We start from the raw sequence: 72089 nt of genomic DNA on the forward strand, positions 1-72089 counted from the left end.
CAAAAGGGGTTGCCTGCGGATGACACCAAGAGACAAATGGTGTCCTGCCCGGTGGCATTCACCATGGTCACCCAAATATTTCGTCAATATCGATTCCCAAATGGCTCTGGCATGTGATAAGACAACTGCAAAAATACATGTAACAACACATGTTATGAGAAATCTCATTTTTCTATCTTGTGTAATTTCCACTGGAAAAATTTTTGACAGATACGTTTGGTTCTTTCCCAATGGGTTTCCCAAACCTCCCAGATTTCAGGAACTAAGTGCAACTTCCCACATACCAGGTTTATCACATTGGCATCACACTCTGCCTCCTGGGTACAGCAGCAGATTGTGCAGCACCCTTTCCTAAAACACGAGGCACAATACCATTGCTGCTGGCAGGGGCACTCACACAGAACCCAAGTGCAGTGCCTGCTGCCTGGGCAAGCTAACCACGGTATACTCTGCTTTTGCCTATTTTCTAATGGCAATAGTTCTGGGTCATAATGTTCCCAATCTATAGCTAATGGATGTGTTACCCCGGCGCTGTAAGCACCGGTGTAGGTGGTAGTTCCGCTCGCTGGTTCTCCGAGGAGCGAGTAGCCAATCTTATACAACTCCCAGGAGTCAGTTCCAAACCACTGATGAATTGGCATGTACACAATAAGGTTTATGATTCAGGAGATTTGAGCACCGGTCAGACCCATCGAGCAGGGATCCATCGATGTCGGGTACCTGTGGAGACACAAGCATAACCCTTCCCCCAAGTTATTAAAGGATATGGCCCTTCCCATTGACTGGATTCTAAGATTTTTATCATGACTGGTGCCTGGCCATGAATCGCTTCTAAGGCTGGTCGCCTGAAATGTTTTTCCACTGATGGCTGGTCGCTTTGCCAGTGGTTTAAAAAGTTCAAGACATACAGTGCTTTTGCTATACGTTCCTGGGGGGTATTATAGCCCTCGCTTCTCCCTTCTTGTTTTAATAACATGTTTTTAAGAGTCCCATGGGCATGTTCAATAAGTGTTTGCCCAGTGGGGTTGTGGGGAATGCCTGTGATATGTTCAATGCCCCAGGCAGATAAAAAGGCAGCAACTTTATGGGATGTGTAGGCTGGGCCGTTATCAGTTTTCACACAGTGCAGCATTCCCATAAAGGTGAAGGCCTGCGTCCAATGCTAACAAACATGGCAGGCCTTTTCTCCAGCATGTGGGCTGGTGAAAAGGAGGTTAGAGTGAGTATCCAAAGAAACATGAACGTATTTCAGTCTGCCAAAGGCCGGAAAGTGAGTGACATCCGTTTACCAAAGTTTGAGGGAAAGCAGCCCACAAGGGTTGACTCCATACAAAGGGGGCAGTAAAAAATTTTGGCAGCTGTGGCAAGGTCGAATAATAGACCCGTGCTTGTTCTTGGGGCAGGTGATACTGTCGCTGCAAAGCAGCAGCGTTTTGGTGATAAAAATCATGTGACAGCCGTGCCTGCATGAAGGTATTGGGTACCAACGTGGGGGCTGTGATAGCACCAGCATAATGGTTGCCTTCTACAATAGGCCCTGGTAGGGAGGTGTGTGCATGGAGATGAAATACAAGCTTGCCCAGTTACGGAGAAGGGCGATCAGAGTTTTAAAGAGATCATACAACAAAGCATTCGAAATGTCTCTGAGCAGTGCGCATTCTGCTCGTTGTACAATACCAACTACATACTGAGAATCTGAAACAATATTCAGAGGCTCATCCTGCCATCGCGTAAATGCTCTGACGACCGCCGCCAGCTCTACAACCTGCATAGAGCCTTGCACATAGGATACATCATGTATACATACCAAATGGCGCCAACTTTCCAAACCAGGACGGATTTACCAGATTTGCCTGAGCCATCCGTAAAAACTGTCCTCGCAGCAAGGATGGGGCTATGGCTTTGAGCCGTACAAGGTTTCAGGGGTACAAGATTAAAGAACTGTAGCAAGGCATTTTTTGGCCAATGAATGGAGATTTGCCCCCAAAAACTTGCAAGTGCATACACAAAGTCATTACTGAATTGGAAGAGATAATTTAAAAGCTCCAGAGTCATATTTAAATATATAGTGGCAGGCTCTAAGCCCAGGAGCTGTCGCAGGCGAATACGTGCCCTGTCATTTACTTCTGCCAATTGATCTGCTAGAGACGATATTGTTCATCTGCCTGTATGGGGCAAAAATATCCACTCAAGTAATAAAAGTTGTTGACCTTCATTTGGCCCAAAAGCGCCTTTTGTCGATTGTTACCCAAAAAGATATAGAGATCAACTGGGTATCTGGGGTCATAACAATTAGCATGCGAATGCTGAACTTTTACAGGGACTGACTGGAGCACTGCTCGTGCCATAGGGGACAGTTCCCTTGGGGATGACAAATCGGGATCCCCCTTTAAAAGATCAAATAAAGGGGAGAGTTCTTCTGTTGAGATTCCAAGGGTAGGCCGTATCAAATTAATAGTCCCCAAGTGTTTTTATAAGTCATTTAGGGTTTTTATGTCTTGTGAGATCTGCAATGATGAGAGTGCCACAGTCTGTTCGGCGATCCGCCATCCCAGATATTGCCATGGCACCATCCTCTGGACCTTTTCCATCTCTATTACAAGATGAAATGCAGTCAGGGCTTTCACTGTTGCGGTCAGTACATCATCCAGCTGTAACCCAGTGGAGGTGGCAATCAGGATATCGTCCATACAGTGATATATCAAGCAGTCAGAGAAGGATACACGAACTGGCGACAATGCACACGCTACATACCATTGCCATATAGTTGGGCTAATTTTCATCCCCTGGGGTAAAACTGTCCAGTGATATTGCTTGCTGGGCTCAGCCATGTTTAGGGATGGGACAGAAAAGGCAAAACATGGAGCATCATCAGGGTGAAGCAGGATTGTAAAGAAACAAACTTTTAAATCTGTGACTAGTGGCCAATTCTGAGGAACAGCGTTCCCAGCCCAGAGGTCCAGTAAAAGCCTCCATTTTCCTGACTTTTTCTGGATAACGAAAACCAGAATATTCCAAGGGCTGTGAGTTGGGACTATGTGTCCTAGCTGCAGTTGCTCATTCACCAGATAGTCAAGATACCTCAGCTTTTCTGCAGTCATAGGCCACTGATCAGCCCAAACAGGCGCAGTCATAAGCCATGTCATTTTCAGGGTAGGGTGCTCATCCGTGGCTTCTAGGTAAAATTTTGTAGCCACACGCTCCATTGGGATAAGGCGTCTCATCCCCACAGCGTTACCGGAATTGGAAGGATTAGGGGCTTAAACGTTGCCACTTGGTTCTCAGGACCTACAATCAATATCAAAGATTTGCTCTGGTAGGGGCTGATGAGACCACCCACCCCGGTCACCGAGCTGTGGGTCAGCTCCGAATCCCAGTGCAAAGGCTAATCCTGGACCACAATGATGATAACATCTGCACCTGTATCTATGAGACCAGTGACAGTTATCTCCTGATTAGCGGAATTGCGGACCTTACAGCTAAGCATTGGCCTCTGTGCCTCAGTGTCCTCAGCCCAATAAATCACTGGGGCTCCGGTGGAGCCAAAACCCTTTTCTAGTCGGAGGGAATCAGTTAAAGTTTTTCGATTCTTATTTCGCATTGCACAAAATGGGACCAGTTGGGCAATTCAGGACCCCGCTGGTATAAAACGCAGGGGCTGGGGGGTCCACACCATAATTTTTATTTCCCCTATATAGTCTGCATCAATTACCCCTGGCAGCATGAACAGACCCAGAAGAGTTGCGGAGGAGCGTCCCAAGAGGAGGGCATGTCCCTCTGACAGGGGCCCCTGCTCCCCATTGGGTATGGCTGCCGGCTTAGAATCCACTAAGTATGTGGATTGGGAGGTGACCAAGTCCAACCCAGCACTGCCTCAGGTGGCTGCCCTGAGTTGGCAGCTGCTGTCCCTGTCCACATTTTTGCACCCCAGGGGCCCTGGGGAACACTTGATATCTTCATGCCTTTCCCCCCGGCACTTCGATATCGGTTTCCCGCCCCCCAGGGTTCAGGTAAAGATTTTCCTTCCTTGTCATATCTTGACCTGCAGCGATTGGCATAGTGCTTGCCTTTCCCGCATCTCGGACATACTGGGGGGCCCTTTGGACAATCCTGTCTCAAGTGACCCATCTGGCCACAAGAAAAATAAGCTCCCTATCTTTGACAAGCAGCAAAAGCCTGTGTCAGAGCTTGCATTTGCCACGTTTGGGTTCCCACTAAATTACAAGCCTCCACCATCTGGGGTATAGTCGCATCAGGGTTAGCTGCCAGCAGCGAGTCAAGGGCCTTTTTGCAATCGACATTAGCATTAGCTACAGCAAGGTCCTTTAGAAGTATTTGGCGGACTTCAGGGTGTTCGACCTGCCGCTCTAACACATCATGCAGCCTATCAATGAACCTGAACCTCATATATGGCTTGGCAGCTTCCTGCCTTATAGTGGTGAAAGACTTTGAGCCACCCCCATATCCCTCAGGGAGGTTAAACACAGCCTTCAACGCTTCATTCTGCCCCCGGATCAAAGCCTCTAACAATTCGCAACTGCACATTGTGTTCGCGAAAGGGTCCCTCGCCCAACAAAACATCTGGCCCGATACCGTACAGAGGCACCCCATGTTTTCCATGGCAACATGCTCACAATTGTCCTTCCAAGCCTGTTTCCACATCATATGTTGAGTCGGGGTTAATATTATTTATGCCAAGGTATGGCAATCATTGGGTAGCATCAAAGTGGTGTTAAAAACCGATTGAATGAGACCCTTCGTGTATGGTGAGTGGAGCCCAGACTCCTTGACACCACTCCAAATCTCCTTAATCAGGCCCCATTGAAATCCTCCCCATTCCGCCGCCCCATTTGCTTGTAAAAGGACAGGCATAGCGAGCGCTTTCAAGCACTCTACATCTCCTTCTGCCGCAGCCTCCAGGCGGACATTTCCCCACCAATCAATGCATGCAGGAGGGTGTGTGAGCACCGGCAAAGCTTGTGCTACATGACAGCCAGCATCAGAGTCAGGTGGGAAGGGATCTGGCTCAGTCTGTGGGTCTATTGGCCCCGGGTCGAGAGGGTCTGGAGTGTTGTTTGCAAAAACAGAAAGGGTGTTGTTCGTTGGGACAGAAGGGGTTAATGGTGCCAACACTTCCTGCACTGCCCCGTCAAGTGCCTCATAGACTAAGCGCCATACCCCCAGCAATTTGGGTGCTTGTGGCTGCGTCCCAGAGGTAGACCCCAATCTTGTCCCATACTCCCTTCAGATAAATATTAGTTGATGTTGCCTCTGGGGCATTGGCCAAGGCCCATATTAATAAGTCTTTCAGTTTATCTTCATTTACAGTAACCCCTTTCTTCACTAAGAATTTAACTAGTACTCTGTACACTGATTTATGCTCAGGGGATATTGAGTTCCCCATGTTCCAGTTCCCAGCCGCTTACCTCAGTTAATTGCTGCAGCCTTTCGGAGGTTGGCTGGGCTCCTCACTGGTAGCCAAGTCACAGCTCTCTGTCAAGTCCCTATTCAGGCACCATTTGTGAGGATGGAGGCACGACCCAGAGGTAAAGTGCAAGCTGGATCATTTATTGAAAAGATAACAAGATATTTGTATGCTTCCAAGCAATTAACAAAGCACATCTGTGTTTGCCTTGCGGTTACATCAGGTGAAAGGTCTATCTGATTTTCCTATCGACATCCTCTTTCCAGTTCTGATGTCCTTGTTCCTTGCCAGTTCCAACATCTTCCAAGTACCAGTCAGGGACAGGTCACTCTTAATTGCCTGCTGTAGTTCTTCCTTCTCATGGTCATTCTCAATTGCCAGCTGTAGTTTCTCCTTCCCATGGTCTCTGACAGCTTTGATACATTCCAACCCCCACAGGGAAGGGGGAATTGACAAGGCAATTGCAAAAGAGAAACAGACCCTCAGCCTTTGGAGACGGCTCTTGGCAGCTGTGAAAGAAAGGTTTCCATACAAGGATGATGTTATGAGTCGTTCAGCCAAGTGGACTACTCTATTGAAAGGCACCCAGTCTCTGAGGGAATCTGCCATTGTAAAGATGATCTACCGCAGGCCAGATGCCGGGAATGCACCCATAGGTCCAGATGAAGTTAAATGTACGTGACCCATGTGGCGGAATGCACCATCATCATATGCCCATTCATTGGCACCAATAACCTGACATGACGTAGCACCACCAACAGTGGATGAAATAGTTCATCAACTCTGAGAGTTCGAAGACAATCTCACCCCTTCCATCATTTCAACTGTGGAAAAACTGTCTCAGGAGTTCAAACAATTGAGGGAATATCAGTCCGATCTACCCAGCTCCTTACATGTATCAACACATATCTCAGCTATTAACAAAAGGCATCCGACTGCTCAAAAGAGAAGATATAGAAGGTATACTCCATGGGCTACCCTTTGGTTTTACCTGCGAGATCACAGAGAATACATGAAGAAGTGGGATGGAAAACCTACCTAAGATTTGGAGGAATGGGTGCATGAATTGAAGAGGAGAGCAAAGGTCAGAGATGATCATCCCATGAAAGCTGTGGGTTCAGTCTCTGGTGAGCAGGTTCCCAGATGGAGTGGAAGAGCTGATTTTACTCCAGCTCCTGTGATAAAGACTAATCCCTGTCGACAAGATTTAAGTGACTAATTTTGTGATGACTATTAGAGGGGCCTTGCCTCCAGCCGAGTGGAGACAGGGGCCAATCGGATTTACTAGACTGTGTGGATCACACAGCCTGGCATGTCAGTCCCAGTGAAGTATAAGGCTCTAAACAGCCCCCCTCAGCCACCTCCAAAGGGCTTTGGAGAGGAATCCAAGCATGGAAACACAGCCCTACCATCTGCCATGGACTGATCCAGACTGCACTGGAACAGAGGCAAGCTCCAGAACACCTGCTATACGTTGACGACATTATTGTGTAGGGTGATAAAGTGGAAGAAGTCTTTGAGAAAGACCTGCTGAAAGCCAGTTTTCACAGTATCACAGTATGCTAGAGATTGGAAGGGACCTCGAAAGATCATCTAGTCCAATCCCCCTGCCAGAGCAGGAACACCTAGATGATGTTACACAGGAATGTGTCCAGGCGGGTTTTGAATGTCTCCAGGGAAGGAGACTCCACAACCTCCCTGGGCAGCCTGTTCCAGTGTTCCGTCACCCTCACTGAGAAGAAGTTTCTTCTCAAGTTTAAGTGGAACCTCCTGTGTTCCATATTGTACCCATTACCCCTTGTCCTATCATTGTTTGCCACTGAGTAGAGCCTGGCTCCATCCTCGTGACACTCCCCCTTTATATATTTATAGACACTTATAAGGTCACCATAAAATGGAGTTTTGCCATAAAATGGAGTAAGGTCAAGGGACCTGCAGAGAAGATTCAATTTTTGGGAATAAAATGGCAAGATGGGTGTCACCAGATCCCCACAGATGTGATCAAAAAGATAACAGCAATGTCTCCACCAACTAATAAGAAAAAAACACAAGCTTTCTTGGGTGCTGTGGAGTTCTGGAGACTGTGCATCCCAAATAACATTTCGATTGTAAGCACTCTCTATCATGTGACCCGGAAGAAGAATAATTTTAAATGGGGCCCTGAGCAACAACAAGCCTTTGAGCAAATTAAATGCGAGATAGTTCATGCAGTAGCCCTTGGACCAGTCCGGACCGGACCAGATGTAAAAAATGTACTGTACACTGCAGCTGGGGAGAACGGTCCTACCTGGAGCCTCTGGCAGAAAGCTCCAGGGGAGACTCGAGGTTGACCCCCTGGCTTTTGGAGTCAGGGATACAGAGGATCTGCGGCGAGCTTTCTCTATACTGAGAAAGAGATGCTGGCAGCGTATGAAGGGGTTCAAGCTGCTTCAGAAGTGACTGGCATTGAAGCACAGCTCCTCCTGGCACCCCGGTTGCCCATGCTGGGCTGGATGTTCAAAGGCAGGGTCTCCTCTACACATCATGCAACCAATGCCACATGGAGTAAGTGGGCTGCACTGATTATACGAGCTCAAATAGGAAATCCAGTCATCCAGGAATCCTAGAAGACATCATGGACTGGCCAGAGAGCAAAGATTTTGGAATGTCACCAGAGGAGGAGGCGGTGCGTGCTGAAGAGGCCCCACCATATAATAAACTGTCAGAAAGTGAAAAGCAGTATGCCTTGTTTACTGATGGGTCTTGCTGTATTGTGGGAAAGCATCGGAGATGGAAGGCAGCTGTGTGGAGTCCCCAGTGACAAGCTGCAGAAACTGCTGAAGGAGAGGGTGAATCGAGTCAGTTTGCCGAGGTGAAAGCCATCCAGCTGGCCCTGGACATTGCTGAACGAGAAAAGTGGCCAGTACTTTACCTCTATACTGACTCATGGATGGTGGCAAATGCCCTGTGGGGGTGGTTGAAGCAATGGAAGCAGAGCAACTGGCAACGCAGAGGTAAACCCATCTGGGCTGCTGCACTGTGGAAAGATATTGCTACCCGGGTGCAGAACCTGGTGGTGAAGGTACGTCATGTAGATGCTCATGTACCCAAGAGTCGGGCCACTGAGGAACACCATAACAACCAACAGATGGATAAAGCTGTTAAGATTGAAGTGGCTCAGATGGACTTACTTAGATTGGCAACATAAAGGTGAATTATTTTTGGCCCGGTGGGCCCATGACACTTCAGGCCATCAGGGCAGAGATGAAACATATAGATAAACCCAATGGACACTATTGCCCAGGTTATTCATGAGTGTGAAACATGTGCTGCAATTAAACAAGCCAAGCGGTTAAAGCCTCTTTGGTATGGAGGACGATGGTTGAAGTATAAATATGGGGAGGCCTGGCAGATTGACTATGTCACACTGCCACCAACCCGCCAAGGCAAACACCATGTGCTTACCATGGTGAAAGCAACCACCGGATGGCTGGAAACATACGTTGTGCCCCACGCCACTGCCTGGAGCACTATCCTGGGCCTTGAGAAACGGATCTTGTAGTAACACGGCACCCCAGAGAGAACTGAATCAGACAATGGTACTCATTTCCGAAACAACCTTACAGGCATTTGGGCCAAAGAGCATGGCATTGAGTGGGTATACCACATCCCCTACCATGCACCAGCCTCTGGGAAAATCAAATGCTACAATGGGCTATTAAAAACTACACTGAGAGCAATAGGTAGTGGGACTTTCAAACATTGGGATATGCACTTACCAAAGGCCACCTGGTTGGTCAACACCAGAGGATCTGCCAACAGGGCTGGCCCTGCCAACAGGGCTGGCCCAGTCAGAACTTTTACATACTGTAGAAGGGGACAAAGTTCCTGTGGTGCACATAAAGAATTTGCTGGGGAAGACAGTCTGGGTTATTCCTGCTTCAGGTAAAGGCAAACCCACTCGTGGGACTGCTGTTGCTCAGGGACCTGGATATACTTGGTGGGTAATGCGGGAAGAGGGGAAGTCCAATGTGTACCTCAAGCGGATTGGATTTTAGGGGAAAACAGCCAATGAACTCAACTGTATGCTGTTGCCTGCTGTGTAATACTTTTATAGCTCATCAACTAGATGTCTCCAGGTCACCAACGGCTGGCCCTGACTTCCCTCCGGCCATCATCCCAACAAAGAATGAACTTTGATGAAACCAGACAAGTTCTGTGTTATCATCAGCAGGCAACGATCCAACATTGCACACAGACTCTCCCGCTCTGAAAGACTGTTACAAGAGATGGAGCCCAACGTCATGGACTGGATGAACTCAGCAGCTTTATAGGGATTGGTCCATGCACCAAGAAAAAATCTCTCTTTGTGTATGTGTGGATGTACATATATATATATGAGATGGTATATTGAAAAATGTGGGATCTGAGCATGATGTGAATGGTATGGAATAAGGGGTGGATACTGTCCTGGGTTCAGCAGTAGCAGTCATTTTTCTCCTTCTTAGTAGCTGGTGCAGTGCTGCAGTTTTGACTTTCAGACTAGGAACAACACTGACAGCACTGATGTTTTTAGCCTTTGCTAAGTAATGTTTAGTCTGACAAAGGACTTTCTGAGTCTCATGCTCTGCCAGGGAGGAGGGGAAGCCAGGAGGAAGCAGAGACAGGACACCTGACCCAAACTAGCCAAAGAGGTATTCCATACCACAGCATGTCATGCCCAGTATATAAACTGGGGGCAGTTACTCAGAAGAGCTAGATCACTGCTCGGGTCAGGCTGGGTATCGGTCGGCGGGTGGTGAGTGGCTGTATTCTCTTCCCTTGTTATTTCCCTTACCATTATTATTATCGGTGGTAGCAGTAGTGATTTGTGTTATACCTTAGTTACTGCACTGTTCCTATCTCAACCCGTGGGAGTTACATTCCTTTGTTTCTTCTCCCCATTCCTCTGGGAGCTGGGGTGGGGGAGGATGAGGGGAGACTGCGTGAGTGGCTGCCTGGTTTCTGGGCTGCTGCCTGGGCGTAAACCACGACAGATGTACCGATGCAACTTTCAATGACCCAAACAGAAACTATTGTGTAATTAGGAACTAACATAACCTATCAAGCCTATACATTTAGATGCAGATTTAGGCCCTTAATAAGAGGAGCTAGGCATGTGACTCACCTTAATGCCTCTTAAACCTTCCTGTAATAAGCTTCCTGCAATAAACTGATGAAGATGGTGATGGAAGACTGTCCTTCGGTTTCATATTCTGAGCTTGCAGTTTCTTTGAAAAGAAGAATGGGATTTAATAAAGAGTTCAATAACAATCTAACATTTGTATGCTAAAAATTTTCTCAAGTCCTGAATTTAACAAGATTTTAAAGGTAGTCAGTATTTATGAAGCTCCACAACTGAGAATAATACTTCTTTTATTTTCTGTACACTAGGTGACCTTTATTGTAATCAACAAGTACAGGAGTGTAACAAAGGCAGAGTATCTCACAGTACTACCATCACTATCTTTGTTTACACAGTCCTTTAAACTTGCAAAGTGAACATTAAGTAGATTATAAATTAATATGAAAAATATCATGCTCCCGTTCTTCAAAATAGTATATTGTTTAAAATATGTATTTACATATTTCCACTTGAAAATTTCACACTGAAAACATCTACTTTACATCATAGTTATACAAAGCAGCCAAATGTCTTCAGATTTTTCACTTTTCTAGCTTTGAAAATTGTTTCTGATATTCATAGAAACATAGGAAGGTTTGGGTAGAAATAGACCTTAAAGGTTAGTTGTTTCCAACACTCCTGACATGGACAGGGACATCTTCCACTAGACCAGCCCCATACAAGCCAGCCATGAGCCGTTTCAGGAATGGGGCATTCACAACTTCCCTGGGCAACCCCCGCCAGTGTCTCAACACCCTCACAGTAAAGAATATCTTCCTAATATCTTATCTAAATCTACCCATTTTCAGTTTAAAGGCATTATCCTTGTCCTTGCCCTGACCCAGGTGCAGGACCTTGCGCTTGACTTTGTTGAATTTCATGAGGTTCACTCCATGAAGCCCACTTCTCAAGCCTACCAAGGTCCATCTGTATGGCATCCCCTCCCTCCAGCATGTTGAACATACCACGCATCTTGATGTCATCAGCAAACTTGCTCAGGGTGCACTCAATTCCACTGTCGATGGCATTGACAAAGATATTAAACAGACCCATCTGCATACCATCTCCTGAGGAACACCACTCATCACCAGTCTCCACTTGGACATCGAGCCACTGACTGCAATACTTTGAGTGCAACCATCCAGACAGGTCCTTATCCACTGAGCTGTCCATCTGTCAAATCCATGTTTCTCCAATGTAGAGTCAAGGATGTTGTTGAATAATGTGAAAGGCTTTGCATAAATCCAGATAGATGGTATCAGTTATATAATATAGATAAACATATATAATGTATATACGTTATGTATAGTATAGAAGTATAGATTATATTATATTGTTATATAATAGATATTAATAATATAGACTGTAATTGTTTGAAAATAATATTCCAAGTGTATAGTCTTTAAAGATTTGAGAATATTATTCAAAATAAAGTCACACTTTCACATAGTTCATGTAGATTCCTATTCAAAATTCTTTCTCTCAGATCAATTATATACCAACAAAAAGTCCTCAATAATTCAATTTATATCCATTTTATAGCATAAATAAATCATTTCTAAGTATTAAGAAAAGAGCAGAGGAATACAAGGCGCAGAACCATTTTAGGCTAGACAGCATCACTGAGGAAGCTCAGTCTCAGAGGACTGTCTCCTGTGCCCTAGGTCATTTGATAGAATGACATCTTGTGATACATATAAAATCACAAAAGTGAGAGTCCCACATGATCTCACTCTCATGGTGTTAAATGTCTGTTATGTTTACACCATGCAAGTAAGATTTAATAAGAAGTTTTCTACAATCAACCTTTTATTTGTTTCTGAATTAAAGATCTATTCTGTAAGAGAAAAAAAGTTAAATCAGTTGCTCATAAATTGCAGTAAAATCTTTACATCACTATCAAAGCCAAACTAGAAGATGAATCTGAATACCCTAAAAATAGAGCAGCAGCTGAACTCTTCCTTCTAGCTTTTGGGTTTTCTTTGAGTTGGGTTAATGTTCATTCTTTTGTACTACAATCAGCTAAACATCGTAAATTCAGAACCTTGGTTTCAATTCAACATGTGAAATTTTGGGTCCATCTTGCTATCTTCACTTTCCCATGTTAACATCTTCAGATACTGGTGGTCAATGTAACCCTGTATCTGGTCTACGGGGAAACAATGCAGAAGGAAACACCTGCTTTTCATTTTTTTCATCACCACCAAACATTCACTGCTCTCCAGGATCTCTCTATCCTCACTGTATGGTGCTTTGTTGCCCAATGTAGCCTCTTTCCTATTCAGCTGCCATGATTCTTACCACTAATGCTTTTAAAATGAGGACATTGTAGTTCATGCAGACTAGGCTAAATCTGTGCCCTGTGCAATACCATCTGGGAAGCACAACAAAAGAAAAGATTGGTGCCTGGTTGTGGGTTCACAAAGGGATTATCAGTGAGATTGTAGAGGTCTATGGGATGTGGTAGGACCGGAAAGACAAGATACAAGTTCTCTTTACCAAACATAACACAGTTTTGAGCAGGCAGGCTTTCCTTTACCTGAAAACCTGGCATCTGATCCTATTTACTCCCTTAATCCTGTCTTTCAATGCTAATTAAAAAATCTATAGTCCTGAAAATTGGGAAGATGAAACTTGGGCAATTTACTGTTAAGGAAGATTTCTCTGCACAAGGTAAGTGCAAGGCAGGGATAATCTGTGCATGAAGTTACATGTCAGAAGAATGGTCAATTAAAGATACTTGATGTTGGTTACACCAATACAGTACAGACTGCTTAAAGACAACTAATTGCACAAAGCCTGATGTGACCCTCATAACTGAGGAACCTAAGCAGCCAGAGGCAGAAATAAAGCCAGGAATGTCAAGTAAAGTGGAATTTATATATATATTTCTATACACACATATCTATATATGCATATATATATGTATTTTATATATATATTTATATATAGCTTAACCAGTGGCACAAATCATAGAGAAAAGTGATTTGTTTTGGAGAACGATATATACTTCAAATAAGGGATAATCTTCTTTTGATATGTTCAGCAATATGTTTCAGTGTACAAACTGGTAAGTGAGAGTGGATGAAAACAGGACATCAGGAAGACATAGGGAACTATCTGAAGAGAAAGTTAAGTGGGAGAAAAGTCAAGTGAAAGATTATTCTTGCTGACACTGGGTATATAGAGAAGAAAGTACCAGTGAAAGGCAAGTTGTCAGACCTGAGTGTCTGAAGTGAAGCATCTAAATCAATATTTAGGCAGCTCAGTGCGTAACCTGGATTTTAGAGATACTAAGTCCCTTCAGCTCACACTAATGTAGTATTTATCACCTGAGGGTGTCAGACATATTTTTAAGTGCCTGAATCTGAATTATAAATATGCATGCCTATAAACAGATGCATGAGGTTTGACAAAGTGTTGATAGAAGCTCGTAATAACATTAAAAAACAAAACCCAGACATCAAAGGGATAGCTGTGTATGTGACATTTTCACAGCTTACTGTGATTTTTGAAATGTTGCTATAGGAAAAATCTTCCTTCAACATTTTCCTATCTGTCTGTGGTCTTTGAGATGCCAAACGAAGGATGACTCTTCAGTGGGAAGCTATTAGATATTGCTTATAGCACATGGAGTGTGCTTATAGCACAATACTAGCACATGGAGTACTGTAGCCTGTGTAAGTCCTGGGCAGATTACCCTTGAACACATGCAATGTATGGGCTGATAAAAAAGGTAGAGGTATGCAACCAACCATTTGCTCCTCCATGTCACTTTTCCCTGTATCAACTCTTGGTATTGAAAAAGGAAGAGATAGTGCAACCAACCAGTAGACAGAGGAACAGAAAACACTTCTACAACAGATACTCCAGGTAGAACTGCCTCAGATGTAAACTAATGCTAAAGAAGGTAAATCTTCAAAACTAACGGAATTTGGGTATGAAGAATCATCTAACACATTATATGACAGAGTGTGATGATAGAGTGTTTCCAATGCCTGGTTCTTTACAGGGAAATTCCAAGCATTTCTGATGAAAAAGACCTCCAAAATATCTGAACACTGACCTCACAGTTGAAAACTTCGACTTCAGGGGAATATCATTTGACGGTCTTGGCTTTGTTGTTTTAACTGAAATAGCAAAGTATACACTAAATCTAATTGTGTTGAGGACCGTTCATTGTTAATTTCAGCATGCTTATATTCCCTTCTAGAGGTGATGTGCAAGTATCTTCATGGAAACTCTGCTACAACGAGGTAAACTGAAGCTCCTTTTCCATAATCATAACTGCTGCACCTGTGGCCTACCAACCACTTTGGTTTAGATGTGAACATGTGCTCATATTTATATGCCTTTAGCAAATGCACACAAATGGTGTTTCTTTCAGTTTTATGCACTAGATAGGGGAGGACAGATCATACTGAAGTCACCCTGCAGACTATCGAGAAAAATATTTATACCTTTAAAAGTATTTCAGATGTGTACCACAAAATGTCGAGAGGTTCTCCATTTTTGGCTAAAATAGCATGAAACCCTTATCTGCACTGTAGCTAGTTTGTTCTTTTAGCACATAAATATATCTAAGATTCTAAGGCAATAGAATCATAGAATCGTAGAATAGTTAGGGTTGGAAAGGACCTTAAGATCATCTAGTTCCAGCCCCCCTGCCATGCGCAGGGGCACCTCGCACTAATCCATGTCACCTGAGGCTCTGTCTAGCCTGGCTTTGAACATCACCAAGGATGGAACATCCTTGGGTGACATGGTTTACTAGGAGTTGTCCCTGCCCATGGCAGTGGGGCTGGAACTGGATAATCTTAAGGACCTTTCCAACCCTAACTATTCTATGATTCTATGATTCACAGCTTCCCTGGGCAACCCATTCCAGTGCCTCACCACCCTCACAGTAAAATACTTCTTCCTTATATCCAATCTAAACTTCCCCTGTTTAAGTTTTAAGACGTTAACCCGTTACCCCTTGTCCTGTCACTACAGTCCCTAATGAAGAGTCCATCCCCAGCATCCCTATAGGCCCCCTTCAGATACTGGAAGGCTGCTATGAGGTCTCCATGCAGCCTTCTCTTCTCCAGGGTGAACAGCTCCAACTTTCTCAGCCTGTCTTCATAAGGGAGGTGTTCCAGTCCCCTGATCATCCTCGTGGCCCTCCTCTGGACTTGTTCCAACACTTCCATGTCCTTTTTATGTTGAGGACACCAGAACTGCACACAATACTGCAAGTGAGGTCTCACAAGAGCAGAGTAGAGGGGCAGGATCACCTCCTTCAACCTGCTGGTCACACTCCTTTTAATGCAGCCCAGGATACAGTTGGCTTTTGGGGCTGCAAGCACACACTGAAGCCGGCTCATGTTCAGTTTCTCATCGACCAACACCCCCAAGTCCTTCTCTGCAGGGCTGCTCTGAATCTCTTCTTTGCCCAACCTGTAGCTGTGCCTGGGATTGCTCCGACCCAGGTGTAGGACCTTGCACTTGGCATGGTTAAACTTCATAAGGTTGGCATTAGCCCACCTTACAAGCGTATCAAGGTCCCTCTGGATGTCATTCCTTCCCTCCAGGGTATCAACCGAACCACACAGCTTGGTGTCATTGGCAAACTTGCTGAGGGTGCACTCAATCCCACTGTCCATGTCAGCGACAAAGATGTTCAACAAGACTGGTCCCAACACCAGTCCCTGAGGAAAATCACTCGTTGCTGGTCTCCAGCTGGACATTGAGCCATTGACCACAACTCTTTGCATGTGGCCATCCAGCCAGTTCTTTATCCACCGAGTTGTCCATCTATCAAACTGATGTCTCTCCAGTTTAGAGACCAGGATGTTATGTGGAAAAGTGTTGAACGCTTTGCAAGAGTCCAGGTAGATCATATCAACAAAAGTAGCTCTGTTTGCAACTAAATTCTTCAGGATCTTTACAGCTTAGGTCACATATTGGTTATGTACTAAATATCTAGGCAAAAAGTGAACCCATACGATTAACTGACTGGAATTTGAAAATTTTGGTCCATGTTAAGTCACAACAACCTTGAATTTTCCTTAGACATAGAGAGCCTTTAGATCTCGCTGGGTGCCAACAAAGTAGCCAAATACTGCATGTTGCATATATGGTGCTTTTGTTTGTACTGTTCTGTTACTAGAAGGATGTAAGTTGTTAGAAAAATTACCAGGACACTACCTCATACACAAGCTGAATTGATGCAGCATTTTAGGTATGCACAAGAGAAAACCCTAAACACTGTCCACTGACATTCATTTTGTTAAATGACTTCTGTTGTTACAGATTCTGTATGAGCTATCCTTATCCCAGTTGCGTACATGTCCATGAAACAATTATTTCTACCTCAGTATGTTTACCTCAGCTGCAATGCCTAGCATATAAAAAGTAAAAGACAACCCAAATTCTTATCCACAATTAAAGAATTCTTACAATAAAGCACCTTTCTTGGAAGTCACTATCTTATTGCAAGATGTGCAGAGGCGACTGCTGTGATAAAGTAAGTACTGACTCTTTCTAACTAATTTGACCATACTTGTGATTCTTTTTTTCATTTTTTTTTTTCCCAGTGTCATACTGGTTTTGAAAGTGAAAGTTATTTTCTGAGGGGCATTTTTAATTACCTATAAGCTGATTGAAGGTATTCAAACACCTACTACTTTAATTTCACTAAGGTTAGTGAAAGCAGTAGATAAATTAGCATATATTTGGGAATTGCTGCTCTCTGAGCATTTGGATGTTGTTAGTGGAAAGCACTGATTTTGTTTGGCTTTTGTATGGCACAAAATGAGATTGACCCCAGATAGCTCTTCTGGAGCAGTTCATGGCCACTGACAACTGAAATGAAGACTATCCCAGATCTGCCTTAGGAGTTAAATCCATTCCACTGATTGATTGGCTTGTCCAAGCAAATAATCACTATTAGTCTGGCCAAGGTTACTGGTTTTCTGTTCTTAAAGGCTGTAAAAGACAGTTTCACTGATTCCATACTGCATATGAAAAAAGAACTGTATAAACAATACATAATTTTGCTTTATATAATTTATCTTGTGTAAGGTATTACTTCACAATGAATTCAGCTGAGTTATATAAACCCACACCAGCTCTGAATCTAACCCCTTTTCCTCAGACACCATCTTTTGGGTTCCTGAATTGTATGTTCCCTGAAACATACACCAATGAAGGGGAATCTTCAAGTGGCTGTCTCTTTGAACCTTGAAGAAATTTATGCCAGGTTATTTCATATTAGATCTAAGGAGATTTGCAAAAAGCACTGTTGATTTGAATTATTATAACTAGGAAACGGTCATGGTTTAAGCCCAGCCGGCAACCCAAAACCACCCACTCGCTCACTCCCCTTGCGCTCCCTTTCCCTGCTCGCAGAGGAATGGGGAGGAGAATCGAAATAATGTAACTCCTACAGGCTGAGATAAGAACAGTCCAATAGTTAAGGTATAACACAAATCACTGCTGCTACCACTAATAATAATAATGATAAGGGAAATAACAAGGGAAGAGGATACAACCACTCACCACCCGCTGACTGATACCCAGCCCAACCCAAGCAGCGATCTAGCCCTTCTGGGTAACTGCCCCCAGCTTTTATACTGCGTATGACGTGCTGTGGTTTGGAATACCCCTTTGACTAGTTTGGGTCAGGTGTCCTGTCTCTGCTTCGTCCTGTCTTCCCATCCTCCCTGGTAGAGCATGAGACTCAGAAGGTCCCTGACCAGAGTAATCATACTTAGCAACAACTTAAAACATGAATGTTATCAGCTCTATTCCCAGGCTGAAATTCAAAGCCACAGCACTGCACCAGCTGCTAAGAAGGAGAAAAATGATTGCTACTGCTGAACCTAGGACAGAAACTAGGGGGGTTGTATTTCCATAGAGCGGATATTACAAAGAAATGCCGAAGTCTGTGGTTTGAATGTCGAAAGTACCAAAACTTTTTAAGTAACATTGAACAGAGAAACACAATGTACCAATAAAGCACTGGTGAAAAAACACATTGATTCTGCTAGCTAGGCTAATGTCCTGTCTTACTTAGAAGTGCACTGTCAGCTTTGTCAGTGTAGGCAATTACTTGCTCCTTTAGTCCTAAGCAGTTGCCCATGTGCGTGAATTGTTAATAAGAAACAGAAACCCTCCTGTTGGGAGAATGTTAGCTGATGAGGACAGCCTAGTGAATGTGTGTGTTAGTAGCAGAGGTGATTAGGAACTTTTCTGTATAGTATTTTTTGTCCGTGTTGTTGGTTTGGAAAAACCAAAGCTTCTCAGAAAAACTCGTATTTTTTTTCTACTTTCTCTAGTGCATGCTTCAGAAATGCCAGAAGAACATCTGCTAAGTGAAGCAAGGCAATTTCTCCCTTAAGAGAATGAACTTCCCTGGGAAGATCAGTAGATCTCCCAGACCCAGAGGACCAAAGAGTGTGAGACCATATGGTCTTATATTTACTCACTGTCTTTTTTACAACGTATGAAGCAAGTGCCCTGTTCTACTTACATTTGCATCTTAAAAGTTTTCTGGCAGCAGTGGCTTAGACATCTCTGCATTCATTGGTTCTGTGCTCCCCCCCAGCATGCCAAAATCTTGCTTTTGTTCGCTCCCAGGGCTGAGCAACCTGACAGCAGCTCCGCAGCAGTCAGCAAAGGAGCATCCTACACACTTTGAAAGATCAAAGAGGACAAGTCTTTTCAATCCACATTCAGGTCTTGAATTCTAACCCAAAACCACCAAGGAAGTAGCAATGGCTGTGACAGCAACGTTTGGTTCCTGGCAGTCAGGCTGTGGCCAGCCACCCCATCTATTCATAACCCCATATAGCAGAAACTAAAGCATAATAAGTTTTATCCAGTTGAAATGCTCCATAATGTTGTTACTAAACCTCTGTTCCATCCCGTTCTTTAAAAACAATCTATTAAAATTTTTTCCAGGTTGAAAGTCAGCTCCACTATGCAGGCACAACCTTTTGACTAAGATTTCTGCCACCATCTCCCACCACAACCAAACATGCATTCGGAAAATACTGAGGAAAAATTAAAAATCAATCAAACAAACAAACAAATAAGCAAATAAAAAGTAATGAAACAGGATTAGGAGGGCTAAGCTGACATGAACTGCAGACTAGAGTTAAAAGGGACAACATAATTTATTGCACAGAGGAATGGCAGGTGGGGGAAGAGCACTGGCGATAGGTGTACTTTGTGTCCAAAAATACTTGGACACAGTGTTAACAGACAGGTTCAGATGTAGCTCCCATCATCTTTTAGCTGTTGCTACCAAATGTACAATGTGCTTCTGTGTACTGTCATAAGTCAGCTAAAACATGTGTAAACATATGCTACGTCAGTCATTAAGGAGAAGGGTATAATTACACTTTTAAATGTGGCAAAGCATTTTGAAAGTAGCATATAATTTTCCAGAGCAGGAACCTTTATGAAACATATCTTTCCCCAAGTGTTTATACAGCCTGACATATCCAGGTTTGTTCAGATCAAGAGCCCCACTGTGAACAAGCAGGCTTCAGACAAAGGAGGCAATTTGTTCTTGAGATGCCATTTCAATAAAAGGGAGAGGCAACAAAAGAGAGGAGGGGAAAGAGCAAGAAGAAAGAGAAAAAGGGCACAATGTGTTACTGCACATGGCTCAGAAATGTGTAGGATCTTGTATAATTACCCTGGGAAGGGCTGTTGACAGGTGCCTAGTGTCAGGGTACTGCTTGCACTGCTGTCTAATGACAATGCTGTGGTTTTACTCTTGATAGAGTTGAAGACAGGTATACAGTTTATATTTCTAATTAAATTAAATAGGCTCACTGCTCATTTGCAGGCCACGGGATCATGTAATCTTACTGGGAATGAGGCAGAGCAGGAAGGCATCAAGGGGGCATCCCACAAAATGCTTATTTCCTCCTTTTGATAAAAACTCTCTCTACCCAAGAGGGATTTGCAAATCAGCCTTCAAATCTTAACACCTTTTCTCCTTTTTTTTTTTTTCATTTTTTTTAGGTGGTTTTCAAAAATATTATCTGAAACAGTTTTAAATTTCTGAAATAAACAACGGCATTATTCTGCCTACTAAGCTCAGCTGAACCAACAGGCTATGTTGGCTTAACAAGTTACCACTCATCAGCTGAGTCACAATAATCACCACTTAATTTCTGTACTACCTTCAATGACTGCAGCAAAGTGAGATCTCAACCCACAGTAATCGAGGAAGAGTAAAGTAACATTTCCTAGCACTTGCAATAGACACATACAAGCTGCCTCATTCAGTGGACACACATTTTTTTGCATGTTTATCTGACATTGATAATTTTTTTTCAGACATGAAGTATTTCTTCTCCAGTGAAATACCTGAGTTTAGCAAAAAGAGATGATTATGCTTGTAAAATAACATAAAATTTACGGTTGATGTAATTTGCAACCTTCTAACAGTGTCCTGAGTGTCCTTATTCAATCATGGGGAAAATATAATGGTAACTATTCAATAACTGGTAAACATTTGAAAGAGAAGAGGAGATTCTAAAATTACTATCAGTGAACATTAATACCAGATTGAAGAAAATAATTGTCTGTGTGCTATTTTCATGTCTTGAAAACATATTGCCCCACATCTCTTTCTCACTGACAATGTTGGTCACTAAAGTGCTCCTGCAAGTTAATTTATGTCTGACTGCACAAGCAATGAAAATTATATAGAATACCTATAGAAATAATTCTAGAACAAACGTATAAAAAAATCCATGGATGATAAAACTATGTCTGTTAATTTATTGCACTTCTACAATTGTTAAGTATCTGAAAGTATAAGATACATGTTTATTTCCCCAAAATTCTTGCTAATGTTCAGACTTTCTAAGAAAACTTATCCATAGTGCTAGAAGAATTTGCCCCAAATTCCCAAGACTTTAGAAAGCCAAGCCCACAATTAAATTTTGAATGTCATGTAACAGTAATTTTCAGGCAAGTTTTTATCTGCCATGATCATGTTTTAACTATTTTAGCTGTAGTAGAATTTATTTCTCTAACATACATTTTAAATTTACATCAATTTCTCTTTATAGTCAGTTTTAGTTTTAATTTTGGTATTACCATATGTTGTAGTGTCATTTGGTACGGCTGAATGTGTGGGATACATGCACAGTCAAATGTGTTGAAGTTTGTGTTCTATTAAATAGGCCAGTTGACCACATGATGTGGATCACAGAGCAAAACAAGACTGGGTGGAAAGAATCATGCAAATTATGATTTTTTCAATGAAAAAAAAATAATATTTTCATATTTTAAAAACCTCTGTAGCTCTCTAGTCCACACTCTCTTTTTTGTTATTCAGAATGAAGGCTCTAGTCCAATAAAAATGTTGCACATGTACTTAAATTCAATCCTGATTAGTTAACCCACTGAATTTAGCTTCACTATTCCTATGATCTCTGGAACATTAGGACTTTCTGTCACAGCGGAGCCAAAGGTCCCAGTCAAGAAAGGAGTGGGCAGTAAGAGAAACTCTTGCATGATTTTACTGATCATTTACCTGGAAAAAAAATGCTGTAGACAGCAAGGAAAGTCCTAGAGACCTTCATGCTGGCACTGAGAATGAAAACCAAAGGGATATAACCTGATACAAAATTTCTTAAGACCAGGTGTGGACAATAGGTTTTTAATGCGTATAGGATATTCCATATCACTGGCCACATCAGATTCTTCTTATATAAGAGATTTATCTGTCCTATCCAAACTACCTCTGATGCTCTGTAACAGCAACATTGATCCTGCTATAGACAAAGCCAAAATACTGTAGCCCCTGAAAACAAATTATAGGCCTGAACAAGACTTGTTTTCTGCAGTTATCACTGTCAACACAAATTTAGCAGTTTATTTCCACTGTCACAAAATTAAAAAGAAGCTGTGGATAATACAGATTCTAAGCTGGTTAGCCTGTATTTTTTCAGCATAACTAAAAACAGTTGGACTACTACAAGAAAATAAATTTTAAGTTGCTTTTAAAAGCAGAAAGTCATTGTAATTTTAGAATCTTGGGAGTTGTACTCAATGATCCTTATGGGTCCCTTCCAACTTGAAATAGTCTAAAATTCTATAATCCTAATTTTCTAATTACCTTCATTTCAATGGTGATCAAATAATTAAAAATTTCAAAATAGTTGCAACCACTTTTGTTTATTAAGCATTTCCATATGTAACAAAGAATGATGGGAACAATGTTGAAATCCTATGCAATGATGGCTTCTGAATTGACTGTTAGCACTCAGTGTCATTTTGGGTGAATCTTTAAGAATGTTGACTCAGTGATCTGCAGAAAAAAAAACCAAGCAAACAAAATGTTGGGACTATTAAGACATGAACACAAAATGTGTTTATAAATCCTTTGCAGGGTCACATGTTGAATGTAGAGTTGAACGTGTAGTGGTCCTATACTTCTCCTTTAAAGCGCATAGTAGAACAGGAAATGACACCAAATAAAGTAAAGGTAATCAGCAACCTGAGATGTCTCCTGAAGACATAAAATACATAAATTAGGCCATTTTGGAAAGCATGCAGCTGTAAGGATTCCATTATAAAAGTTGATCAAGTTAATGCATGGAGAATGCAATAGAAGAATGACTGTGCATCACTTCTCATTTTAGAAGAATCAGGAAAAAACTGGTTTGTTTTTGGCTTGGGTATTTTAAAAAAAAAAAACAACTTTGAAATAATATAGTGTAACCAGGAAAAAGTATCTACTTTTTCATAACACACAATTTACTTGTGTAATTCTGCCACCAGACATTGCCTAAAGAGATGCTTAAAATACAATTATGGTGAAAAAGTGATTAAAGGATTTAATGCAAAAAAGTCAAAACACTATTATAAACAAATATGCAGATACTACCTTTAGATTAGGAGGTCCCCAAGCTGCAGTTTGATAGAATCTGGTAGAATTTACTGAAAATAACATCACTATCTCTTTACCCAGTTTTAACACTCTTCTTCAAAGCATCAACTGCTAGTCATATTTGAACACAGGACACTGGGCAGAGACAACTAGGAAGTCTAAAAGTTGGTCTAGAAGGTAACTTTTTTCTCCCTACTAACATAACTGAGGTTAGAGGGTTAAAGAAAGTGCTTACTGATATTACAGAAATTAAAACATTTTAAATTTTCAGAAAAGTATATCTGCAAAACTCATTGCATTTAGTATTTTACCCTGTAGCAGGCTGTAGGCACTTTTAAAACACAGTACTGCTACAGCTGTTACTATTTTGTTACAATAACTCTACCACTGCTAAACTATTTTTCTACTCTTTCATTCCTAAAGCTTTAACAGCAGTCTCTATTCCCCAGTTTTCATTACATATACTGGTATACCTCATCTGTGTAGCAGATCTCTCCCATAGTTGCAGTGACTGTGTGAATGTTTGTTTGAGAAGATTTTTGTTTTTATGACAAGTCAAATACACTGAGTCAACATGATTCTTGATCATTAATTCATCCTTAAAATGTAGCTGAAGTAATAAGTAACCTGCTAATAAGTTTAAGGCGAGGGAAAGGCTGTGGACATCGTTTATTTGGATTTTAGAAAAGCATTTGACAATGTCTCATAGTTTTCCCTGGATAAATTAGCTGCTCATGGCCTGGATAGGTATATTCTTCACTAGGTTGAAAACTGGCTGGATAACCAAACCCAAAAAGTGGTGGTAAATGGCATCACAACTACTTGGCCAGTGGTCTAGTGGTGTATCTCAGAGCTCAGTGTTAGTGCCAGCGCTGTTTAATACCCTCACTGATGATGTGGATGAGGGGATTGAGTGCACTCCCAGTAAATTTGCAGAAGTGCTGATCTGCTGGAGGGTAGAAAGGCTCTGTAGAGGGATCTGAATAGGCTGGATCAGTGGGCTGTGGCCAATGGTATGAGGTTTAACAAGGGAGAATGCCATGTTCTGCACTTGGGCCACAACAACCCCAGGAAACACTACAGGCTTGGGGAAGAGTGGCCGGAAAGGTGCTCAGTGGAAAAGGACCTGGGGGTACTGACTGATGGTTGAACCTGAGCAGTTTGTGCCCAGGCAGCCAAGAAGTCCAGTGGCATCCTGGCCTGTATCAGACGCAGTGTGGCCAGCAGGGCCAGGGCAGTGATTGTCCCCTGTACTCAGCATTGATAAGGCTGCACCTCAAATCCTGTGTTCAGTTCTGGGCCTCTCACTACAAGAGAGACATTGAGGTGCTGAAGTGGGTTGACTCCAGCAATGAAACTGCTGAAGGATCTGCAGCACAAGTCCTGTAAGGAACGGCTGAAGGCAGTGGGGTTGTTTAGTGAGAAGAGAAGGCTCAGGGCGGACCTCATGCTCTTTACAACTACAATAAGAAAGGAGGTTGTGGTGAGGTGGGAGTTGGTTTCTTCTCCCAGGTAGCAAGCAATAAGGCAAGAGGTAACTGCCTCAAGCTGTGCCAGGAGAGATTTAGATTGGATATTAGGGAAAATTTCTTCACAGAGAGAGTGATTAGGTATTGAAACCAAAGACTGAAATTTATATCCATATCTGTTGTGGGCAAAATTTACTTTTATTTTAAATGTGTTTATTATCCTACTTGACAACAATAATAATATAACAATTGACCCACTGTCATCATTTAAGCGTTGGTATAGATTATGGGAACAGTCATAAAGGTGACGTGTAATAAAAAAAGACCCCTACACAAAACTCACACCTTATGCAATTGTATTTTAACCAGTTTAATTATATCTGGAAGGAATTTACTTAACCTGATGATATAGTTATGGCCTTCTTATTCAGGCTCTAAGGCCACAAAATGTGTTTCCTAAAGTGTTTTCAGTTATTTTTAAAATGCAGCCTGTTCTTAACAGAGCGAAACAACATTGGTAACTGTATCAAGATGATCAAGCAAATTCATTTATCTGAAAGATGACCAAGTAGAGAAGAGAGTCTGAACAATGGTGGTAGAGCCAAACTGCAATTAGAAGTAGCTGTGAATTGTTCAGTTTTTCCTTACCCCAGTTTCCCAGTTGCAACTAGTTTTGGAGGATTGTTTTCTTTAGATAATTCCACCTGGGGCAAGTGTTAACCCCTCATAATGAATACCACACTGCATTTTTGTTTGTTCCACATACAACTTGGACAGAAAACCAAATAGAAACAGAATTTCATACACCTAAGAATCAGGCTTTGAACACTGAGAATCTGCTTCTGCATGTGCTCTAAATGAATTCTGCATGTGCTCTAAATGCATACACCCAGCACTATGTTTTGCTTTACCTAAAAAAGGAAAAAACAGCATATCTTCTGAAATTAATGAATACATTTTCTTTTGAGTCTATAGTAGGTGTACTATTTTTCAATTTGTAGCATACCATCTTCCCATACACTGAGGAGTAATAGTAGGCTATACATTAAAGAAAAAAGAGGTGTGGATCTTCTAAAGCCCACACTGAGTGGCAGAAATTGTTCCAATTATGTCACAGGGATTCTGGCAAACCCTCATTTTCTTCCATCTGAAGCCTACTTCTGTAAGAGGATATTGTTTCAGTGAAAGGAAAGCAAACAAGGAAAGCAGAAAAAATTTACCGGCATGACAGAATTTTCAAAGACCACTGAAGAAAAAAGTCCTGGGGATGAAAAACTGCAAAAGAAAAGTTAAGGGAAACATTTCCACAGAGACCTATAACCTCTAGTAAAAAGAATAAGTATAGTCTTGTATGTATACCCACCTTGTTGTTGCTTTCTCTAAGTTTATATTATTTCATATACAAAAATAGTTTTATTTATTTTACTCAGACTGTGTTTCATGTGTTTGTTCCCACATGTTTTGTCTGTGGGATTGACAGATCTTTGTAAAAGGTACCTGGCAAACAGCTACATGAATGATTTGAGACTACCTAGGACACTGAGGTTGTGTCAGGTCTGCAGTTTTGTTTCCCAGGACAGTGGGGTTCACAACTGGATTTGAAGACAAAATATAATCTAAATCATAGAATCATAGAATAGTTAGGGTTGGAAAGGACCTTAAGATCACCTAGTTCCAACCCCCCTGCCATGGGCAGGGACACCCCACACTAAAACATGTCACCCAAGGCTTCGTCCATCCTAGCCTTGAACACTGCCAGGGATGGAGCATTCACGACCTCCCTGGGCAACACATTCCAGTGCCCCACCACCCTTACAGTAAAGAATTTCTTCCTTATATCCGATCTAAACTTCCCCTGTTTAAGTCTGAACCCGTTACCCCTTGTTGTGTCACTACAGTCCCTAATGAAGAGTCTCTCCTCAGCATCCCTATAGGCCCCCTTCACACACTGGAAGGCTGCTATGAGGTCTCCACACAGCCTTCTCTCTCCAGGCTGAACAACCCCAACTTTCTCAGCCTGTCTTCATACGGGAGGTGCTCCAGTCCCCTGATCATCCTCGTGGCCCTCCTCTGGACTTGTTCCAACACTTCCATGTCCTTTTTCTGTTGAGGACACCAGAACTGCGCACAATACTGCAAGTGAGGTCTCACAAGAGCAGAGTAGAGGGGCAGGATCACCTCCTTCAACCTGCTGGTCACGCTCCTTTTGATGCAGCCCAGGATACGGTTGGCTTTCTGGGCTGCAAGCACACACTGAAGCCAGCTCATGTTCAGTTTCTCATCGACCAACACCCCCAAGTCCTTCTCTGCAGGGCTGCTCTGAATCTCTTCTTTGCCCAACCTGTAGCTGTGCCTGGGATTGCTCCGACCCAGGTGTAGGACCTTGCACTTGGCATGGTTAAACTTCATAAGGTTGGCATCAGCCCACCTTACAAGCGTATCAAGGTCCCTCTGGATGGCATTCCTTCCCTCCAGTGTATCAACCGAACCACACAGCTTGGTGTCATCAGCAAACTTGCTGAGAGCACACTCAATCCCACTGTCCATGTCTCCAACGAAGATGTTGAACAAGACCGGTCCCAACAACAGTCCCTGAGGAACACCACTTGTTACTGGTCTCCAGCTGGACATTGAGCCATTGACCACAACTCTTTGCATGCGGCCATCCAGCCGGTTCTTTATCCACACAGTGGTCCACCTATCAAATTGATGTCTTTCCAATTTAGAGACAAGGATGTCATGTGGGACAGTGTCAAATGCTTTGCAGAAGTCCAGGTAGATGACATCAACTGCACTAACCCTGTCCATCCGTTCCGTAGCCCCATCATAGAAGGCCACCAAATTAGTCAGGCAGGATTTCCCCTTAGTGAAGCCATGATGGCTGTCACCAAGCACCTTGTTGTCTTTCATGTGCCTTAGCATGCTTTCCAGGAGAATCTGCTCCATGATCCTGCCAGGCACAGAGGTGAAATTGACTGGTCTGTAATTCCCCGGGTCATCCATTTTCCGCTTCTTAAAAATGGGGGTTATATTTCCCTTTTTCCAGTCATCGGGAACTTCACCTGACTGCCATGATTTCTCAAATATGATGGACAGTGGCTTAGCAACTTCATTTGCCAGCTCCTTCAGGACCCGTGGATGGATTTCATCAGGACCCATGGACTTGTACATGTTTAGGTTTTCAAGATGGTCTCAAACCAGATCCTCTCCTACAGTGGGCCCAAGGTCTTCATTTTCACAGTCCCTGCGTCTGCCTTCCAAGACTTGGGTGGTGTGGTCAGAGCCTTTGCCAGTGAAGACTAAGTCAAAGTCATTCAGAACTTCAGCCTTCTCCAAGTCCTGTGTAGCTAGTTCTCCCAAGAGGTTCCATGGGGGCCTACGTTGTTCCTAGTCTGTTTTTTATTTGCTATGTACCTGTAGAATCCCTTCTTTTTATCCTTAGCATCCATAGTCTGGTTTAATGCTAACTGGGCCTTAGCTTTCCTATCCTGGTCCCTAGCTTCCCAGACAACATCCCTGTATTCTTCCCCGGCTGCCTGTCCTTGATTTCACTTTTTATAAGCCTCTTTTTTCCTTCGAAGTTTCCTCAGCAGCTCCTTATCCATCCAAGGAGGTCTCCTGGCCCTCCTGCTGCACTTCCTTCTAGCGCGGATGCAACACTCCTGAGTTTGTGGCAGGTGATCCTTGAATATCAACCAACAGTCTTGGGTCAACCTGCCCTTTAGGGCTCTATCCCATGGAACCTTACTAAGCAGGTTCCTGAAGAGGCCAAATTCTGCTCTTTTGAAGTCCGGGGCAGTGAGCTTGCTGCACGCTCTTCTCACTGTCCTTGAACTCAACCATCTCATGATTGCTGCAACCAAGGCTGCCCTGGAGCACCACATTTCCAACCAGCCCTTCCCTGTTGGTGAGCACGAGGTCAAGCATAGCACCTCTCCTTGTCGGCTCCTCTTTTACTTGCAGAAGGAAGGTGTCTTCTACATAATCAAGGAACCTCCTGGATTGCTTGTGCCGGGCCGTACCGTCACAATGTAACGAACCTTTTGAGCAATAATGTACAGAGATTCTTACAGCATTTTCAACATTGCAGAAGCATAGTATCTTAACAGAGTAACCAAATGATATGAAGAATATCTAATGTGTGTAGTTTATTGTCTTTTTCTTCTGCTTCTCAAAAAGGAAAATAGTACATTCATTATCTTGCGATGTCTTGTATGCCTTACGAAGTTTGGTTTTATTAATGCTAAGAATCGTGTGCTACTAAAGATTTAACATTAAGAGGTAGAAGTCCTACTCTTTTCTCCCCTCTCACCAACATTTTGGAAACTCTCTACCCCCAGGCCTTCCTGCCCCAGGAGGCAGACCTATACTTGGAGGTCTATACCTTTACAACAGCAAAAGTCAAGGAGCAAGGATTTACATTGCAGCTAACACTTCCAAGTGCCCAACCATCACTCTATGCTACATATTGCATTTTGTCACTGAAGCTTCACAGCTGTGACTCACTGCTCTGTTGGTGCTGTCCTGGAAAGGAAGGGGAGAGAGAATTGGCAGTGGCTCTCAGAGGCACAGCTGGAGTTTGAATTCCACTGATGAGCTGGTGGCATAATGCCCTCCACAGGATATGCCTGTTCTCCAGACTCAGAGATAAGGTGTGAGGCTACCAACACAATGTCTATGAGAATCTGAAAAGAAATGTTTTTACAGATGTATTCTAATTTCTGAATCTTCCTTTTGCTATATTAGCAGAGTCAAAAGCACAGTACACTCTTTCCTACCTCTATTGTGCCTTATTTTGCCTTATTGAAGACTTGCCACTTAATTGAAAGGTTGTCGATCCAGGCCAATTTAGTACACAAAATTGTAGCACAAATAGTATAACTAACCCAATCATAAGAGCAAATTAAAAATGTTCTGTTAAAGCGTTAGTGTGAAAAAAGCATGTGTTACAGAAGAAACATTAACCATGATTCACAAGTGTTGCCTGAATTACCGTGGCTTTCTCCATTCTTTGCTTCCTATTCTTCATAATACAACTTATATAATTGAAAGGGGAATGAAAAAAGAATGCCAGAGACCTAAAAGCTGTTATCATCAATGTTCAAAGAGACAGGTGGTATTTTTTTCTATCCGGGAAGTATAGACTGTGAAGGAACCCCCTAATGGGAAGGTGTGTGGCAAATCCCAGAATATGTGAAGATGCTGTAGGTAGTTACTGTGTCTCCAACAGCTAGCGAGAGGAGGTGGTGCACACTGTTTGTATCCACATTGTACCTAAATGTCACCTGGTCTTTTGTTTTTTTTTAGGGACAGCTGTCAGTAACTTCCCAAGCTCCTATAATCTGCTTTTGGGGCTCTGGCTAGAGAGCTGAAGTACTAAACCCTGGCTTAGTACTTTATTCTACATCCAGTGCTGAAAACATAGACGCAAAATAGCGAAAAAGCCTTCCTAGAATATCCACTCTGGATGTTGCTGTCATGGACAACTGTACCAACTGATTTCTCTCTCAGAAATAATTAAAGTTTATTTTCAAGCTTCTAAGGGCTCTTGCCTCCACTGCTGTGACTTGAAAGCCCCAAACTATATTCAGCAAGTAAACAGGTAGTTAAAATAGTCACAACTTCAAAAATAGCTACAAATAAACCAGAAAATACCTACCTAAAACATCTGGGGAAATTAATTTTGTATTCTGAAAAACCTATTCTTTCACCTTTAACCGAGCAATGCTTTGAACTTTGCCGTAACTTTCTGCTGTAGATATACCAGTTCAGTTTGGTTTTATGGGCATGGGTTAGTACGTAAAGAATGAAAATGTAAACAAGTTCTCCCCATTGCCTACATCAATCCTACATCACTACAGTTACTACAATCCTTCTCCCTGTAACAGAAGTATCTTATCTGATGTATTTGGTTTGTATCACAAATAATGATACTGCTGTGTCATAGTCATCTAGGGAGTCACCACTATTCTTTCCGCTGGTGGTGTCTCCATTTTCACAATTCTCCTTCAGACCTCCCCAGTTGCAGTTTACCATATAAAATGCCAGTTAATTCCAAATAGTTGAAGCTAGATTATTGAAGGTGCTGGATTCAAACACAACCTGCTGTCTGTAATTAAAATCTCATTGGAGGCACACATTATTTAATTGGTAGCTCTGCTGTTGGATTATATATACATGTACAGAAAGTGATTTCTAAAATCCACGCTGTTTACTATGCATGAATGTCATTAACTTACATTTCATTCTAACCCCAAGGAGTCATTTAAACCTCTTGGGTGAATCCACATTTATGAGTGTTTTCTATTGTGTGTTATCTACCCACTGTATCACAAGAGCTCTGAAGCAGACAGGAAACTGTACATATGTGTGTAAGGGTCCGAAAAAAGCTTCATAGAAAGCGTGATTCTGTAACATTAATACTGCTAGTATAGCAACCTACTCTAGGAATAAAGGAATTAGAAAAAATAAAGAAGAAAGAGATTGTACAGAGTAAGGCATGGATGAAGAAGATAATGTCAAATAAAGAAACAAAACTTTGTCTGATGCAGGAGCTGAATATGGTAAATTAACACAAAAACCAGGGGGAAAGGCAAAGAAAGGATCACTGAACAGCTGTAACATCTTGCTCTGGGTGAGGCTTCTGGATCCTGGAAATCACCCACTGCCTGCATCCTGGTTGCTTTCTGTGAGTTGTCTCAGTTCCTACATGTCTCTTGAGGTGGCTATTCATGACAGAACATTTTGACCCTTTTCCATTCCAAATCACTTCTTTGTAAAATCTGCCATTTACATTGCTTACATGCCCTATGCTCAGGTTAACAGTTCAAAATAAAACCTACAAATAGTCACTGTTCTCAGCTTGTACCTTAACTTAACCCTTCAGAATCCCCTTGCAGATCTGAGTAGAAGCAAAATAAGGACAATGAGAGAAAAGCTGTAAATTAGCCAAAGCTGTTGTAATAATAAACAGAAAACAAGGGTAAGAATAATAAGTTTGGATGGCTCAAACACTTGCAAAGAGAAAACTTTCAGGAAAAAATGTAATTAGCAGGGATGAAGCATACTTAATATATGCTGATTTTGGGATTATCACAACCAAAATATCAGCTATTGCCTTGCCTGTAAATTTGACAGATTCCTACTAGGAGATGGACCTTCTTCCCAGGATCCTGGAAATCCTTCTCCCTGGATCCTGGAAATCACCCACTCCCTGCATCCTGGTTGCTTTCTGTGAATTGTCTCAGTTCCTACATATCATAAAAAGAATTAAAAGCTTGAAAATATTCACTCCAAATCACAAAGAAATAAAAGTCAGTAGTGCAGCAAAACCTATTCAGGGGCACCTCTTATTAGTGTGTTTTTAGCCACTGGGTAAAAATAAATTGAAATCCAATACCTGGAGCCTGTCCTTATATCTTCCAGTCCTCCTGAGAGATTTGGAAGCAGTCTCCCACTCCTGTACAGTGTATGTGCTGCTGAAGCTTTCTTTTTTCTGCAGCTGTTGACTTGGAGAAAGCAATCTGGGAAATCTTTCCCCTGACAAATAATCCATTGATCCTGAGAACAGCATGACTTCAAAGGACCTCTTCTGTATTGACCAGACCCAGTCAGATAGTGGCCAATCCTGTACCCGTTGACCACCACCTCACTGCTGAGGAGCTCAGCATGGAGGAGCAGTGCAGAATGGCACAGCTAAGGGTAGGCCTCACCTCACTGCTGAGGAGCTCAGCATGGAGGAGCAGTGCAGAATGGCACAGCTAAGGGTAGGCCTGAACGAGACACCGTGAAACACGAAACCTTCTTCAGGAAGTCTTTGAATCAGTCACTCTCTTCATATTCAGTTATTTTTCAACAGTGCAAGTTGCTTTCTAGAATTTGAATTATCTGCAGAGAAAATGCACTTTTAATTGCTAACAAATATGCCAGCAACTGTGATTTTCCCTGATATGAGTTTAGCTTAGAATATACTTTTACGTCCAAGTCATGGTCCCATGATAATGTAAGTTTATAGTGGATTTTGACACATCTCTTTAAACTCTGTAACAGTAACAGTATCATTTCAGCTGTTATTTATTAATTTGTATTAAAACATAATAAATATTACTGAAGTAATGGGGATTTTTTAAAATACTGTTTTGAAAGCTGTCTTGAATGTCAAACAGAATGTATTTTGCATTATTTCTGTATAAATTTATTGAATTCAAACTTTTAAATAAATCTTGCTATATCTAATATCTCTTATCAAAGCACAAAACCCCATTATCTGATTATAAGAACCTCAGAACTCACTGTCTTCAAATTTAATGGACTCCTGGTGCTTTCTTCCCTACATAGATTGTTTTTAAGGCATTTTACAGTATTTTATACATTATAAATGGATTCCATTCTTGGCTTAGTAATTCACCTAATGGACAATGGATACAAAAAGCTCTAACTTCAGGGACATTAAATTGGTTCTAAACTCTGAAAATTACAGCTTTTACAAAAAGAAGAAAATACTAAAAACATTTCTAATGTAACACTGAATCTCATTTTCCACTGCCTTCAGAATATGTCTAAAAGCTCCTAAATTTCTTAATGACACAATACGTTAAAATTGCATTCCTTTATATTTAGATCTCTAAAACATCTTTTCTTTTTGCAACCCTGAGGAGATCCACCAGGAAATGGAAAAAAGCATGCTTGGCATTCCAAAAGCTGGGAACACAGAAAGCTTCTAGATCTGACTTCAGGTAAGCAACAGCACATGACAGTACATACCATGACGCACAGCTGCATTGCAAAAGTAAGTCTACTGTAAAGAGCTTTAAAGTCTTTGATCTGAATCATAATTCATTCCTTTGGACCTCTGCTTTAGGAGGTTTCAGTAGGCAGCAGTAAACAGGTGTAGCAACATCTCTCTGTCTGCTGCTCTTTTTCGCACTCAGCAATGCCCTGGGATCTACTTTTTGACCATATATAGCTTGACAGCAACAAGAAGCCATAGAGAGAAGAGAAAAAGCACCTTTTATTCACCCCAGTAATCTGTCTTGCAGCAGCAGAGGCATGTGGGGGCAGAAGGAATTATGTCTTCCTAATCCTTGCTGCTAACCTATGGCTTTCTGAAGCGAGGGTGTTTATAACATCACTATAATAAAAAAACCAAAAAAAAACCAAACAAAACCCAAACAAAAAAACAAAACCACGAAGAAAAGGCACACAGAAAACATAAATCTACAGAATCTATTCGAGTTAGGAAAAAAATTATGTTTCAAATGTCTACTACTGAGGGTCTAGATAAGTAGATTAGATAGATAGATCATAGAATCATAGAATCATAGAATAGTTAGGGTCGAAAAGGAACTTAAGATCATTTAGTACCAACCCCCCTGCCATGGGCAGGGACACCTCACATTAAAACATGTCACCCAAGGCTCTGTCCAGCCTGGCCTTGAACACCACTAGGGATGAAGAATTCACAACTTCCTAGGGCAACACATTCCAGTGCCCTACCACCTTTACAGTAAAGAATTTCTTCCTTATATCCGATCTAAACTTCCCCTGTTTAAGTCTGAACCCGTTACCCCTTGTTGTGTCACTACAGTCCCTAATGAAGAGTCTCTCCTCAGCATTCCTACAGGCCCCCTTCAGATACTGGAAGGCTGCTATGAGGTCTCCACACAGCCTTCTCTTCTCCAGGCTGAACAACCCCAACTTCCTCAGCCTGTCTTCATACGGGAGGTGCTCCAGTCCCCTGATCATCCTCATGGCCCTCCTCTGGACTTGTTCCAACACTTCCATGTCCTTTTTATGTTGAGGACACCAGAACTGCACACAATACTCAACTGAGGTCTCACGAGAGCAGAGTAGAGGGGCAGGATCACCTCCTTCAACCTGCTGGTCACGCTCCTTTTGATGCAGCCCAGGATACGGTTGGCTTTCTGGGCTGCAAGCACACACTGAAGCCAGCTCATGTTCAGTTTCTCATCGACCAACACCCCCAAGTCCTTCTCTGCAGGGCTGCTCTGAATCTCTTCTTTGCCCAACCTGTAGCTGTGCCTGGGATTGCTCCGACCCAGGTGTAGGACCTTGCACTTGGCATGGTTAAACTTCATAAGGTTGGCATCAGCCCACCTTACAAGCGTATCAAGGTCCCTCTGGATGGCATTCCTTCCCTCCAGTGTATCAACCGAACCACACAGCTTGGTGCCATCGGCAAACTTGCTGAGAGCACACTCAATCCCACTGTCCATGTCTCCAACGAAGATGTTGAACAAGACCGGTCCCAACAACAGTCCCTGAGGAACACCACTTGTTACTGGTCTCCAGCTGGACATTGAGCCATTGACCACAACTCTTTGCATGCGGCCATCCAGCCAGTTCTTTATCCACACAGTGGTCCACCTATCAAATTGATGTCTTTCCAATTTAGAGACAAGGATGTCGTGTGGGACAGTGTCAAATGCTTTGCAGAAGTCCAGGCAGGTGACATCAACTGCTCTTCCACTGTCTATCCATTCTGTAGCCCCATCATAGAAGGCCACCAAATTAGTCAGGCAGGATTTCCCCTTAGTGAAGCCATGATGGCTGTCACCAAGCACCTTGTTGTCTTTCATGTGCCTTAGCATGCTTTCCAGGAGAATCTGCTCCAAGATTTTGCCAAGCACAGGGGTGAAATTGACTGGTCTGTAATTCCCCGGGTCATCCATTTTCCGCTTCTTAAAAATGGGGGTTATATTTCCCTTTTTCCAGTCATCGGGAACTTCACCTGACTGCCATGATTTCTCAAATATGTTGGACTGTGGCTTAGCAACTTCATTTGCCAGCTCCTTCAGGACCCGTGGATGGATTTCATCAGGATCCATGGACTTGTGCACGTTTAGTTTTTCAAGATGGTCTCAAACCAGATCCTCTCCTACAGTGGGCCCAAGGTCTTCATTTTCACAGTCCCTGCGTCTGCCTTCCAAGACTTGGGTGGTGTGGTCAGAGCCTTTGCCAGTGAAGGCTGAGGCAAAGAAGTCATTAAGAACCTCAGACTTCTCCAAATCCAGGGTAGCCAGTGCTCCTGATAGCTTTCGGAGGGGGCCCATGCTCTCCCTATTTTGTCTTTTATTCCCAGTGAGATGATTTTGTATGATCATATAACTTCAAATTATTTCATATGATTTCATGTGATTTCATATGATCATACCATTTGATATGATACAATACATATAATCACTTGTATTTCCAATTATACTACCACTTATGATTCTGGTAATACAAAAAAAGGGCAGAGGTGAATGTATAACTTATTCCATGCCGTTCGCTATGACATTTATCATTCAGATATCATCCCTCATACGGTAAACACTTCATTTCATGTTATAGTCCCAAACTCACACAGGTTGGACAGGACCTAAGGTTTCTTTCAGTTCAGTATTGTTCTCGGAATGGTATCAGCACTGAACTTTGAACAGATTGCTTAAGGCTTTGTCTAGGTACATCCTCTAAGCCTCCAAGAATTTAGATTTTAGAAACTCGTGTTCCAAACTACTCCAGTGTTTAATTAATTCCATAAATCCACTTGGAACCAGCAAAGTTTAATCTTTCCCTAGGTCAAGGTTGGTATGTATCTAAGCATGAGAGTTACCTTTCTTCTGGTTTTTGTGCTGCATGTTTGTGAAATCAAATAAAGATTGCCAAATACTGTATTCTAGGTTAGAGATTTGGAAACCTGAGCAGATGTATGAGCAATATTCTCAAAACTTACTGCCAGAAACTGAAGCTAGCTTTCACATATTTGTATCGCTCTGTTTGTAAACTGTAACGAATATAGATTTCTTTACCAAACAATGTATGAAAAAGCAAATTTAAACTCACAGCCTTTTTTTTCCTGATATACACATCTCTATGACTCAAACATTATGGCTTGGGTTCAAAAACATACAAGTATATTTTTAGCTTTGAAGTCTGTAGTTGTAAATTGCAATTATCAGGCTATTTTCTTAGCATGGTAGATAATTAATGTTGCAAAATACATAAGACATGTAAGATAAGAGCACACAAGCTAGCAAAAATAATATGATGAGACACCTTAAAAAAAAAAATCTGATCCAAGAAGGGAGGAAGGGAGGAAGGGAGGAAGGGGGGAAGGGAGGAAGGGCGGAAGGGCGGAAGGGCGGAAGGAAGGAAGGAAGGAAGGAAGGAAGGAAGGAAGGAAGGAAGGAAGGAAGGAAGGAAGGAAGGAAGGAAGGAAGGAAGGAAGGAAGGAAGGAAGGAAGGAAGGAAGGAAGGAAGGAAAAAGAAGGAAGGAAGAGGAAGGAAAAAGAAGGAAGGAAAAGGAAGGAAAGAAAAGGAAGGCAAAAAAAGGAAGGCAAAAAAAGGAAGGCAAAAAAAGGAAGAGAAGGAAGGAGGGAAGGAAAAGGGGAAAGAAGGGGGAGAAGGGGAAAGGGGGGGGAGAAAGAGGGAAGGAGGGAAGAGAAAAATGAGAGGGAAAACTGGGGTGAACGGTAAGGAAACAGAAAGTGGAAGAGACTGGGAGAAAAAATGAAGACTTTGTTTTGTTCTAGAGTCTTCACTGAGAAGCGGTATTCTCTCTATAAATGAAAAATATCTTCCACCCCTTTTACTTCCTACTTTTGTATGAGGTATGCCCACTGTGATAGTTTTCAAACTTTCATTTGAGATTGCTGGTTTTAATTTCATGAGGTCATTTTCGTTGACCTCTTTACTACTGACCTGTTATTTTATTGAATTTGGAGGGATCATTTACACTGACCTCTGTTACCCTCCTGGATTTCTCTCCACTTTGCTCTCATATCACCCATGCAATAGGATTTCAGTCTCAATTCTAGTTATTGAATACATAACGTAATTTCATTTATATTGCTATTATTCTTAGCTGAATTGTCTTTTTTGCTGTATGTCTTGCCCAGATCATAGTTTAAGCCTTTTTAATATTCATTACAGCAGTCTGTTTTCTTCTGGTTATGGTAGAGACTATTCCTTATATTACAGATACTTCTATCTCCAAAGACTCCCTTGCTCTTAATAAACTCAAATTTCTCTTCTCTGACCAATCTTCTTAAGCATGCACAGACACTTTCTAATTCATCTGGTGTTCCCGTGTTAGAGGTCAGTATCTGTACTATCAACACTGAGTCTATCAAGTCAGGTGGACTCTGAGCTTTTTTGCAGGGAAAGATCAATGATCTACTGTTTTGTCAGTTTTGTCAGCTTCCCTAGAATCTCAGGCTATCAGTATTGCAACCAATTGCAGGGTTCACGAACACCCTCCTCCACCAAATGGTAGATTTGCAATAAGAGAATATTGCAACATGTTTATAGGGTAGTTGAGAACAATGCTTTGCATGGATGAAGGAAGGAGCTGTCATGGCTTCTGCTGCAAATTTTCTTTTTTAGAAACTATTCTTTGATTTACATTTCTCCAACTTCCCAAATACAAATATGAAAGGTATCATTGCCATGTTTCTTACAGATTTATAGTTCCTAAAATTTTTTTCATAGCACAAGTCAGCAACCTTTTGCCCCACATTGAGGCACACATCTGAGATGGTCTCGTTTCAAATATACAAAGTTATATATTTTTTAATTAGTGTTTTGATAAAGAATTTTAGCTTATTTGGAATACAGTAATTTTCAAATTTGCAGTATAGTATCAGAGGAAAGAAGACTGTGCACAAAGTATGGATATAATAATATGGAGAATATAGCAGAAGCATAGAACTAAAATATACAGCAACAATTTGGGGGACATACAGAAAATTTCCCCATGTAGATTGGCAGTTCCGGAGTCTTGCTTTCAGCTATTTCATTGCAACTATTTGCTCTACTTTTAAAGTTTTTTTATTTTCAGTTCCAATAGAAGTCTTAGAAGTATTACTTGTTTTAGCTGCTGGAAATCTCCTATACCCAACCATCAGAATCAAAGGAACTTTTTAAGCCTACACCTTGTAGATTATATTTTACTTAAATTCTATACAGATGATGAATAAGAAACTAATTTTCTTGACCCTTATCCATTTATTTTTCTCTTTCTTCATGGCAAAACTTATATTTTGGAAGATGCAATGTTTAGCAGATGAAGAATGACTTACAAAGATTTGCTAAGAAATGAAACAATGGTAAATTTTGCAATGTTAGAGAATTCTAGTGCTATAAAAAAGCTGTATGCTTTTCAGCAAAAGTACACATTTCAAGACAGACTTGTGTTGATTCTCTGGACTCATCAAATTTGTACTTTGCTAATTTGTTTCTTAGACTTTTTTGTTTAATTAGAGAAAGTTCTGACCATATCACGGCAAACTTTCAAGACTGCAGGAAACTCAGAATGCAGAAGAAGTAGGACAAAAGAAAACAGTTACAGGTTAGTCAACATGAGCTATAGGTAATAGCACAGAAAAGGGCTGCAAGTTATGTCTCTTACATTATGTTCTTGGCTTTTCAGTTGATATTTAGTTAACTACTAAATTGCACATTTTCTAACATGGGCATGTAATTACATCCAGAAATTATGAGATTATATATTTTTATACAGCAATCGAGCCATTATTTACATTAGTATCCTTTCATAAGCTCCTTTCAAACCAAGCACAGGAAAATACATTGATCTTAAGGATATGCATGCATTTTTACCAGCATAATTTCTGAGTCAATATTTTAAAGCTTTTTAGCTGAAAAATGGGTATTACAATGACATCTAGCACAACCTACATATCTGACAAGAATGCTGCAGGTTTTAATGGATGACTGTTAACAAAATACCTAGAAATTTTCAGATGAGCCTTGGCTATGGTAGGGCAAGGTGCATGGACAGTAATCAAACTTTCACAGTTAAAAACAAATAAACAGTAAAGTAGAAAAATTAGATAATTTAAATAATTTTCTTGAAATAGACACCACTTTGGGAAAAGATAGATACAGTATTCAAAAAGAAACCTAAATCCTTAAGGTTCAGAAAATCCTATTGCCAAAGGCATTGTAAAGAAAAAAGATGCATGAAAAATGTTTTACTAATATGATCTTCAACACATGAAACTAAGCATGACTTCATCGTTCATTGGTACCTATTTAGTTTGCTCTGGAAAGCACACCATAGACGTTGGAAAGGAAACTTCATTTCTTAAATTTAGTTTTTGATGGGAGGGTGAGTCAAAGTTTCAGAGCCATAAAGAAACTGGTGATGCTCAGTTCCATTGTGTGAAAATGTATTGAGATTCATTATCTTCACCTTGACATTTAAAGACTAGCATGTAGTTCCTATGTCCATCCTTAAAGAGTGTGCAATGCACTTGCAGCAGAAGATATGGAGACATACATTCTTTAGAGACAGGGAGCTGGGACGTCAAATTTTAAGGTCTGTATCAGCTTCATGAGTTGCCACAAGAATATGTCAAAATACAGACCTCATTTTTATTTAAAATACAGGACACTTCTACTATCAGCATCACATAAAGGGACTCTGACATCATTACAAATCAGCTCTAGTGTTTGCTTTTTGTCTGTCCTTTTCCTGTGAAGGAGAAGGTGATGCTTTGGCAAATGAATTGTGTAACAGAACATTGTGCAATAAACAAACAGAAAAGCCTGCTCTGACCATGAAGTGAGGAAAGTTTCCCTTAAAGCAGCCTTCTGGGTATAATTCTGGCTGAGGCTAAAATGTGTGGTGGAATAGGTATAATTAATTTCACAGCTAGAGAGGGAATGAAATTAAGAAGTGCAATAAAAGGTTACTGAAATTTCCATACAAAAAGGTACTGTAAAAAGTCTGTCTTGCAAAAAATATACAGAATCCATGTCAATATCTAAGTGTATGTTGGTCTATGTTCAGCCTGATATTGTTTTACTAGTGAAGGGCTTGAGAAAAATCATAATTTTTAAAATTTTCCACATTTCCATTGTGCACTCCCACTCTATTTTCTGTTCTTCCATGTTGTTTATCCTTGCAACATGCTTCTAACATTGCATGAGGTTTGCCAGCTCTGGCTGCTGTGGTCAGAAATGGTGGCTGTCTTGTTGACATTTCTGCAGTGAGGGGTCATAGGATCACAGGATCACAGAACCATTAGGGTTGGCAGGGGCCTGTGGAGATCATCTAGTCCAACCCCCTGCCAAGGCAGGGACACCCAGAGACGGTTACACAGGAATGTGTTCAGGTGGGTTTCGAATGTTTCCAGAGAGGGAGACTTCACAACCGCCCTGGGCAGCCTGTTCCAGTGCTCTGCCAGCACCAATGTAAAGAGGTTCTTGCTTATGCTGAGGTGAAACTTCCTGTGTTTTAGTTTATGGCCATTGCTCCTCACCCTGCCACTGGGCACCACTGGAAAGCATCTGGCATCACCTTCTTGGTACCTGCCTTTGAGATATTGATATGCATTAATGAGCTCCACTCTCAGCCTTCTTCTCTAGACGGAACAGGCCCAGCTCCCATAGTCTCTCCTCATAAGAGAGATGATACAGGCCCCTGATCAATCTTGTGCCCTCCACAGGACACTCTTCCAGTAGCTCCTTCTCTTTCTTGTACTGAGGAGCCCAGCACAGGACACAGTACTCCAGATGTGGACTCACCAGGGTTGAGTAGAGGGGAAGCACCTCCCTTGACCTGATGGCCACAGTCCTCCCAATGCACCCCAGGATACTGTTTGCCCTCCTGTCCGCAAGGGTACACTGCCATGTACATGGTCAACTTGTCCTCTACCACTACTCCCAGGTCCCTCTCAGCTGAACTGCTCGCTAGTAGGTCAGGCCCCAATCTGTACTGGCACTTGGGGTTATTCCTGCCCAGGTGCAGCATCCTACACTTACACTTGTTGAACCTCATTTTTAAGCAGGAGAGCCAGCCCCTGCATGCACATTGGATCTCAAACATCAGAGGCAGGAATGACAGACTCAGTCATTGCTTAACCCCTCAGAAGTAGAGTCATTTTGGAACCTTATTTTGGTGAATGAAAACTAGAACAAAAGCAGAAAGCTATATATCTTCTTAATGGCAACTAGAATGGAATTGACAGTTTTGGCAGAACTGGAACTGAAAGGTCAACTTGTATAAAGAATGAGAATTTTTTAAAAAGCACTATTCATTACAACTGATTTTGACTGAATTTGGTTGTTATACAAAATCAAAACCTACAATCCCACAGATTTTACATATTTATATGTACATATAAATGTACATAGAAAATACATATATATTTGCATATATATATCATTTATTTTCTCTATCCTAGCAGTAAATTTCCATATGCATTTAAAAGAAAAAAAAAAGCTAATTAATCAAACACTTGTATGTGTGGATGCAAATTGAATTTTAGTGGATGAAGGAGGAACAAAGCCCACTTATTATGGTCAATACAAACAGTGAAAAGCAAGCAAGTGGGATATCATGGGGGGCTTGTGGTTAGCTGTATCATCAGAGGAGGTCTGATGTACTAATAAACAATTGTACCAGACAGTGCAAAAAGTGGAGACACTACCACATTGGTGTGCTTGCTAAATAAATAGCAATTTAGGGCAGGCTACAAAAACATCTGACAACTATAGAAGAGGCCACAACACTTGCAGTGTTCTATATGCCTTTTTCCCACAAAACAAACTGGTACAACAAGGTTTGGTGGTGTTTTTTCTTTCTTCCACTGTCATTAACAAAATGTATAAAATATGAACTTGCAGCTAAATCAGAGTGGTAGTTGAGGAGCATGACATCATTAGGAAGGCAAAGTTTCACATAAATGGGGAGTAAAGACCAGAAGAGGGAAATAGCATGAGTTAAAGAGGACCATTATTTGTCAAAACATGTTCACTTGCATAAAAAGACAGATCAAAAGGCCTAAGAAGGAAAATGCAAACTTTAATTTAGGGTTTTCTCCTTCTATATAATTAAAATCATAAACTCAAAGAATGGTTAGAGTTGGAAGGCACTTTAAAGATCATCTAGTTCTGACCCTTCTGCCATAGACACAGACGCCTCCCACTAGAACAGGTTGCACAAAGCCTCGTCCAACCTGGCTTTGAATACTGCCAGGGATGGGGCAGCCACAACTTCTCTGGACAACCTGTTCTGGTGCCTCACCACCCTCATAGTGAAGATTTTTTAACTAATGTCTAATCTAAATCTACCCTCTGTCACCTTAAAGCCATTTTCCCTTATCCTGTCACTACATGCCCTTACATAAGGTCTCTGTCCAGATTTATTGTAGGCATCCTTTAGGTACTGGAAGGCTGCTCTGAAGTTTCCCTGGAGCCTTCTCTTGAAAAAACCCAGCTCTCTCAGCCTGTCTCCATAGGAGAGTTGCTCCAGCCCTTGGACCATCTTCGTGTCCCTTCTTTGGACTGCTCCAGCAGGTCCACATCCCTCTTGTGTTCGGGGCCCCAGGTGGGCTCTCATGAGAACAGACGAGGGGGAGACTCACCTCCTTTGACCTGATAGTCATTCTCCTTTTGATTCAGACTAGCTTATGGTTGGCTTTACTAAATTAGAAAAATGCATCTTTGTGTGGGCTAAGAATACACTTGAAAATGAACAGTCAACACAGACAGAGTATATTTTTAAGAAGTTTCACCTTGTCTTTTTTCCATTTCTTTAGAGAAAAGTCTGAAAGAAAACTGGCTGTATGTTTTAGTTCACAGGAAACAGTGGATGGCATAATTGCCATTATCTCAAACAATTTGTTGACAAATAAACGCAAGAAGTATAGCAGCAAACTAATGGAAGCAAAATATATCACAGATAATCCTAATTGTGCCTACTTAATGAAAAATTATTAAGTATTTTCTATTTCTATTTTTTGCATTGATCTAAGGATCTTTTCATTCATTAAAAAGATGAGTTTCCTTTAACCTACAGAATATGCCATTCATTTTTATATTGCTGAACATATTTCATAAATTGTAAATGAGATATTCCCAGCAGAACCTGCATTTCTGAAAATGATCAAGTCACAGTTATGCAAAATTACCCAGGCAGCAAACACAGAAATGCGTGTGACTGGCATAGGCAAAAAAGGGCATCTAATATTTGAGCAAGCCAACAGGCTACAGATTAAATAGTTGAAAGGTACTGAGAGGTTTCCCTCATGCTTCATACCCAGGAAGGCACTAGCACAACAACTGACCAGAGACCACTAGCAAGTCATGTTCTACTATGTGTGTCCTGAGGACTTGCACATGGTATGCACAGTACAGTCACGTCACAGGGGCTCTGATTAAATAGTGAAAAAGCTTTCCTCTTTTTTTACTGTTTCCTCTGCTTCCTGAGAGCTTGTTTCCTCATTGGACTTATGACCCTAACATCTGCCTTAGCTTTGCCTTCATCTTTATTTTTCCTACTACAATTATTTTGGCCTGCTCCTTCATCAAAGAGCAAGCCATCCACATCAGCTGTTCAGCCCACATTTCAGACTTTCATTCTAATTTATTTAATCAAGCTTTGTAACCTTTCTTAATTTCTCTTCCCTTATTCCTTTTAATATTTCCATACTGCATTTTACATGTAGTGTCTTACAGCTGCTCCAGGCCATCTTTTTCTTCTCTCAGTTGCATACGCAACTTTAAAGCATAGAGGCAGGTTTCAAGCAAAAAGGTCTTTGTCCACTTCTCCATGCTTTGAATCAAGCATTCAGCTCAATTTTTTCTTGACAGTTCTCTCACAGTGACAACTCATAAAGAAGCACCACAGTAAGAATAGTTTTTACTTCTACATAGCTTAACGTTCAGAAAATCACAGATTTTCTTGTTAGACTCACTGATGATACATTGGAAGGGTCCTGGTGCAGAAAAATGGAGGCATAATAATAGGAGTTGTTACAGATCACAAGGAGGACAGAGGAGTCAGAATCAAAATAAGATTTATACGAAAGAAATACCTGAAATTTAAAAAGTGACAGAGCTCAGGATACTCTCCCAAACAAATCAAATCCCATGCATCATTAATTTTCAGTATTTGTGCTTAAACACTCTTGTTCATATTTTACGAGCAAGGCTAGGAATTCCAAGAACGTGTTTGACCATTGCACTCAGAAGTCAGTGTTACACTCCTTTTACAGCCTGACATCATGACATCTGCCAATGCAAAACAGCCAATCATTTTACTGGTTCAGAGAGAAAATGCTGATCAGATGAATGTACTTCTCAGCCAGATATTTTGTCTGGCTTTTCAAACACTGTTGAACCACTAGCCATTTTGTCTTGCTGCTAAGTGGCAGCCTCACACAAGTGAGATGGACGCCTGAGTGCAGAGGCATGGGAAGTTGGACTGCGCCATGTCCTGCTCTCACTGGATCCCTGGGCAGTACATGCCTCAAATAAAATGGTTTGGATGCACCTACTGCTGCTGAACTGCATTTAGCATAATGCTAGTGGTTTCATATGGGAACAAAGGCAGACTAACTGGCATCAGATGAAGGTTAGTACACTTATCAGATAGCAATTAAAAAAGCATTGAGGGTGGGGCAATGTGGCTGAATTCCCTGTGCATAAAGATGTCCTTGAAATACAGCCATGTGATACTAAGCTGATGTAGGTGGACAGTTGAGTGTGCTAAGGGTAAGAGCTCTGAAGCTCTGAACCCTGCAGCAGGCAGCAGACTGCTTGGAGACAGTCACTGGAATCAATGCATGCTACTTTCATTTTTGTTTTGGTGTTCAATTCCCTGAGCATTAGAAACTGTTGAATTGAAAAGTTTGTTGCAATCAAGGAATCAATTTCTCTGCACTTTTTATAGTCTCTCTCACCAAGATAGAGAAGCACTCCATGGTAGATGGAGAACAAAGAGATAAGGTTGCATATTATTATTAGTAGGTATGTGAAGTTGTCAAGTTTTGTATTTGAAAACAGTGATAATGCAATGTAATCAAAGCTTCCAAAGCAGAAAGCAAATCAAAATGAAACTTCTATTTGGTTTTTAATTGTACAGCCAAAGTGAATAGAATGCACATAGAAACCCGCTCTTGTCTGAAAAGCAACATCAGAAGTTAGAGTCCATAGAGTCCATTTTCATATATGCAAACTAGTCCTCAGAAGTGCTGGTAACTGACAGATTTCTCACACAATAAATTCTCCATACATAGACCTCCACAATGCTTTCACAAATTAAACGGGTTAACTGAGCTCTTAAATAAAATTCCAAATGAAAACACGCTAAAAACAGATAGCAAATTTCACAAAAAATGTCAGTCCTGAGGGTGTTTTTACCAAAGTTTAGAAAGCAGCAAGAATAACTATGCACTTTCTTAGGTTTCCATATCCCACAGAATTCTTTATCAGTTGCACTGTATTTGGAAGCATTGGCAGCTGTTACATATCTTGTTCAGTAGAGAAGGGACATAGAAAGTTACACTAGAATAGTACATAACCTTAAGAGTTGCTGTACAGGCTTCAGCCTGCTTCATGCTATGAATGCATCCACCATACTCTTTCTTGTTCCTCCTTAAGCTGCAGTTGATAACATATATTGCAATATATAGCTTCTGTTTCCTGAGTGGGATTTCTTTGCCTTAGTTACTTCTGTGTATCTTGACTGTAGCTGTCTCCTCAAAAGTATACAGTCTCCTTGAAGAAGCCACAGCTTCTAAACAGTTACTTAAAATTTAAATGATCATTTAAAATTTAAAGCCTGAATTATTTTTCTAAAAGGACTTGAATATTAGGTTGTGGTCATTCATACTGGATTTATTTGATTGAACAGATATTTATAAGAAATTCTAATTCTAATCTGTCCAGATTTGTAGCAAACCCATTTAAAAATTAGGAGAGCAGTTTAAAAACTTTTCTGTTGATGAGCAGATTTGGATATCTTAACACAAATTTAATAGGAATTAATGCAGGTAATCTTGAAGCTGTTCATGCTCTTTTGTAATTCTTCTAGTGACAGGCAGTAAAGAGCATTCGAAAAGAAACACTGTCCATAAAGATTATTCTGCTTGAGACAAGTGGCCAACATAAAGACTGTGGAAATAGTAGGTTTATGACCAAAAAAGCATTGAAACAACATGTGATTTTAACACTTTATATCTGAACCTGCTATTTTATCACTTTATAGGTCATTTATGAACCACAGGATTTATCAGTCTGAGTTATATCACCATTCTGCACCTTTACTACTCTAAAACACCAATTTCAAAATATGCTGAATTTTAACCTTTTTTCACAACTAGTAAGTTCTTCTCTTTAAACATTAAAAAAAAACAAAACAAAACAAAACCCAAAACCAAAAAAAAACAAAACTCCGTGAGTTTTTTCAGGTTGGTAGTTGGTATAGCTTTATTGGGTGAGCCAAATACCAGAACTAATCATTGGTCCTTTTAAAGGAAAATAACCAATATTAAAACTAAAACTCCTACACTGCTTCTTTTATTTGCCCACTTTTTTTGTCTCAGTTATAACGTGTCAATGAATTCCACAAGATGATTATTCATGCAAAACAATTTGATGTTGATTTGACTTGTGAGTTTTCAAGAATTTATGTTAATATGATGACATTACTTTTATGTAACTATCCGTACCTGTCTTAATTCAGTTCCATCCCACATATATTCAGTTATATATTGTTGGGTTTGCTCTTATCTCTTTAGTTATTTCTCTCATCCATCACTGCGCATAACAGTGATAATTTCATAGAATTTTCCTTGATGACACCTAAGGTCATGTTACTGAGCTATTGCAGTTAATTTAGAAGAGAAATGAGCAGAAAGATGTTTTTCCTTTTTTTATTTTCTTCTAATTTACTTTGAATTACACACTGTTTGCTAGAGAGGTCATTTACCACAGTGCTCCCATTCACTGAAACTGTGCTGTTACCTGTTTCTAGTGCTAGTTGATCTTACTGGTGTGTCCTTAGCCTAGGGTCCTGCTCACCACAGCACCTGAATTTGTGAACTGATGGGCACAGGCAGCAAATGCCCATATGTCACCCTCATATGAAGTTGCCATCAGCATGAGTGCACACCCAGACCCAGGAGATCAGAAGCATTTCCAGAGTCACCAAGAAAAATGTAATCTCTCAAGATTTATTGAGTAACTCCATTCTTCTCCAGGGTCTTGTTGAAATATCTAATTGTGCACCAGTTTCAAAGGTTAGCAGTGTGCAGCTCCCCCTTTAAAATTACACTAACAACTGAACTTTAAAGATATTTAGACTATTATTATAAACGTTTTATATGGTATCCCTATCCTGCAACCCTAAAACTTACATATGCAAAAAACCTTTTAAACAGTACTCTGCAGGACAGTACTGTGTTGTAATTGAACATCAACTAAAAAAAAAAAAACCAAAACTTTATATCTTGTGCCTAACGTATTTGTCTCTGTGACTTTGTCTCCCAAGAAAGCATATGGTTTTGTGCCAGCATATTAGTACTGTGATAGACTGGTATTATAATAGCCTTTACTTGACCAAAAGGAAGAAAAAAGTAAAAGAATTGCGCAGAGACAGTGAGAGAATGGAAGGTCTCAACCCTTTTCTAACTACCCATGCTTAACTGTCCTTTGTTAATACCTGGCACAGCTTTTTGAAGTGTCTTGGCTGCGCTAAGCACTTTCTTATTTCCCCACAAGGGGATGTGATAAACATCAACACTTTTTGAAAGTGGTGTTTAAACAAAGTTCTAACTACATTTCAACCTGAGATCTGGGGATGTTTTACATAATCACAGTTTTACTGATCACTTTAAGTGGCAAGCAAAGCAGGAGTAAAATGCAACATTTCTGATCTGTTTTTACATCTCTTTTGAACTTGTTTGCACAAAAGTAACCTCACCATAGCAAACTCCCTGACTCCAGCAGGGTATTAAAGAACATTTAACCTTCTCAGAACATTTTTTTAAAGACACAGCACTGAAACAAGAAGTAACTTCTTGAGGGATAAGTCAATTGGAGCAAAGAGAGCAATGCTCCAACAGTGTGAAAGCATTCCAAAGGGACCCAGAGACAACCTCTGTCAGCAGGCTGCAGTAAGGGGGCCGGAGGGGGCGGGGGGGGCCCTGTGTGTTTATCAAGAGATTCATACTGCATTGTGTGGGTGTTCTATACTTGTCTTAACTTCTTTTCAGAAATTCTTCTATGGACATAAGAGCATTGTGTGTGTGTGTGTGTGTGTGTGTGTGTGTGTGTGTGTGTGTGTGTGTGTGTGTTTGTGTGTGTGTTCAAGGCAGGACATCTGGGAGAAGAAGCCAAAACATACATATACCATGGGGAAGAAAATGAAAATAAGCAAACATATGGAACATCTGGACCACAGAATATAAACCGCACAGGATCTAGAGAGCACACAATTTTCCTCACAATAAATGGTAAGCAGCTGAATTTACTCTTTAATGTCTTTAGAGCATTCCAGCTTCTACAGTCAGAAAACTATTGGAATCTGAAGAGACGTAGACTAAAATGCTACAATGTAATAATGAAATATTTTCATATGTATCTCTTTTATGCTTGGCAGAAAACACTACTCTATAGTACATACACGTTTCCTTCTGACTGTAATCCTCCCACAAACTCTTTCTGTGATTCAGGCAGTGTGTTAAAAATTAGTTTTCTACTGCTTGCATGAGAATCTGTGTTTTGCACCCACCTTAGTAACCCTGTTGCTTCAACAGCAACTTGCTGTAGAGAGAAAAAAGCTTCTTCTATAGCAATAGCAAAAATAACAATATAAACAGAGCACATCAGCAGTAAAATATGCAGAGCCTAATCGTAATGGGAAGGTTGCATTGATGCTCGTGGGCTGATACAGGATAGACTTGTTGCAATTAATAAACAAACCGAGAATCATCACTATTTCCTCTATTTTAGAAAGAGCTCTTCGTAACAACGGCTGCCTTTTTAATTACGCGTGCTAACAAAACTTGGCTCAGTGGAGCAATAAGGAATACAGCAGTACAAAATTATAATAAATACCCTTGCCTTATGGAAGAAACTAAATAAACAGTTCTTTCTACAACCCCATTAGAGCACAAATAAACAGAGAATCCCGTTTGATGCTTTAGATATAATGCTCGATCTCTTCAACAGAAACAGCAAAACCCACAGAGATGACAGAAAAGATGAATTTCAAATTCTAATAGACACAAATGGACTTTAACCTGTCTCTCCAAAGACTTCTGACTAACAAAAATCACAGGGAGAAAATTAGAGTGATAATAGCAAGTCAGTGATGCATGTACCTGCTATGCTTTTAAACTGAACAACAAATGTAAAATAAACAAACAATACATATTCAGAATGGCAAGAACTACTGTTTTCCTTTTTTGTTGCCTGCTTAAAATTTGTATCTGTCCTGGTTTGTGGTTTTTTTCTCTTTAATGACAGGTTTTTTTAACATCATCTAGACAACAAGAACTTACAACAAAGACTTAGGACATGCTACAGATCAGGACTTGGGCTAGTGCAACCAATTGCCAAGAGGAAAAAATACTGCAACACATAGTGAGAATAGAATATGATAGTATCAAAATATTGCACAAAAGTACTGTTCAAAAATGGCAGTCATTGTGACACTTCCAGAAAAAAAAAAGATGTCTAAATGGAATGTACTGTTCAGTGGGCAAAAATGAAAAAAAAAAGCTGAATATTTTTGTGGCAAACTTGCTTGATCAAATCTGAGCAAGCACAGTGTGAGTGTGGAAGTGGAGAGGGAGGGAGTTGCAGACATCCCTAAGCAGCACAGAGACATTAGGGGCAAGCCAGATCTTGTAAGAAGCTGTTGGGTATAAAGGAGTATTTGGATGATGTTTTAGTTCCATGAGCATTAGGACCCAGGTTCTCCTTCTGATCCTTGATTCCATCTCAGAAATTGAATCCTGACAACTTTAAAACAAACCTCAGATAGTTTCAGTATTTATCCTCTCTTACATCACTTTTCATCATAGTTTGGATAGGAGATTTCAGTCTCACATTCCCAAGATATTGGTAGCAATCTCTTGAATGAGTAAATACTGATACCAAGAGTGAATCCACTTGATAAAGTTTCAGCCCTATGCCACGCATATATCTTATGGACATCTGAAAGCAGATAAAGAAATTCTTTAACATTTCTCTGAAATCTTATGTGTTCAACCCTCAGAGGCTGCTATGTTAATTCTGAATTATTAGCCTTCCATGCCATGAGAAGTAACACCAGATGTTTTGATAATCTAAGTGATCCTACAAAGCCCTCTCATTGTATAAATAGTAATACCTTTGTTAATACCACTTAGTGAAGATGACTTTTACTGCAGATAACTGTTGCAGTGTCCAGTGATTTCAATTGTTTAGGAAACTAAAGGACTCTCAGACTATGATGTGTTTTGATTTGATTGTGAATTGACAAACAATGCACAAATAACAATATTTATTTTCCAATTTGTTCTTCTCTTCTGAGTTATGTAAAACCCTTAATGATGAAGTTATTGCTTAATACATTTATTTTGGATCAGTTTGCTATGAATTCAAAAGAATAAATCTGAATTTACCAAATTATTTATGCAGCAATCAACAACAAATTAAACAAAACAAACAATGGCTACTTCTCACGTAGAAGCTGCATAAAGTAGTGACATAAGACCAAACAAATCACTGCACCTTCCTTGTGAAATAATTGCAGTCTCAGTAGCTAAATTTTTTGTAGTCATTGACATTTTACAGATACTGAGCTTCCTTCTCTGTTGCTCTGCAACGTAAACTGTATACAATAGGGGAATATTTCAAGGAACAACTTTTTAAAATCAGTACCTGTGCAGTTAACACAAATCTAATTCTAAGCATTTACATTTCCTGTCGTTTTTTAGAATGTTCACTTGAAGGAAATAGCTGAACAAGAAAGAAAGTTTTTTAATTTCTTTTTTATTTTTTTTTTTTAGTCTGTTTTTTACTACTGGTATCCTGCAATTATTTCTTTGCCTTTCCTGTGGGCACAATGAAACACTTTATAATAATTTGCATTGCCAACAGCAACAGAAGTGGCTTATGAATCAGTTTCCACAGGGTAGAGATGCAAATGTTGTACAAGATGCTAGGCAAGGGAAAATAGTGTTTAGGTTGTTCTCCTGGAAGTTAGAGAAAGGTTAACAAACAGAAGCTGGAGCCAGTCTTCTGCCTGTACAGTGGGTTCCCTATATAGTGAATGGTGTGTTTTCATTTTAGATGTCTTTCAGGTCTTTCTGTAAACTACCAAATCCATGGACTCATGCAAACTTCAAGTAAGTCAATGGAAAGACTCTCATCAATAGTCTTCAATTAAAGCCTTCAGGTACTTATTCCCAGGGAATGACTATCAACAAAAATAAGTGAAAAAAATGAAGGCACAGAGTAAGAAGAGACAGAACTAGATTTTCGTATGGAGTAAGTCTGTTTTACTCTCTGCTCTAAAAAAAGCTAGTGAAATAAAATCATCTGTCTTTTTTATACATAAAAATGTTTTCATGTCAATATTAGTAACTCCCAAGAATATGGCTGCCTGCACACACACACAGATATATATATGGTGTTTATTTTCCTTTCTGCAAAGTGCTGTGGAGAGAGAATAACAGAAAACTTTTATTTACAGTCTGGCATGTTTATCTGTATAAATATAGTCTATGCAAGTCTACATAAAAAAAACATATAACATGAATGCATAAATATTAAAAGTATAAACAGAATACAGTAGCTTGGACAAATATAATGTAGTGTTCATAAGCAGTGTTTTTGTTTCCCTATCATGTGCGCCATTCTGGAGTTCAAGAATTCTGGGTTGAGAGAAACACGACACAATAAAGAATCATAATTAGTTTATTAATACAGGGAAAATATACAGGTAACAAAGGATACGGTAAAGGATAGAATCATAGAATCACAGAATAATTAGGGTTGGAAAGGACCTTAAGATCATCAAGTTCCAACCCCCCCTGCTGTGGGCAGGGACACCTTACGCTAAAGCATATCACCCAAGGTATCGTCCAACCTGGTCTTGAACACTGCCAGGGATGGAGCATTCACAACCTCCCTGGGCAACACATTCCAGTGCCTCACCACCCTAACGGGAAAGAATTTCCTTCTTATATCCAATCTAAACTTCCCCTGTTTAAGTCTGAACCCGTTACCCCTTGTTGTGTCACTACAGTCCCTAATGAAGAGTCTCTCCTCAGCATCCCTATAGGCCCCCTTCACACACTGGAAGGCTGCTATGAGGTCTCCACACAGCCTTCTCTCTCCAGGCTGAACAACCCCAACTTTCTCAGCCTGTCTTCATACGGGAGGTGCTCCAGTCCCCTGATCATCCTCGTGGCCCTCCTCTGGACTTGTTCCAACACTTCCATGTCCTTTTTCTGTTGAGGACACCAGAACTGCGCACAATACTGCAAGTGAGGTCTCACGAGAGCAGAGTAGAGGGGCAGGATCACCTCCTTCAACCTGCTGGTCACGCTCCTTTTGATGCAGCCCAGGATACGGTTGGCTTTCTGGGCTGCAAGCACACACTAAAGCAGGCTCATGTTCATTTTCTCATCAACCAACACCCCCAAGTCCTTCTCTGCAGGGCTGCTCTGAATCTCTTCTTTGCCCAACCTGTAGCTGTGCCTGGGATTGCTCTGACCCAGGTGTAGGACCTTGCACTTGGCATGGTTAAACCTCATGAGGTTGGCATCAGCCCACCTCACAAGTGTGTCAAGGTCCCTCTGGATGGCATTCCTTCCCTCCAGTGTATCAACCGAACCACACAGCTTGGTGCCATCGGCAAACTTGCTGAGGGCGCACTCAATCCCACTGTCCATGTCAGCAACAAAGATGTTGAACAAGACCAGTCCCAACACCAATCCCTGAGGGACACCACTCGTTACTGGTCTCCAGCTGGACACTGAAGTCTGGTTATCTTATTTGTTCAACATCTTTGTCGGTGACATGGACAGTGGGATTGAGTGCGCCCTCAGCAAGTTTGCCGATGACACCAAGCTGTGTGGTTCGGTTGATACACTGGAGGGAAGGAATGCCATCCAGAGGGACCTCGACAAGATTGTGAGGTGGGCTGATGCGAACCTCATGAAGTTTAACCATGCCAAGTGCAAGGTCCTACACCTGGGTCAGAACAATCCCAGGCATGGCTACATGTTGCGCAGAGAAAAGATTCAGAGCAGCCCCGTGGAGAAGGACTTGGGCGGTGTTGGTTGATGAGGAAATGAACATGAGCCGGCTCCAGTGTGTGCTTGCAGCCCAGAAAGCCAACTGTATCCTGGGCTGCATCAAAAGGAGCGTGACCAGCAGGTTGAAGGAGGTGATCCTGCCCCTCTACTCTGCTCTTGTGAGATCTCACCTGGAGTATTGTGTGCAGTTCTGGTGTCCTCAACAGAAGAAGGACATGAAAATTTTGGAACAAGTCCAGAGGAGGGCCATGAGGGTGATCAGGGGACTGGAGCACCTCCTGTATGAAGACAGGCTGAGAAAGTTGGGGCTGTTCAGCCTGGAGAAGAGAAGGCTGCGTGGAGACCTCATAGCAGCCTTCCGGTATCTGAAGGAGGCCTATAGGGATGCTGGAGAGGGACTCTTCATTAGGGACTGTAGTGACAGGACAAGGGGTAATGGGTTAAATCTTAAACAGGGGAAGTTCAGATTGGATATAAGGAAGAAATTCTTTCCCGTTAGGGTGGTGGGGCCCTGGAATGGGTTCCCCAGGGAGGCTGTGAATGCTTCATCCCTGGCAGTGTTCAAGGCCAGGTTGGACGATACCTTGGATGAGATGGTTTAGTGTGAGGTGTCCCTGCCCATCGTGGGGGGGTTGGAACTGGATGATCTTGGGGTCCTTTCCAACCCTAACTATTCTATGATTCTATGATCTTACCAACCTCAAGGACCACATAATGACGATCAGGAAACCAGCTCCGAGAAACATCATCACAGTGTGAGGTGGCAGGCTCAACCTTAATGGGCTTTCCTATGGAGGCAACTTTGACCTGGGTGGCATGAGGTTCTGCTTCTGCATCACATGAGGCTCAGTCTTTTATACTAGCAAAAATGGACACTCATTCTGATGCAGGGAGCCAGCCTACATTGGAAGAAGTGTCCAGCAATATCTAGAAAGCTATCCAAGGGTCAGGAGTCTTCCAGGGATTTCTAAAGCAGAACTTTCCAGGGAGGAACCAAAGCTGTACTTTAGGGGGAGCAGCCAAAGCAGGACTCTCTGGGGAGGAGCCAAAGCAGACAAACAGCACTTTTCTATCTCTGTGTGTTTCACCATGGACCATTATCTATTGTCCCTGACACATGTGCACAGCAAATGACAGCAGGGAACAGGAAATTCAATACAAGAGCAGCTCTCCAGTTGAGACACCATTCCTAGACAACTTGAAGTATTCTCTCCCCTAACCCTTGTAATGTCAAACATAATGCATTCTGATTCCTTTCAACCTCCTGCAATCTTCTGGGAAGAACTTTATTCCAGTTTTATACAATGATAAAACCTGCCCTTGCTAGCACTTATAATATATACAGGAACCTCAGGTCATTGTAAATCACTCAAAATCTTTTCTTTTTTTTTTCTTTACTTCTAAAGAAATGCGAGCTGCATCATCCAGTGCAGACCACATATAAAAGGAGTTCAACAATCTTGCTAAGTGGCTGCTGGACAATATGCTGCATCATGTGGTAAAGGATTAAAAATAAGAGTGTGTCAAAGAATACAGGATGGAACAGTAAGTTCTCAAATTAAAGGCTTATTTTACAGAATTCAAGAGAGATGGGAAAGCTTTTAACCCCTTATATTAAATTTCAGTGACAGATCATCCTCTGGAGTTCGGTCACTCCTTTTTACAGCCTCTGCATTGGAGTCCCCAATGATGCTGCTGTGCCTCGTGGAATCCCACGCCCTAACTCCACAGAAGATGCACTTCGGGTTCTGCTGCATGTAAGTCTTACCACAGGACTCTGTGTCCTCACCACTGAACTTGCATGATAACATAAAATAGCCTACAGAACACTAATGTACTCTAATATATTGTACTATAGAGTATTATAAAAGTTTGCTATAATGATTAACAGCAGGAAAAAAAAACACTTAAAGAAGTTTGATGGTGGTAAGGTTTCTGCTATATAAAATATCTCCTTCTTTCAGGATTGAGGTCATTTATCTCTTCTAAAAGATGATCTCCACAGGTTTTGGATGTAGTCTTGTGTCTTAGTTTAACCGCAACAAGCAACTAATGCACCACAAAGCCACACATTCACAACCCACACCTCCCCCTCCCCCCACCACCCCAGTAGGATCAGAGGTAGAATCAGAAGGGTAACAGTGGGAGAACTCGTGGATTATCCTAAGACAGTTTTATAGGTAAATTAAAAGCCATACATCAAAGCAAAACAAAACAAGGAATGCATTCAGCACTTCTCATGGGCAGGCAAGTGTTCAACCTTACCCAGGGAACCAGGGCTCCACCACACATGGTGGATACTTGGGGAGACAAAACACTGTATCTCCAAAAGTCCCTCCCCACTTCCTTCCTCTTCCCACAGCTTTTATTGCTGAGTATGACATCATATGATCTGGGATATCCTTCTGGTCACCTGAGGTCGGCTGTCCCAGCTGTCCCCCCTCCCAACTTCTTGTGCACTCCCAGCCTGTTTGCTGGTGGGGTGAGGAATAGAAAAAGCCTTGGCACTGTGCAACCACTGCTCAGCAACAGCTAAAATATCCCTGAATTATCATCAGTGTTTCCAGCACAAATCTAAAACATAGTTCCATACTGGCTGATACGAAGAAAAACTAACTCCACCCCACTAAAACCAGTACACTTGGCAAGAATTGCAGGAAATAATACTTAGTATTAACTGATACAGTTGGAAAGAAAAAGCAATAAAAAAGACATGGTGTTGGTGCACAAACCCATCTTCAGGTGTTGCATACGCAAAGATCTCTAAAGGGATGTCTCACATTGTTCCATAATGAGGATTTAACACAGGGAAGACTACTATTAAAGGAAGTGGAAGTGTGGTATTTTTTGTGACTATACAACATGCTAAAATATTACTTTCCTTAGTAAACTGGGAGCAGAGTGAAGAGCAGATATGTATCTCTCACACTGACATAACAAGCTAATGGTTTTGGAAAAAAAAAAAAAAGATATGAAATGCAATACAGAAAGAGAATACAACCTCATATGGTCAAACATGCATTGTCTTAACATAATATTCCTGTTTGATGAAGAGTTATTTTATAAGAGGCAGCTGACTAGAGGAGTTACTTGCTCTGAAACCAAAATTAGCTTCATTAATTTCAGTACAGAGGGAAGACTCCTAACCACTTTTGTTGATGACAGTACTGGAAGATTTCATTGATTATCTGTTTCCTTGCCCAATATACTTGCTTTCAAGTCACTCTGAATAGCGGAGTAACAGCAACTGTACTTTGTAGCATTCTCTTGCTACACGCACTCTGGAATTAATAGGAAAAGATTCTGTTAACTGTAACAGTTAAAAAACCTGGATGCTTCTCTGAATCACACTCCCAGAATGCAGTTACAAAAAAAGTAAACGGAATTCTAGGTTGTATCACACGAAATGTCATGATAAAACCAGAAAGTGTTTGTGCAATGTAGAAAAAGTTCATAAGAAATATCTGAAATTTGAAATACTGGCCATCGATGAATCTTATTTTACAGTAGGGTCTCAAAGTGATGAGAAAAGCTTACTTGGGGATGTGAGTAGAAACAAGTAGAAGCTATGTGATTAAGACAGCTTCCTCTGGGGTTACCCCTTATAAGTCACCTAGCCAACACCACAAGAATCAGATTATCTGATGGAAATAATAGGACAAGACATTATTCATGCCCTCCACAAGTGCTTCGTGCATTCTCTCCTCCCTGTGGACTGTAATCTCTACCAAGACCAAATCTTGCAGGATCATCCACTGCAGTCTTTTTAACCATAGAAATTATGGGTCAAGGCATGTAAGAGTGAACAAGAGTAACCCAAAATAACATCTCTGTTGCACCATAACAACACATAAAACTGAAATTTTTTGTTTTCAGCTTCTAGACAGAGACAACAAAACTGAAAAATCAGGATCAAAATGTTGATGTTTGCACATCTATGATCTTCCCGCCCGTTACTGCTATCACAGAAACATTTTTCTTATTAGTTCCTATAGTCATATCTGACACTCTCAAGAATTACCATCTTCCTTAATATACACCTGATACTTTTTAAACTAAGTAACGCAGTCTGTTTTGATTTCTCCAGGTTCTGGCATATACGTAAGGGGATGGATTTCACAAACAGAACAGAGAAGGCAGACACAGGAATTGCTAAAGTAAAAGACCTAGATCTCACATACCATTGAAAAATCACAGTTCAAGCCTTCCTGATACATTTTATATTTCACGGATTACAGGGATTGCTCCCCTTTTCTGAAGCCTGAGCAGAACAGCAAATACTTAAATGTTCTTCTGCGCTGAAAAACCAAAATTTATTCAGCTCCTTATTATCTATTTTTGTTTCTGCATGCACAGATTTAAAGCCAGAATGGCTTCTTTCATTTCCTCTCTTATTAGACTTTTACTTCTGTAAAAGTATGATGAGTCCATTTATTTCTGGGAAAGAAAACACAAATGTAGGGGGTATGGCCTGTCCTCAACAGAACTGTTCTAAGTGATTCCACAGCGGAAACAATTCTGTCCCCAGTTACTCCATTAAATGAAGAAAGTGTAAAGGCAATGAGGTCACCTATGTATAACTGGGAAAACTATGTGATACGTTACCAGAAACAGTATGTATGCCAGAAACAGTATAGCTTGCTGTTTTAGCAGGAAATACTCTTCAAGTAAACTCAAATTAGAGTTGTTTAGGAAAAAAAGATTCTGGGATTATTATCTTCATGGATTCATTAGAGAAGGTTTATGTTTGAGCACAGAATGGGAAGAACAGCTTTGGTAGAAAACAAAGTAGCACCATCTTATTTACCCCAACATGCTGATCACTAGCAACCAATGCACTCGGCTATCTGAAGCGTTACCAGGTGAACTCTAAATGTTATCTGTATCTCCTTCAGTGTGCATTTTGATGAGGAATGTCTGTACCTGCTGTTTTCACTTCCAGAGTGATTTTTCTTTCATTCTGTTATTTGTGTGAGAGAGTGCCGTGGAGTAAGTTTTGGAAGGAAAAAGGCTAAGCAAACCAGCTATTCACAGAGGTCTCAAAAATGAGCCTTGAAGTAGACTGAATTCCCAGAGGATTGGCTCTGACATCTTCACTAACCAAAGTGAAAAGGTGCTCAGAAAAGAGCAAAGATGTTCGGGAAATTCACAAGGTGCACCAGTCTCTAGGAATGATCACTGCCCCAGCTGAAGTCAAAGAAACACCTCAAACATCTAGTAGATTTGTATACAGACTTCCTAAATTACAAAGTCTCTTTTTTGTTAGAATGTGTGCTTTCTATCCCATGTTAATAACACTCTATTCCTTGAACCCTACCTCTGCTGCACTCATTACATTCAATGCAAATAATTATACCTTGAGGCTCTGTGCTTCTGCAGTATTGAAGGTGCTTAATGACTTCATATCTGGAAGGATTTCCTGGGGGTTAAGCTCAGTGCAATCTTCACTGTGGATGTGATCCACACGAGTTTTAGATCCTGTTGTAACTTCCAGAAAAGTATGAATTTTGAATACCCAGTTGCTCATGAGAAGTGAGGCTGAGCACAGCCCAGGTATTACCCAGAGTGTGGGGAATACCCCTCCTCTGCGAGGACAAGATACTCTGAGAAAGCACAAAAGCAGAAATGAAAACATCCTTGCAAACCCTCCCCATTACAAGGGAACACAAATTTCTTCTTAATGCAATCTCATCTCTTACAGCCCTCTTTCTAGGCCCAGCTAATGATGATTGGGACTCACTGTATCGATCCAGCAGGTCTTACTGTAGCTACATACAGATAACCTATCTTTTATTTTCTTCCCTTCAGCTCTTCCCACACGCTTAGTTTCTCAGGCAGAACCAATATGTGCAAGGTCACTTCTTTCCTTCATATTTTCTCTGCATGACTGAGAATATCAGAGTCTCTGTGTTGCTTTCCCTGGGCAGTATTTTCAGCAGGCTCAGACTTGCACCTTTTAATGGCTCAGCTCATTCACCATGCGTGGCTAAATAGGGAATTGCTGGGTATGCTCAAGTGGAAGAGGAGAGTTTACAGGTCATGGAAGGAGGGGCTGGCCACTTGGGAGGAATATAAGGCTGCTGCTAGAGGATGTAGGAAGGCAGCTAGGAGGACTAAGGCATCCTTAGAATTAAACCTGGCAAGAAGGGTCAAGGACAGCAAAAAGAGCTTTTTCAAATACATGGCAGACAAAACTAACACCAGAGGCAATGTAGGCCCACTGATGAACGAGATGGGTGCCCTGGTGACAGAAGATAAAGAGATGGCAGAGTTACTGAATGCCTTCTTTGTCTCTGTCTACTCTGCTGCGGGCAGTCCTGAAGAGCCCTGTACCCCTGAGACCTTAGATGAAGTCAGGTCGACGGAGCGGTTTGCCTTAGTCGATGAGGAATGGGTTAGAGACCAGTTGAGCAATCTGGACATCCATAAATCCATGGGTCCAGATGGGATGCACCCGCGGGTGCTGAGGGAACTGGCGGAAGTCATTGCTAGACCACTCTCCATCATCTTTACCAAGTCTTGGGAAACGGGAGAGGTGCCTGAGGACTGGAGGAAAGCAAATGTCACTCCAGTCTTCAAAAAGGGCAAGAAGGAGGACCCGGGTAACTATAGGCCGGTCAGCCTCACCTCCATCCCTGGGAAAGTGATGGAACACCTTATCCTTGGTACCATCTTAAGGCATATCAAGGATAAGAAGGTTATGAGGGGCAGTCAACATGGCTTCACCAGGGGAAATCATGTTTGACCAATCTCTTAGCCTTTTATGAGGAAATAACACGGTGGATGGATGATGGCAGAGCGGTGGATGTGGTCTACCTTGACTTCAGCAAAGCATTTGACACAGTCTCCCACAGCATCCTCACGGCTAAAATGAGGAAGTGTGGACTGGATGATCAGGTAGTGAGGTGGACTGCGAACTGGCTGAAGGAGAGAAGCCAGAGAGTTGTAGTCTATGGGGCTGAGTCTAGTTGGAGGCCTGTAACTAGTGGAGTGCCTCAAGGGTCAGTACTGGGACCGGTATTATTTAATATATTCATCAATGATTTAGATGAGGGAATTGAGTGTACTATCAGCAAGTTTGCTGATGACACTAAGCTGGGAGGAGTGGCTGACACGCCAGAAGGCTGTGCTGCCATCCAGCGAGACCTGGATAAGCTGGAGAGTTGGGCAGGGAGTAACTTGATGAAATATAACAAGGGAAAGTGTAGAGTCCTGCATCTGGGCAGGAACAACCCCAGGTTCCAGTATAGGTTGGGGAATGACCTGTTAGAGAGCAGTGTAGGGGAGAGGGACCTGGGGGTCCTAGTGGACGACAGGATGACCATGAGCCAACACTGTGCCCTTGTGGCTAAGAAGGCCAATGGCATCCTGGGGTGTATTAGAAGGGGGTGGTTAGTAGGTCGAGAGAGGTCCTCCTTCCCCTCTACTCTGCCCTGGTGAGACCGCATCTGGAGTATTGTGTCCAGTTCTGGGCCCCTCAGTTCAAGAAGGACAGGGAGCTGCTGGAGAGAGTCCAGCGCAGGGCAACTAAGATGATTAAGGGAGTGGAGCATCTCCCTTATGAGGAAAGACTGAGGGAGCTGGGTCTCTATAGTTTGGAGAAGAGGAGACTGAGGGGTGACCTTATCAGTGTCTATAAATATATAAAGGGGGAGTGTCACGAGGACGGAGCCAGGCTCTACTCAGTGGCAAACAATGATAGGACAAGGGGTAATGGGTACAAACTGGAACACAAGAGGTTCCACTTAAACTTGAGAAGAAACTTCTTCTCAGTGAGGGTGACGGAACACTGGAACAGGCTGCCCAGGGAGGTTGTGGAGTCTCCTTCCCTGGAGACATTCAAAACCCGCCTGGACGCATTCCTGTGTAACATTATCTAGGTGTTCCTGCTCCGGCAGGGGGATTGGACTAGATGATCTTTCGAGGTCCCTTCCAATCTCTAACATACTGTGATACTGTGATACTGTGTGATACCATTGCCACTGTGTGTCAGCAGTTGTCTTATTTATGATTTACAGGCTCTATCCTCATGTATGCTCTGTTATTTATATATAGCTAGAGGGTTTGTGTGCAGATAATGCTTGTGTGTGTGTGAGTGTGAACATATACAGTGGATGTACATAAATGTAGATATAGGTACTTGTAAGTGGGTGTGTGCACACATAGATAATATATAAAATCACAGACCCACACTGAAGGCAGCATTTCTCAAGAGAATATTGCAACAGGGTGGAGTGAGGAAAGGAGCTTTCCTTCTCACAACAATAATGGACAGCCAAGACTGCAACTGAGTGTAATGCGCAGTCAGTCTTTGATTTCTTCAACTTTCTGTATGAAGGGGAAGAACTGGAAGAATCATTATTGCTTGTTGCAGGACACAGTGTTTACGAGGCATCTAATTTTTATGGCAGCAGCCAGCACCAATCTAGTCTATAACATTCAAGGTTGGCATTACCCAATCCAATACACTTCTTATTTAATTGGCAAATTCAAATCAACTTGAGTGGTTTTGTTTCCTTTACTTCCCATCTGAGGTGCTATATTGCAATGCGTAAACGTAAACAGGAACAGCCAAGAATAAGGGATGCTCAGCCACACATAAAGGACTCAAAAAAGAAACATTCTGTTTGGGCTGTCCAGCACTGCAACAGTATTTGCTCCCATTTCGGGCAGGATGATCCTCTGAGGTCTGCCAGTGTATAATCTGCTTGCTGTTGTGAAACAATTTCATATTTCAAAAACTCAAAAAAATGCTGGGAAACAGAATCCTTTTCTATGTAGATACACAAATACATTGTAACTTAGGAGTTTCAAAAGTGGGGTTTGGTGTGGGTTTTTTTGTTTTTTTTGGTTTTGGTGTTCTTTCTGATGTAAAGCAGCATATAACTCACACCCAGAACTGACAGTTTTTGCATAATGATCAAGAAAGCTGAATTTCCAGCACACTGAATCTCCTTAAGAATACCAAGTGCTATGTAAAGATCTGTCATTATGAATTGTTGGGGGAACGATGGGTAGTTTTGACCTGGAACATCTGTATTCTTGATTCAGATTGTCGTTTAAGTGTTATCAAATTAAAAGACATATTGGGAAACAAGTCGGAAAAGTATTATCCATAAACTCTGCCTGAAACAAAAATACCTTTCATTCTCAAGAAATCCACCTAAATACCACATTTTTACATCACATAGCTTGATACTTTTATTTACTAGAAAGCTGTTGTGTTGGTGAAAACATGCTGTTTTATTGATTTCCAACAACATTTCTCCGTAACTATAATCGCAGCATGACTGTGTTTCATTCAATACAATAAGGTTTAAAAATTCATCTGTTTGGCAGAATTGAACACTAAACTACTTGAATAATTTTTCTTATTGTATTAGCTGCTGTTAGCATTTGTCGGACAGGTTTCATCTTCACAAGTAAACAATATTTTAAAAAATTAACTGTAAATAAAATCTAAGCTTGTGTCTATCTATCAATATAACAGCTGAATATCCACCACAACTCTTCCATCATAACTTCAGAAATTCATAGCATAATGACTGAATAGTTCATTTTTTTCCTTTATGAGAAAGTAAATATCCCTCCCACTCACAGATGCTAGCAGAGCTGAGGAACTGGGTGGTACAAAAGTTACTCATTAATCACAGTCAAGGTACTTTAGAAAAGAAACACCTGAATGAAATGTAGCAGCGTCTAATGCAGAGAACATCAAATTATATCCCATGTGACCTTGTACTCTTTGACCCTGTTACTTTTTAAACATGATCTGCTGCACATCCCCTGAAGACCTATTTCAAATCTAGTGAATTTTTTGCACAAAACTCATAAGAAATAACTTTTCCTTACTCTTTAATTCTTTAAAATTTGACAGCCATAGAATTTTTTAATCTTACTAGCCTTTAAAAATCAGTTTCATCTAATCTGAAGTTACAACTCTTATTTTGTATTAGTACTATTACACAATCATTGACTTGAGGATAAAAATAAAGTCTCTATCTTCCATTAATTATGCCTATTATACTTTATCTTTCCTAAGCTTCTATTAAAACTCCCCAGATTTTTTCTTTCCCTTAAAAGAGATTATGATTATAAATTCTCTGTAACATTATTTTTAGTTATATTAGTGGCATGTTGCTTTACTTCAGTTTAAGAGGGTATTAATATATGGGGCACACATTGAAAAGAGGCAGTCTGGAAAGGTAGGGAAACTACAAAACGCCAAGAGAGATGAGGTACGGTGCATTAAATAAGATTTGACTCAATTTATAATGGAAGTAAACAATAATAATAATTAAAAAAAACCAAAACAAAACAAAAAAAAACAAACCAAAACACTTCTTTAATGTTTGCGTTTTTATTCTAAAAATGGCAGACAAGACATTTCACTAAAGTTGGTCACTAAAAGTCCCTGCTGTTTTCCAAAAGGTAAAGAGAATTTATAGGGTTCAAGTGTAGCCTACATTTCAATTTCAAATTTAGTCTTTTGTATGCAACTGATGTTTACTGATATGAGTAAAGATGACGTTCTCTAGCTCAGTGCTGACTAGAGTACAAAGAGACATGTTAGAACACTCTGCAAGTCACAAATGCTATGAAATATTCATTGGACACTTCAAGGGTTGTTTTATTTTCTTCAACATGAAAGTGCTTGGCTTGTAGCTGATCTTCAGAGCTAGCAAAAAGGTATTTGCTAAGACTAACTATTCCTTCTCTAATGTTATGTATTGAAATGAACAAAATCATTTGTAGTGTGTTAATTGTTAACTCGTTAACCAGTAGTGTCACAGTTTTTGCACGTATATTCTTGCGTGATTAAGGCACAGTAGATTAGACACCAGATGTCTGATAGCATCATAACTTATTACTAATTAATATTAGACAGGATAAGAGTCATTAAAAAGGCCCCAAATCCCATCTTTTCCATGCACACCTACCTATAAAATGTATATGTCAAATCTTTGTGAATCAGCAGTTAAGTCGGTAGATAAAGCTGGTAACTGTTTTTCAGGGCTTTTATTTTAAAAAACATCAGCTTTTGCAATAAAGAGGTTGAGTGTAAATACTATTTGCTAATATTTTACTGAAAAAACTTGCAAACCAATACAGCTGTATCAGCCATACATGCAGCTGTATGACAATACATGCAATTGTTTAAAAATACCATTTTTCTGCTTTCCAAAGATTTCTATAAATAAGTTCGTTAGTGAAAAACTCACATGTAATTAAAACTGGCTAAATATCAGTTTCTATTCTGAGTTCAGGAGTTAAAGAACAAGTAGGAATATTTAGAATTTATAATGAAATATATAAAATTTATGGACATTCATTTATCTTCTTCATATTTGTACACAGTGCTTAAATTTGGGGGCACAGTCAGCAGTGGGATTTTTCCAAGTGAGATAGATCTATAAATCAAAATACCAAGCCTTGTATTAATATACCAAATTACAGAAGGCATTTTACATGAGCTTAAATAACATCTTACCATAACATAACGAACTGAGCTCAGGGCTTTTTTGCTGAAAGTACAGGCAGCTTCAAGTTTTGATTTTGATTTTTTTTTTCCTATAACATCCAAACCAATGAACTCACATAGGTTCATAGGAAATTTTGTTGTCCACAGTTAATCATTTGATAGCTTGTGGCTAGACTTTGAGAGTTGGATGCTGACTGCAGCATCACACCCTGAACAAGTAGAAGCATCTTGTTACCCCACTGTGGACGTAGATCATCTTTGCAAATCTGGGGGTGGGTAAAGTATTTGGTTCCCAAAATGGATGACCCCAGACATTGCTGGGCGCATTTGCAGATGAAATTAAAAATAAGAACTCAACTCCCCTACTCTTTTCCAAATGGCAGTTGTCAGTCCAAATGGACAGCAGATCCACTCTCTCACTAGCTAACTCATTAGCTGCCTTGAATGTAACAAAATAATAGTACTGAGAGAGCTAAAAATGCATGGGCCAATACATTAAACTATTTGAGTCAAAATTACTACTTTGGACTTCCCTAAGAAATAAAGTTAGTTCCAGATTAAAACAAACAAACAAAACAAAGCGACAAAAAAAAAAAAGAAGAAAAAGTGATTGTAACAGATGGAGAAAGGAAATATACATTAAAATAAGTCAAGTCCTCCCAATCCTAATCAAATATTTAAGCATCTGTTGCATGGACTGATTTAACATCAGTGCATAAGAAATGCCATGTGAAACACACTAAGAAAGTGGTCTGAATTTGCAAAGAGACAACTATAAGCTTGTAAGAAATAGTTCATTTTTGAGGACACTGCACCAATGATAGAGAAAACTGAGTATTTGAGAGTAGTCGACACAAAAATTCAGAGTCAAATATAGTCTTGTCAGCTATCATACCAATGAAAATCATAAAAAAAAACAGAATTTGTAAAATCTTAGCTTTTCTCTTTTTTTTCACATCTCACCTAACTGCCACAGGCTTTGAAAGCTAATGAAGTCACTAAAATGCAAAAACAGTACAGACCATAATATCATACTTACTACTAAAACTGACATACAGTTCTTGCCATTCATTGCAATTAGAATGCCAGAAATATTTCTCCTCCTAAATAAATTATATTATTACATGGTTTTCTTTTTAATAGCTGCCTCTTTTCTTTTTGAAACATACTTTATGACTTCATTTGAAAACATGCATGCAAAAACTTTTTGACCTGATTTTGATTTAAATGTCACTTTAAAAAGTAACATTTGCAAAAGGGAAGATGAAAGTGGAAAAGCTGATTCACCCAAAAAATTTTGTAGAAAAGTCCATCCAAAATTCTGAATACTGACAAAAAATATTATTCAGAATAATATCCTAACTTTAATGTCTTTAGTACTTAGAATGGATTTTATTTCAAGATTTACCAAATGAATATTCTTTTCAAAATTAGTAATGTGCCTATCTCCAAAGTTACCATGCTTGGTATGCTTTCAGCTGCTATTATTCTAAAAAACAAACCCTCTTTTCTACATTATTATTTTAAATTCAGTAGCCTCCACACACAAGTGTTAATGTCATTAGTAAAAACACTACTTTGGTCTCAAATCGGCTTCCTTTTCTATTTAAGCTTGCCAGGAGACACAGCTAGAATCTGATTATGTGAATACCTATAATATGCTGACAGTGTAATAAGGGAAAATGATGTTTAGGAAATTACACAATGAGAAGATTAAGGCCTTATACTTTTTTAAAGAGTTCACTTTTATGAGACTTGCCTGTGTAGGCAGAAGAATCTAGCTGTGGGAAGAAAATTAAGAGCATGCAGTATTCCAAAGAGGTTTAGTTTGCATGCAAACAAATTCTTCATTCTCCCTCCAATAGCTATGTGAACAGGTTACAGTGTATGGATTTGAATATTTCCAAACTCTTATGTATGGAAAACAGAATAATTTTTTCATGTCATTTTGCAAGAATTATCTTGTTTAGGCCTGTACTTCCCCTCTACTTTTCTCCTACTTTCTTATTCAAGTTTGGGTTTCCATGGAACAATCATGACAACTCTTGTTTGTTCACATTGCACTTCCTGATCGCCTTATTTACTGTTGTAAAGCTTTTGGAGTCCTCTTCTTTCCCATGCATGAATAGCTGGATTTTTAGCATGAGTGAAAGGCAAATGAGTAGAAATAACAATGTCTACCAAGTTTGTAAAGTATTTTTTTCCATACTGAAGTATAGTTACTTGTGACCTAAGATGAAGCACTTTCTTATTAAGTCTAGCTAAAGAATAAAAAACAAAGATCACATTTTGGGTCAAAATCTGTCTGAGTACGTATAACTGGCAACATCCTAAATGGGTATAAAGAGTAATTTGTATTTTAAAGCATAGGCAGATACTCTTATATATCCTTAGTTGCCCCTTTCAACAACTATAATATACAGTACGGCTGTCCTGGGCCTATTTCTCAGTCTTCTTACATAGCTTAAATACCCAGAACAACATGGTAATGGGTGAAGCTCCTCTTTTGTAATTCAGCTTTACAAAAAGAATTATGACTGACATGAGCAAACTGCCTTTGCAAAGCATTTCTAAGTATAATAGTATTTTACTTGACAAATAAAGCACAATGTCAGTGCAACTAAATGCAATGTCCATTACATTCAATTAACTTTTCTTCAGGACTCCCTGGAGATTCCACCCATGTTCAGTCATGAGTTTTCTTTATTCTGTATGATTCTTCATGCAGACAGCCCTTCCTCATTTTAAGCTATTGTACCTCAGCCCCTGTTCTTTTAGAACATTTTTTTTTTCTGTCAATCTCAGCAAATGGCAGCCAGACTACGTTACCAAGGCCATACCCTTTCAGCTATCCAATTCTCCCTCTGGGTCAGGTTCCAACACTCAAACTCTCACAAATTAATTTGGTCAATAAAGCTCTCATATGCAAAATTTTCCCCCACAGATTTTACAGTCTTTTTAGTATGCCTTTACAGTTCATTGCCCAGGTTCTGCTAACATTTAGGTTTTATTTGACCATGTCCTTTTCTGTACCATTGGCAAACTGGTACAAAAAAAAAGTCAGATCTATTCACTGTTTTTCTGCAAATGTCATCCTCTAAAACCACCTCGTTGGCCATACCCTTCTCACTGAATCCTCCTCTATTGCTTTTTATATTAATCATAAACGGCTTACCTTTACTTTGAAGATATTTCTCTTACTCAACTTATTCCCCTTCTATCATCTTCACTATTGAGATGTTCAGTCCAGCCTACACTTTCCACTTGCTTGTAAAGAACAATAACAAATCACCAGGACCAGATGGTATGCAACCAAGAGCTCTGCAGGAACTCAAGGATGAAATAGCCAAGCTGCTAACTGCAACATGTAATCTCTCATTTAAAACTCTGTCAGTGTCATAAGAATAGATGATGACCAGCATGATAAAAAATGTTTAGGGAAATCTTAAGGAAGATCTTGGGAATTACACACGAGGAAGCCTGATGTGCATATCAGACAGACCAATAGCAATTATTTTAAAGAATAATTATAAGCTACCTGACTAAATATGATGTATAGAAGAAGGATTGATACCACATCTGCACAGAGAAATATTGTCTCACAAATTGATTGCAATTTCTTTAAAAAGGTACTAAGCATAGGGACAAGGTAGATCAGTGGGTATTCAAAACACATTTCATAAAATCCCTCATTGATGCCTGATAAAGGAACTAAGGTAATCTTGGAATAAAAGTAAATATTCTGCTACATATACATAGACATAACAAAATATATACATAGCAAAATAAAAGATGGAAAACAAAAAGTAGGAAGTAGCTTACTAGTGGAATCCCACAAGACACTGTTTCTCAGCATATTTGCAAGTGATCTGGATGAGACAGCAATGATGCTATGTTTTCCAGGCTGGCAAGGATAACGCCTACTTATTAAGAGCTGGATGAAAGCCTGAGTAATGTTGTGAAATGGTGAATGAAATTCAGTGCAGAAAAATGTAATTATGCATAGAGAAAAAGTCCAAATCTTATGAAATAGGTTTGGAATCAAATTATTACTGTTGGGAAGAAAAGTCTTAAACTTATAAAAGCTATTTTTTAAACTGTTGACTCAATGACTTAGTAGTAATTAAAAGGGCAACTAGAATGCTAGAAATCGGTTGTTCATAAAATGCACAGAGAACAAATAAAAAACATCTATGCTTATCCATAAATCTTTGTTGTAATAATAAGTATAAATGCTGCCCATAGCTCTACCTTCCCCATACTGAAAGATCTAAGTTAGGACTGGAAAAGTAGTACAGAAAAGTAACAAAGACAGTCAAAGTTACATGCAAGATATTTTTTATATAAGAACCCTGCAACTATGGAAGATGAGTGCAAAGTCTAGAAAGGCTTTATAAGGAATGTCTCTTCCAGTACAAAAATGAGGCACAATAAATGATATCAGAATGTTCAAAGCTAATTTAAAGAGGTAATTCATTCAGTAGCTAAGCTGTGGAAACACTGTGAGGGTTCAAATTGTACAAGTGTTTAGATAGTCATTAAACAAGTTCAATGAAGAAATATCATTTAAGGCATGCCCAGATAAGATCTCTCTTAGAAAATTACCTCCCAGAATCTGAGAAGTATGATTATTCCTGCATTATTAAGTGCTCAGGAAAGTTCTTTTTCTATCATCCTATTCCTCACCTTGGAGAATACTTGTGCATGAACACTGATAAGGCTATCTCCAGATTCTGAATCTGTGCTTTTCCACAAGTGTTACAAAAGAACTTGACAGACAAGCAGACACTTTATATGCTGACCTTTGCCAATTATGACAATCTGTTCCTTTGTCTTCTACTTTCTTCACTGTCTTGTCTTATGCTTAGATTGTGAGCCTTTTTCAGTAGCAGCATTTTTGTGATCTGTGCTTGTGCAGCACAAAGCAACAAGGGACATTGTTTTCTGACTAGGGATTCTAGGGATTCTGAAGGTAAGAAAATTGCAGTAATTAATTTGATGAAGACTGTCAGAAATAAATTTTTAAATGTGTAGAATACTATCGTTTGGAATTTGCAGCTGTGTGGGATTTGCAGTTTCAAAACATGTAAGATTTATTAAACTGTGAGTGAGAAGCTGAGCAGCTTCCTCCATGGTAAACACGCACTTGCATTATAGAAGTTCTTTAAGGAATCCATAATGGAAGTTTTACTGAGAAAATTCTATTATGCAAAAGGCACCAAGTTTTTCTTCAGTCAAAGCGATTTGAGTATCCTAACTCTTTGCCAGCTTTAGATATACCAAGTATAACCAGGAAGAAACTTGAATATGAAGATCTAAAAATGCAGTTTTCATTGAATAGTATTCCTGAACCAAAGCGGATGTGGTTGCTTTTATATTATTAGCTTTGTTAAGTTAAAAATAAGAACTAAGAATGTAGCTTCTGGCAAACTCCAAGCCATTCATACAGACTTTTACTGAAGCAGAGAGGTTGCAGTTGATGTCTCCACCACAAAGTTGTCATTATTTGTAATGCTGAGCTATCATGATTTGGATGGTGTTCATACACATATTTTGTTGTGTTTATGTGGCACTCTGAAGATTACCTAATGGAATAAAATATACCAAAAATAATGGGTCACTTTATTCAACAAAAATTAGGTTGATACGGTGAAAGGCTTCTTTAACAACAACCAAACATTTATTCAGCTTCCTATTACTCACCTCAGAACTTGCTATATGCATAAGAATAACAGAGGAAAAAGCTGCTCTAGATGTTACTTCTTTCAGATTCTATTAAAACTATAATAACCTGCTTCCATTGTACACTTTCCTGTATATTTCAATCAACATGTCACTTACCTTCTGCTCTTGAAATGCACTTAATATTTTCATTAAAATCAATAAAACCAAGAAATGACAAGGGTGCAGGTGGATGCAAACAATTAAACTTCTCCTATATGTATTGTTAACTAGCAGTTGGAAAAAGAAACTTCATTCAACACCTGTCCCTTTCCTTTTGAATGGCAGCTAACAGAAATCCACTTAGCCAGCTTTTGTCTGCTTATTTTGCTGACAGATGATGTGAAGAAATAGGTGGTTATAGGGCCAGTAATTCAGAATTAATTTTCCCTTCAAAAGAGTGATGTGGACAACTGAGTGCAGTAATGGTACCTGCTCAGAATTCAGGGGGTAAACAAGATAATTTGAGATAATGGGTTGGAAATAAAAGCTCTTTAAATGTTTGCGCCTCACAGGGCTTTCAAAGGCACACTCACAAGCACATTTTATCCACCTTAAATGAAAGTCAGAAGAGTTAATCATTGAAATATTAGCCTGATGTGCTTTTGTGTGTGGTGGGATTGAAAAGGAAACAAATAAAATAAAAGATTGAGGACTTTGCCCCACCCCAATATTAAAAATATGTTGTAGTGAAAGCACCTAAGCCACACAGCAAATGTTTATCAATCATATTTTTAGAAGATGCTGCATATTAAAGGGAGCCACTGGCTGTACACATTTGCAGTGAAGGGAAGTCATCATGTTTCCAATCATCCAGCAACATTGTTTATCTAGTTAGTACAGCACTAACTAGAGTGGACCTTATTATTAGGAAAAAAA

This window comes from Pezoporus wallicus, unplaced genomic scaffold (genome assembly GCF_028554395.1).
Source record: "Pezoporus wallicus isolate ANWC-B61680 ecotype Strahan unplaced genomic scaffold, APGP_CSIRO_Pwel_v1 contig_6275, whole genome shotgun sequence".
Taxonomy (NCBI): Eukaryota; Metazoa; Chordata; class Aves; order Psittaciformes; family Psittacidae; genus Pezoporus; species Pezoporus wallicus.